Here is a 72,089-nt window from a genome sequence, read left to right on the forward strand (position 1 = left end):
TATTTCTAAGCATTCTATTTCTCAATTTTAAGATGCAGTGGACACACAGCCAAACCACATACCTATGTGCCAAGCCGTATGTCACACACGGTCAAGACACACGCTCGTGTGTCTACCCGTGTAGACAAAATAAAGTCATTTCCTAGCTTTATTTCTCATCCAATTTTGCCATTAACCCACAACAACACTTACACATACATAGTAACCAATTCAATACATATTATCCAAGCCAATTGTAAGAATTATGTGTGATATATTATCACATACATTCATGTATTTCCAAACTTGCCTTAATAACTCCATTCATTGATTACTAAAAACTACTACTAAATACATGCATACAAACATATACATATGTATCATTCACAACCATGTTTCAAGGTTAACTCTTTTCTAAACCAACCCAATGCATGCCATATAAACCATAAGATATTTAACAAAATCTATCGGAGTAATTTGGATATTGTAGTCCGATGTGTTGATCCGATCCTCCGAACTCACGGTAATCTACAAGAAACATTAAAAAACACGAATAAGCTTATTGAATCTTAGTAATTTCATAGGCTTTAAAGATAAATCTTATCGAACATACCATAATAAATCATTAAACAAGCATTTCACTAACATTTCCTGCCATTCACAATTTCAAATGATGAATTCATTTGATTGAGCTCAATATCAATAACTACTTAAATTCTATCACTTTAATTTCATATGGCACTTACCAATCTTGGTAAAATTAGAGAATGTCTTACGGATTTGAGTACATCATTTACTTGATACCATAGTCTAACTATGATTTTACACATATATTGACATGGCCCTGCCATGGTCTTACACTCGTAATGCCATAACCCAGTTATGGTCTTTCCACTAAAATGTCATAGCCCACCTATGGTCTTACATTTAAATATTTCCATGGTCCAACCATGGTCCTATTCGTCAATTCATCTTGTGTCATGGAACGATCGTACTCAATCTTGCGTTCCACTTAATTTGAACATTCAATTCAATTTTCATATTTTTACAATAATCATAAATCAATAACAAAGATATGAAATAATACATTATATCATTCCTAAATCAACAATTTATGATGAAATTTCAACCATATGAACTTACCTGGGCCAATTTGTAGAATTTGTTATAATTCAGGGACTATTCAGCTAATTTTCCTTTTTCACGATTTTCTTCAGGCTCTTGATTTAAAATATCATTCATTAGCATCTAATTAAATTCTAATTCACTTCATAATTTATACCCTTCAATTTTCAAAATTACACAATTACCCCAACTTTTACAATTTTTATAATTTAGTCCCTTATAAATTTTCTCACCAATTGAGCTAATTTTCTCAATTAACACATTATCTAAATATTATAAGCTATTTCACAGCCTTTAACAGATATAATTTAATTCCAAACCCTAATATTTAATCTTTTTCACAATTGGGTCCTAAAATCAATTTCTATCAAAATTACTTAATAAAATCATCATATATATATAACAAAATTTAAGATTCAAATATATGTTAATTCATCATAAAAGTCCAGAACTCATCAATGGTAACTTTCAAAATTACCCATAGAATCAAGAACTAATGGAATAGATAGTTGGATCTAATTGTAAAAGTCTTAAAAACACAAAAATTACAAGAAAAAGACAGGAATTAAACTTTGTAGCAAAAATATGAAAAACCAGCTCAAAAGGACTTTCAATGGAATTTTTGGCTGAAAGTTTATGAAGAATTGTCTAGATTTCTTTTAAATTGTTATTTTATTTACTTAATCTTGCAAAATTTCTAATTTTACCCTTATTTCACCAAATTTTCAGATTTTTTTCTTGCTAATACTGTCTCAGCCATCCCTTTTTGGGTTAATTTGCCTTATAAATCCTCCCTTATTTGTCACTTAAACTATTTAATCACTTTAGCAAGTTTTGCACCTTTTTCAATTTAGTCCTTTTTAATTAATAAACCATCAAAACGTTAAAATTTTCTATCAGAACTTGAATACTAACTTAATTACACTTTGTAAATATTTATAAAAATATTTACGGCTTGGTTTATAAAATCGAGGTCTTGATACCTCATTTTTAACCCAATTTACCTAATAAATTCTTTTAAATCACAAAATTCACTAGTTTAAGAATATTTCTAAAATCACACTTGACTCATAAATATTAATTTATTACATTTTCAAACTTACTTATCGGATTTAGTGATCTTGAATCACTATTTCTGACATCACTGAAAATTGGGTTCTTACACCCTAAGTCGTTCTTTATTTAAAAATTTATATAAATTAAACTTTACAATTTAGTCCCTAGACACTAATTAATCATAATTTTGACTAAATCACTTATCCGATTTTCAATTAATCTATAAACTAACTCCATAATTATCCATATTTAATATTTAGAAACTCAGTTTACAAAAACAAGGTCCTGAAACTGTATTTTTCGATGCCACTGAAAATCAAGTCATTACACCATTGTTGAGGTAAATCTAATTTCATGTGTTTTTTTGTTATAGTTTCCAATTTATCCCACTTAAGCTAAAGATTTTTCTTGTTTTATCTAAAGATGTTAGTGCCATTGATGATCTAAGCCTTCTCTTTTTGTAACGACCTGAAAGTGAATGGTGTTAGTGTCATTGATGATCTAAGCCTTCTCCTTTTGTAACGACCTGAAAGTGAATGGTGTCAAAAAAAGTGGTTTCGAAACCCCGCTTTTGTAAACCGGACCCGTAAATATTTTATGGAGGTTATATTATAGATGAATTGAATTTTGAATGAGAAATTTTTCTGAATTAGTAATTAATTAAGGCACAGGGATTAAATCATAAAAGTGGTAAATTTTAATTACTATGCAAATTTTAATTTGATCTTAGACTAAGGAATAAAGTGGTGATTGTACCACTTAATATTTAGGGTGGACGGTGGATAGATAATGGTATAAGGAAATGTCTTACAAATTATAATTAAATTATAAAATATTAAAATAAGATATGGCATAAAAAAAAAAACTTAGTGGATTGAAAGAGAAGGTTTATTCTTTTTAATTCAACCTTAACCATGAGAAGTGAAGAAAGAAAAGAGAACGATAGTCCTTAGGGCTTTGAAGGTTTGGCAACAAATTGATTAATGCAATTTAGTCTTTTTCTTGTAATTTTTATGTTTTTGAAATTCAAGAGCTTAAGCTAGCTGACCCATTTATTATTTTTCAGAACTTTTAAAAATTTAGAAAGTTTTCTTTGATGGATCTTTGAAGTTTTAGGTACTAATTTGGTAGATTTTAAGCTTAGAAGTAAAAAGGGACTAAATTGTAATGTTATTTAATAGTTTCGCACAATAGGGAATAAAGTGCAAAAAATTTGAAATTTGTGGTAGAATATGAGAAATAGTCCAATAAGGACTCTAATGAAATCAGCTTGAAAATTTGAGGTTAGAATTGAAAATTATGTTTGTCCCGATTTTAAGGACTAAATTGAATAAAATGAAAAAGTTTATTAAATTAACAATTGAATGTGAATTTGTATGTATATTGATGAATTGGTATGTTTGTATTAATCCGTAGCTAGCATCGGCTTAGATTCCTCGAAAAAGAAAGGAAAAGACAAAATTATCAAAGAATAGCTTGGAGTTTGCGGTTTGTGTTTCTATAAACCGAACTAATTTAAATTGTTGTATTATGAATTGATTGCATGTTAATATCATAAGGTAATTTAATATTGATAAAAATGAAATGAATTGGGTTGAACTGAATTGACTAATATAGATAAGGACTTAGATCGAATAACTGCAAAAAATTGTATATTGAAATAAATGTGAAACTGAATTTATAATGTGATGAGTTATGCTGCTTTGTGCATGGACTAATGAATTGATGATGAGATTGTGCTATAAATTGAGATATTGATGTATAAATGAAATTGAGAAACGGTTACCCTATTAATTGTTCAAGCAGGGTCTATGCATGGACTAATGAATTGATGACGATATTGTGCTATAAATTGAGATATTGACGTATAAATGAAATTGAGAAATGGTTACCCTATTAATTGTTCAGGCAGGGTCAAGTATAATTCAGGGTTACTTCTACTACGAATAGATGAGGCACTGGGTGCCAAATTGGTTTGTTGGTAGGATCTAAGTATCCATTCAAGTACGAGTCAGGTTAATAGGGAGTTAAAAGTTTTAACATTGAAAAACGAATTGTGAATATAGTTGGTATAACAATCAACTTAGTTAAATGATATGGAATATACGAAATTGAATAAGAAACGTGGCATCACATTGTTGAAATATCAAATATAAGATTAAATATAATGATGTCATGATATTTAAAGGTTATATATGTATACCTTATGATCTTCAAATTGTTATTTTGTAATCAAATTATAGAAATACCATTGAGTTCATACTCAGTGTACAATTTTGCTTTTCATGCGTAGGTTAGGTTTTGGTCGTGTAAGATTGTCGATATCAGCATCCGAAAGTGATTTCATACTCAAAAAGTTGGTGATGTTTTAGTTTGTTAATGGCATGTACCTAAAGGAGTCATATGGTTATACAATGTTATATTTTTGGATGGTGGTTTGATATTTTGGTATAGTATATGTGTAACACCCCTAACCCCTTATCCATCGCCGGAACAGGGTTACGAAGTATTACCGGACTTTACGAATTAAGTATGGACATTTCACAACTTTTATCATGCATATCAAGAATCAATCATATAACACTTATATTGCACCTTAGATGGGCCCTCGAGGCCCAACATACATCTTAGAAGTGAATCGGGACTAAACCGGATACTCAGGGATTTTTTCCCAAAATCTTAAAAATTTTCTTATGAGCAGGGGACACACGCCAGTGTGGCTGGCGTTGTGGCTCACATGGCTAGGAGACATGCTCGTGTCTTAAGCCGTGTGGGCATTCGATGTAAGGCACACGGCCGTATCCCAGCCCATGTCAATACTTATGTAACTCTCTAACTTGGGTCACACAGCCAACTACGCACCCGCGTGCTAGGCCATGTGTAAGGTGCAGGGGTCACACGGCCAAGCTACACGCCCGTGTGCTAGACCGTGTGCAAAAAACTGGGCATTTTGTTTTGAATTTTAAGATGCAGGGGACACACGGCCAGACTACACGCCCATGTGCCAGGCCGTGTGTTACACACCACTTTGACGCATGCCCATGTGGATGAAAATAGGTCATTTTAAGGCCTCTATTCTCACCCAATCTTACCTTCAACCTAAACAACTCAAATTTCATGCATATAGGCCATAACAAGATCTCTAAAATAACAAATTCCTAACTTTAATATGGTCATATTATCACATATATAAAACAATTCACACATGTAACTACTTTTATTAACATGATTTATCATTTCAATCACTACTATGCTTAAGAATTATTTATTTATTAACCACACTAACACTTATACCAAACATAACAAAACCATACATATATAAGTTAACTTAAAACATGATCTAAATGTAATTCTTGACATTTACAAAACCATTTAATCCCTATACATGCCATATAAGCCATAATACGTATAGCAAAATCTACCGAAGCAAGTTGGATAGTGTGACTCGGTGTGTTGATCCGATCTCCCAAATTTTCGAAAATCTACAAATAACATTAAACAACACAAGTAAGCTTAATGAAGCTTAGTAAGTTCGTTGTCTTTTAAACATAAATCTTACCGAACATATTATAACAATTTAATTAAGTAAATCATTCAATATACTATTCCTGCCAACCACAACTTCATTCGATGAATTCACTTGATTCAGATCAATATCAATAATAACTTTAAATTTACAGACATTGATTCCATATGTCACTTATCAAACTTGTCAAATCGAAAAACGTCTTATGGATATGAGTACATCGTATACAAAAGCCTGAAGGCTGCACAGAAGCACATAAGTTCCAAATGGAAGCTCGTAAGAGTTGAACTGAAGCTCATAGGAGCTGACTTATAAGGGTTAAGTAGAAGTTCAATAGAGCTAAACGGAAACTCATTAAGGTTAAACTGAAACTCATATGAGTTAACTGAAGCTCATGAGGGCTAAATAAAAAGCAAACACGAGAGTTCACAACAAATGTTGAACCTCAGTTTACTTGGGTAATTTTTCGTCAATTCCTCTTTTGCACTGAACAACTATACTCAATTCGGCGTTCCATTTGCTTCGAACATTCAATTAAATTTCATAACTTTAACAATAATTTTATTTTCTACAAATGATATGAATAAATACATATTACCATTCATAAATTTAACAAATAACATTAAAGTTTAACCATATGAACTTACCTGGGTTAATTTGTGGAATTTGTAGTAGTTCACGGATTATTCGGCTATTTTCCCTTTTTCACGTTTGTCTACATGCTCTTGATCTATAATGTAGAATTATTCATTTATTAGTATATATTTCAGGTTCAATTCACTTCACAATTAATACCCCTCAATTTTCAAAATTACACAATTATCACAACTTTTACAATTTTGTCAATTTAGTCCCTCACCAATTATTCCGTCAATTGAGGTAATTTTTATCAATTGAAAATTTATCTAATTATTTTAAGCTACCATACAGCCATTGATAAACAAAATTTATTAACAAACCCTAATATGTAATATTTTTCACAATTTGGTCCTAAAATCAATTTCTATTGAATCACTTGATAAAAACATCATATAATAAAATTAAAGCTCTAAATCCATGTTAATTAATCATGAAAATCCAGCACTTATCAATTTTAACTTTCAAATTTACCCATAAAATCAAAAACTAATGCCATAAATAGTTGGAATAAATTGTAAAAGTCTCAAAAATATAAAAATTACAAGAAATAAACAAGAATTGAACTCAAATGGATTAAAACTATGAAAAACCAGATTTAGAAGCTCTCCTGTGGCTATTTTTGGCTGAATATTGATGAAGAAATGTCTAGAAAATCTTTTAATCATTGTTTTATTTGTTTAATTTACAAAATTTCTAATTTTGCCCTTATTTCACCTAATTTCATGATTTTTCTACACTCCTACCGTCCAGCCTTCTTATTTTAAGCTTATTTACCCTTCAAGTACTCCCTCATTTATCACTTGAGCCTTTTATTCATTATTTCTTTTGATTAGTAAGTTTTACACCTTTTTCAATTTAGTCCTTTTTTATTTAATTATCTATCAAAACATTAAAATTTTCTAATGAGACTTTAATACTAACTCAATGACACTCTGTAAATATTTATAAAAAGATTTACGGCTTGGTTTATGAAATCGAGGTCTCGATACCTCGTTTTCGAAACTAATTAACCTAATAAATTCTTCTAAAACACAATTCACTAATTCATGTGTTTCCCTAAAATCACCTTTGGCTCATAAACACTAAATAATAAAATATACAAGCTCACTTACCGGATTTGGTTGCCTCGAACCACTGTTTCTGATACCACTGAAAATTGGGTTGTTACAATATGCACATGTAATAGTTGGCTAATGATGATATGAATTTAGTGAATGTTAAATTTGTTATGTTTGTTATGTTAATGCTTGATTACATAATAGACATGAAGTGACCATATATGAATGAATTGAATATGCATAATGGATGGTGTCTTTGGTAAATGAATAATGTATGTAGGTTCAGTAACTTAAATAATGGATAAATGATATGTGGTGAATAAGAATTAGGTTATATAAATTGTGGTGAGGGAATGGTAAAGCATTTTAATTGAATTTATATGTTTTGGTGAGTTTAGTTTATAACTTGTATTATTAAATTTTGAGCCATATTGTGATGTTTAAGTGGTTAAGGTGAATTATTGCATGTTGGTTGTTTTTAGTTGCTAATTGAGGCATATTGGTATATTGTATGGTTGAACTAAAATAAGTCAAATTGGTATGTTTCTATTGAGTTTTATGCAGGTTCTAATTAGGCATCATAATGCTTTAGAATATGGATTATGTTTGGAAAATGGTTAGGTATGAATTAGGTCCTTAATGGTACATTTTGTGCCACATGATCATGTGTCACACACAGACCAGTGACACGGTCGTGTGCCACTAAAATATAGTATGTATAAATTGCACACAGTCTCAGATTGTTACACGGGCTAGCCACACATCTTTGTGACTAGTTGTAACACCCCTAACCTGTCTCCATCACCAGCTTAGGGTTACAAAGTATCACAGCAAAACAAAACAATTAACAACTTAAAACTTTTCAAACATTAATTTAATTATAAATAATCAAACTATTTGTTAAAAATAGCAACCAAATACTTATAGACATTAAATTGAGTTTTATGGACTTAATGTGAATTTCAAATACTTAACAAAATAAAATTTCAAAGTTTAAGTAAGTAATGAAAAATCCGTAGCTGGTATCGGTACCACACCGATACCTTTATAAAAATCAGTACCAAATTACTATATTGTTTTCATGACAAAAATCAAGGGTATTGATAATTAATTTATGGTATCAATATTTTATAAACAAGTATCGATACTTAATTAAAAATTGATATCATTTTAGCATTTTGTTTTCCTCAATACTTTTTCATAAAGCCATGTATCGATACTTCAGTTCAAAATGGTAAGAATTTCAACTTAAGAGTTCATTTCAAGCCAAACCATTTCTAGATACTTTCACACCATTAAAACACATTCAAGGGCACCAAAAACATGACAAAATCATTCATCCTAAGTCTAACCAATATGCTATCAATAGACACCACAATTCATACACCGAAACAACTCAAATTCAATATCACAAGATCACACATTAATCATATACCAAACATGCCCAAATAACCAATTCATTAACATTCCATTCTACCATAGATTACCTATTTTCAAAAAGGCATGCATCGGTGTCCAACATCACATATTTACACCATCATGTACAAATTAACAAGTGAGAACATTTAAACACAAATAAGCTTGGCACAAACTCAAAATAAACTAAGTTGCCAAGATAACATTCAAGCCCTATTACATGTCATTTATAACCATTTGCCAAAATACCAAAAACTACCAAAATGATGGGTGCATAGTGTGATTGATCTCCAACGGGATTCCAACTGGTTGAGCTTTCCAATGATATACAAAATAAAGAAAACAATTACATAAGCAACTAGTGCTTAATATGTAGCACCCCAAACCCGGTCCAGAAGTTATGGCCGGATCCGACATGCCACATCAAAAACGTTAAAAAAAAATTCCATTCTAAGTCCAGAAAATCGTACTTGACGTTCAAAAGATTAATTCATTAAGGGTTAAAGTGAATGGAAGTCATGCACCGGTAGGAAACCGGAAAGAGGTGGTGAGTCCATCGGATTTGCTTAAGTACCAAGCTCCTTCGGATCCAATCCTGACATGCATACCGCCATTGCCACACCTTAACGTCATGGATATTTCTAGAAACCGATTTGATTAAGTCATTTTTAGGAAAAGTGATTAATTTTGGAAAATACTTTCATTGCGGAAGCTTTGCTTGTTGTCGTGTTATTTTGAAATCAATTGTTGTTTTTTGAAAACGCGCCCTAAAGCTATCCAATTTCAACAGTTAAAATAAGTAATACCTATCTTAGTAATACATATTAAAACCATCAAAAATAATTAAGCGGCCTTATTACATTTAAAACCCAAAACTTCAAACGTAAATAAAAGGATGTCCAGTTCACGGAAGAAAATCAAACTTTGAGCGGGTGGCCACTCCGAATTCCCTCACGACTCAAGCCCACTATGGTTGGGGATTTCTGCGTGGATGAAAATAAAAGGGGTGAGTTTGGGGAAACTCGATGTAAGGAAAACCCATTCAAAGCCCAAGTCAGCTCAAGCCTATTGGGCCTAAGCCCATTCAGTAGCAGTGGTCTTGGGCGAGCCCTTTCAGATTACAATAAACGGGCCTTAGCCCTTATTCAGATAACAATATGGCCCATAGGCCCATTTCAAAATACATGCAACATCGGTAAACATATGCAAGCTCATTTGGGAGACTACTCAACCCACCAACCACTACACTCCACCGTACCAGCCATACACTCCATGTGGGAATAGCTCAACCCACCCATTTAACACTCCACAGATTGCGACCTTGCTGCTCGATTAACGATAAATTGAGGCAAAGCCTCCAAGATCGTGGACAAGCCACTTTCAGTACTTCCTCCGTCAATATCCCAATCCCATGCATCGATAATAACAACATGGCATGCGATAAATAACAACGATCAAACATGCATTTAGGTCAATTTAACCCTAGGGGTATTTGGTAATTTTACACCTAGGGGTATAACATAATTTTCCATACATAGGGTATTATAGTAATTTAGCTGCTTTTAGGGTTTTTCATGCATATTCCTACTTTTCACGTACTAACGAATCACGTCGAGGGTTCTTACGAATTGGGCCCGTTGGCCCATCATTCCAATTTTGGCCCATTAAGCCCAAAAATATCGAGGCACGAAATCATGCACTTTGCAGTCCAAATTTTGCAGCTTACCAAAAACATTAATCGATTTACCTCACGAGCATTCGCTTTTCGCAAATCTACAAAATCTGGTTCTCGGCATTTCGACTTTTCGACTTTTGCCGATCTAGACTAAGAAAGAGGGTGTTAGTTACACACACTTTGCGGCGATATCTTGTGAGATCCACACACGAACCGCCTACAATTGGATTACTAACACGTTAATCTAACTATTCAAATACAAACTACATATTAACCCCTTACAATATTCGGCCAACCACACCTACAGATCATTGTAAGCTTATAAGAAAACAATAAGCAACTCATTAACAAATTTTTGTCAATGTTTACCACATAATCATAATTTCACTGCAAGCTGTCTTCCTGCGCAACAGTCACTAAATCATTTATAAATGGAGCTACGAAACTCCAAATCAAGTTCCGTTAATTTTCCTTGAAAATAGACTCATATATCTTCTATCCATAAAATTTTCAGAATTATTGGTTTAGCCAATCAATACCAGATTTTTCTCAAAGTTTCCCATGTTTCACTGTTTGACTAATCTGACCACTCTTCATTACGAATCAAATTTCTCATTGTACAGAATTCAAAATATGTTCTTGTTTATTTCATTAGAAACTAGACTCAATAAGCTTTAATTACATAATTTATTCAGCTTCTAATTCATCTCCCACAATTTATGGTGATTTTCCAAAGTCACGTTACTGCTGCTGTCCCAAGCAGATTTATTACCAAATCACTCTTTCACACCTAACTTGCATGCTTGTTATTTAAACATGTATATCACCAATCAATCATCACATATCTATGATTTTACTTAAGTATAATCTCCATTTCATCATTTTAAAGCACAACATGTTAGCTGATTTTTCCTTTAACATCTAAGGCACATGCATGCTCATTTGTTTGGCTCAACTTCACCTATCTTCCATTTTTCATCAAAAGAACATGAAACAACAACCATTTCCTTCATTTTAATTCATGACTAAATGCTCACAACACAACTAAAATCAAAATATACTTCAAGAGTTAAGGTAGAATCAAGAAGAACTCATGAACCTCAAAATAGAAGCAAGGTACCAAGAACTTACCTTCAATTTTCCTCCTCCTAATGACCGAATACTCAAGAGCTTTCTCCTCTCCTTTCTCTTCTCTAACTTTCAGCTATGATGAACAAAGATGGACAAAACTTTGTTCTTTTCACCCCTTTTTCTTTTAATAAAACTTCATATTTCATCCATTTAATTCTTTAATACAAAAGACATGAAATTCTTATCATGAAACATTTACCTAACCCATTATCATGAAACATTTACCTAACCCATTATCATGGAACATTTACCTAACCTATTATCATGGAACATTTACCTAACCTATTATCAATTTGTATCAATTTGTACCATAAATTATGGATATCAAGTGTACATTTTGTCTACAACAACATGATGGCTGGCCACTTCATGTAAAATGGGAGGTTTGTCATGCAAATCCTCCTATTTTGCACTCCTATTTATTTGGCCACTTCAATTTAGCCTATAGCATTTTCAAACATTTTCACATAGGTCCTATTTCTTAATTTCACCCCTTTTTCTTATGGAACAAAATTAACTAAAATTGTGGGTTCTATCTTAAGTTTGGGCTTTCTAGAGGCCCACTAACATAATTAAACCTATGCCAACATTCACAGAATTCCCGAAAATTGGGGCGTTACAACTCTACCCTCCTTAAAGAAATTTCGTCCTCGAAATTTACCTAATCAAACAGATGAGGTATTGTTTGTTGCATCGTCTCTTCGGCTCCCAAACTCGAAGTTTCCCTTCCTTAACTTGTTGAAAACGAGCGACCAAAGACTCATCGTTCAACTGTTTTTCCTTAATCTGATCCACCAGGTTGGCCTCACTTGCAACTCACCAGCAGACTTCCATTATCATCTGAGACTCAAGCGAGCAAACATTGCTCTCGGATCGAATCTGACTCTACGACTTAGAGCATCGGCTACCACATTAGCCTTGCTTGGGTGATACTCGATCGAGCAGTCATAATCCTTAAGCAACTCAATCCATCTCCTTTGCCTAAGGTTCAGCTCCTTACGAGTCAACAAATACTTAAGACTCTTATGGTCGGTGTATATAATACACCTTTCTCCGTACAAGTAATGTCTCCAAATCTTAAGTGCAAATATCACTGCTGCCAACTCTAAATCTTGAGTCAAATAGTTTCCCTCATGAGGCTTAAGCTATCGTGATGCATATGCAACCACCTTACCCTCTTGCATTAACACGCAGCCTAAACCCACGTGTGATGCTTCACTGTACACAATAAAATCCTTCCCGCACTCGGTTGAATTAACACAGTGCTTGATCGAACTTTCTTCAACTTCTCAAAAGCTTCCTGCTGTTTCTTAGTCCATACAAACGGTATTCCTTTCCTTATGTGTTTTGTCAGAGGTGCTGTCATCACAGAAAAACCTTCCATAAACCTTCTGTAGTATCATGCCAGTCCTAGAAAACTCCGTATTTCTGACACTGACCTAGGTGGCTTCCATTCCAAAATCGCTTCAATTTTTCGAGGGTCCACCTTAATCCCCTTAGCAGAGACTACATGTCCTAAGAAGGTTACCTCCCTCAACCAAAATTCACACTTGCTGAATTCCGCAAAGAGTTCCTTCTCCCTTAATACTTACAGAACTATACGGAGATGCTCATCATGTTTCGTTTCAGATTCAGAATATACCAGGATATCGTCAATAAAGACGACTACGAACTGATCCAAAAATGGTTGGAACACACGATTCATCAGATCCATAAACGCTGCAGGAGCGTTCTTTAGTCTAAATGGCATAACCAGAAACTCGTAATGACCATACCGAGTCCTGAATGTCGTCTTTTGGATATCTGCCTCCTTGACCCTTAACTGATGATATGCAGATCGAAGGTCGATCTTGGAAAATACAGAAGCTCCTCTAAGCTGGTCGAATAGATCGTCAATCCTTGGCAGTGGATACTTATTCTTAATCGTCAGTTTGTTCAACTGGCGATAATCAATGCACATCCGCATCGTACCATCCTTATTTTTCACGAATAGCACTGGTGCTCCCCATGGAGACACGCTTGGCCTAATGAAGCCCCTATCCAACAACTCTTGAATTTGAGCATTTAACTCTACTAACTCCTTCGGTGCCATTCTATACGGTGCGATAGACACGGGCGCCGTTCCAGGCAACAAATCTATTCCAAACTCAACTTCTCGGTTCGGAGGCAATCCTGGAAGCTCCTCCAGAAAAACATCTTGGAACTCCTTTACGGTCCTAACCTTATCCACTGTCAGTCCCTCCTCTTCCAACTGACTTACAAATGCCAAATAGGCCTCACAACCTTTCCAAATCCACTTCTCGGCTCTTAATGCCGACACCACATTGGACAAATAATCCCTTCGCTCACCTATCACCATAACCTCATCATCCTTTGTAGTTCTTAACACCATTCGTTTAGCAGTACAATCCAGAGTTGCCTTATTCTTAACAAGCCAATCCATTCCCAGAATGAGGTCAAACTCTCCAAACGGTAACTCCATCAGATCTCAAGGAAAAACCTTGCCTTGAGTTTCTAAGGGTACATTCCTATACAGTTTGTCTACCCTAACTGAGTGACCCAAGGGACTTAGTACAGATACCCCACTCATAATCTCCTCAGAACAGTCCAAGTTGTCCATAATTCGTTCTGTGGCCTCCAACCAATATGCCGCCACATTCGGGGCTATACCAGACACGCCCCTAAAGATCTCCACTCCGTTGGCCTGAAGTCGTTCAGAAATAGATTCTCGAACTCCATTGCCCGTACTTGCTCCGGCAACCCTTTTCAGAACACGAAGCATTGCCTGTGACAGAGCATCATCCTCGGCGGCCCTATCATACGGCCCATTCTCATTCGTCGGTGGTGGTCGTGCTACTCCAGTGGGTATGTGTTCAGAAGACGAAGATCCAGCTTGAGTACTACCTCGGCCTCGACCACGGCCTCTTCCCCGAGTAGCTCTCGTACTCATATTGATTTATCTTGATTACGAATTTTTATGCATCAATTAATATTCCAGTGTTTATTATAGATGTTTTATGAATCAGACAGTAGTTCAGAGTTTGTTTTCGCAGAATCGAAGTCTAGCTACAGTTTTAGTCTCTTATTAGATTTTCCTATGGTTTCAGTATCATCCTATCTAGAATATCCTAGCAAGATTTCAGTACAGACAGATAAGTCAGAAAAATATTTAGAAGAGTTCAGAGTAATACTTACAGGCTTGGGCCGGAGATTCGGAATGCCACTTTCTAAAGATCTAAATTTTGAAAATCGCGTTTTTCGCAATCTTTATAAAATTTTTGTTTTCGAAGATCTAAATTTTGTAAACCCATTCCACAGCCGAGTTGTTGTAACCTAGGCTCTGATACCACTAAATATAGCACCCCAAACCCGGTCCAGAAGTTATGGCCGGATCCGGCATGCCACATCAAAAACGTTAAAAAAAAATTTCCATTCTAAGTCTAGAAAATCGTACTTGACGTTCAAAAGATTAATTCATTAAGGGTTAAAGTGAATGGAAGCTGTGCACCAGGTAGGAAACCGGAAAAGAGGTGGTGAGTCCATCGGACTGCTTAAGTACCAAGCTCCCTTCGGATCCAATCCTAGACATGCATACCGCCATTGCCACACCTTAACGTCATGGATATTTCTAGGAAACCGATTTGATTAAGTCATTTTTAGGAAAAGTGATTAATTTTGGAAAATACTTTCATTGCGGAAGCTTTGCTTGTTGTCGTGTTATTTTGAAATCAATTGTTGTTTTTTTGAAAACGCGCCCTAAAGCTATCCAATTTCAACAGTTAAAATAAGTAATACCTATCTTAGTAATACATATTAAAACCATCAAAAATAATTAAGCGGCCTTATTACATTTAAAAACCCAAAACTTCAAACGTAAATAAAAGGATGTCCAGTTCACCAGAAGAAAATCAAACTTTCGAGCGGGTGGCCACTCAAATTCCCTCACACTCCAAGCCCACTATGGTTGGGGATTTCTGCGTGGATGAAAATAAAAGGGGTGAGTTTGGGAAACTCGATGTGTAAGGAAAACCCATTCAAAGCCCAAGTCAGCTCAAGCCTATTGGGCCTAAGCCCATTCAGTATGATGGTCTTGGGCGAGCCCTTTTCAAATTACAATAAAGCGGGCCTTAGCCCTTATTCAGATAATGATATGGCCCATAGGCCCATTTCAAAATACATGCAACATCGGTAAACATATGCAAGCCCATTTGGGAGACTACTCAACCCACCAACCACTACACTCCACCGTACCAGCCATACACTCCATGTGGGAATAGCTCAACCCACCCAAACACTAACACTCCACAGCTTGCGCCTTGCTTTCTCGATTAACGATAAATTGAGGCAAAGCCTCCAGTACGTGGACAAGCCACTTTCAGTACTTCCTCCGTCAATATCCCAATCCCATGCATCAGATAATAACAACATGGCATGCAGTAAATAACAACAGTCAAACATGCATTTAGGTCAATTTAACCCTAGGGGTATTTCGGTAATTTTACACCTAGGGGTATAATAGTAATTTTCCATACATAGGGGTATTATAGTAATTTAGCTGCTTTTAGGGTTTTTCATGCATATTCCTACTTTTCACGTACTAACAGAATCACGTACCGAGGGTTCTTACCGAATTGGGCCCGTTGGCCCATCATTCCAATTTTGGCCCATTAAGCCCAAAAATATCGAGGGCACAGAAATCATGCACTTTGCAGTCCAAATTTTGCAGCTTACCAAAAACATTAATCGATTTACCTCACGAGCATTCGCACACTCGCAAATCTACAAAATCTTGGTTCTCGGCATTTCGCTTTTCGACTTTTGCCGATCTAGACTAAGAAAGAGGTGTTAGTTACACACATTTGCGACGATATCTTGACGAGATCCACACACGAACCGCCTACAATTGGATTACTAACACGTTAATCTAACTATTCAAATACAAACTACATATTAACCCCTTACAATATTCGGCCAACCACACCTACAGATCATTGTAAGCTTATAAGAAAACAATAAGCAACTCATTAACAAATTTTTGTCAATGTTTACCACATAATCATAATTTCACTGCAAGCTGTCTTCCTGCCCAACAGTCACTAAATCATTTATAAATGGAGCTACGAAACTCCAAATCAAGTTCCGTTAATTTTCCTTGAAAATAGACTCATATATCTTCTATCCATAAAATTTTCAGAATTATTGGTTTAGCCAATCAATACCAGATTTTTCTCAAAGTTTCCCATGTTTCACTGTTTGACTAATCTGACCACTCTTCATTACGAATCAAATTTCTCATTGTACAGAATTCAAAATATGTTCTTGTTTATTTCATTAGAAACTAGACTCAATAAGCTTTAATTAAATAATTTATTCAGCTTCTAATTCATCTCCCACAATTTATGGTGATTTTCCAAAGTCACGTTACTGCTGCTGTCCCAAGCAGATTTATTACCAAATCACTCTTTCACACCTAACTTGCATGCTTGTTATTTAAACATGTATATCACCAATCAATCATCACATATCTATGATTTTACTTAAGTATAATCTCCATTTCATCATTTTAAAGCACAACATGTTAGCTGATTTTTCCTTTAACATCTAAGGCACATGCATGCTCATTTGTTTGGCTCAACTTCACCTATCTTCCATTTTCATCAAAAGAACATGAAACAACAACCATTTCCTTCATTTTAATTCATGACTAAATGCTCACAACACAACTAAAAATCAAAATATACTTCAAGAGTTAAGGTAGAATCAAGAAGAACTCATGAACCTCAAAATAGAAGCAAGGTACCAAGAACTTACCTTCAATTTTCCTCCTCCTAATGACCGAATACTCAAGAGCTTTCTCCTCTCCTTTCTCTTCTCTAACTTTCAGCTATGATGAACAAAGATGGACAAAACTTTGTTCTTTTCACCCTTTTCTTTTAATAAAACTTCATATTTCATCCATTTAATTCTTTAATACAAAAGACATGAAATTCTTATCATGAAACATTTACCTAACCCATTATCATGAAACATTTACCTAACCCATTATCATGGAACATTTACCTAACCTATTATCATGGAACATTTACCTAACCTATTATCAATTTGTATCAATTTGTTTCATAAATCATGGATATCAAGTGTACATTTTGTCTACAACAACATGATGGCTGGCCACTTCATGTAAAATGGGAGGTTTGTCATGCAAATCCTCCTATTTTGCACTCCTATTTATTTGGCCACTTCAATTTAGCCTATAGCATTTTCAAACATTTTCACATAGGTCCTATTTCATAATTTCACCCCCTTTTTCTTATGGAACAAAAATTAACTAAAATTGTCGGGTTCTATCTTAAGTTTGGGCTTTCTAGAGGCCCACTAACATAATTAAACCTATGCCAACATTCACAGAATTCCCAAAAATTGGGGCGTTACATAATAAGCTCGTATAAATGAAAACTAATCGTACCGGACATAAAATTATTAACCTAAGCATAATTTTATTATATCATGAATACATTTCCCTTTCCTAAATGCACCACTTCACAAGGTTAGTAGGTATATAGATAAGCATATAAATCCAGCCTATTTCATGGAACATAGCTCAATAAGCATTCAATATACATATCATCCAACGTGTATTCAATTAATACCCTTTTCATTTCAAATACATATTCCAACATTTTTTATTTCATCTTTTAATGTCATAAACCTTTTCATATAGATACATATTTAATTTAAACCTTAATTACCCGATGAACCAAATAGAATATCATCGGATACTCGGGAAATACTCATACGAGCTTTAACTGTATATGCTCACATGAGCTATGAAATGGGTTTGCTCACACGAGCTGTGGGCTGGGATGTTAACCTACACGATGCTATTCACACGAGCTATGGAGAATCTACAACAAATGTAGGACCTCAGCCATCTGTAGGACATCCATGACTAGCACTCGAAACCGTATAACCCATAATAACATGTCATTTGTATCCTAAGTATTCACAAGGTTCCAACGGGACCTTTTTACATAATCAAATCCTTTAATCTCATTGCATTATTCTATTTCAAACATATTTCCATGAAATGCATATTTTTCAAATATAACATTCAAATTAATTAACATCATAATTTAATCCATGTTACCAAAATACCAAACAACTATTAGTCTAAACTATACATAGCAAAATATTTATTAAATTTACATTCAATACATCAATTAATGAATTTAATCATTATACGAACTTACCTCGACTAAAACGGTTACTAAAATAGAGTCGAAAACTAGTCGAAACCTTAGCTTTTTCTCGATTTAAATCCGGTTGTTGCGTTTATTGATCTAAATATTAATTTCGTTCAATTAAACCATTCAAATAGCTTAAAATAGTTAATTCAACCTACAACCCTTATAAATATAAATTTACCAAATTACCCCAATGTTTTAACCTTTATGCAATTTAGTCCCGATACTCGAAACTTAAAAATTAACCACAATCAATGAAAAACCAAGCTAGCAGATTTTTCCTAGGGTCTAATACAACCCACTTTTTCCATCATTTATTCCTATTTTTATTAAATTTTACTAATTCCTCAAATGGATCCTTTCAAATCTTATGTTTTTACCTTTTATTTTTCATATTCGAGAGATAAAAAGAAAAGAAGAACCAGTTGGCTAAAGAATAATAACAAATAAAGTTTAAAAAAGGTCTTAACCAAAAACCAAGTAAACATCATAGAATGACAAAACTACAAATAAAATAAAGAGATATATTATAATGTTTATTAATGAAGCCAAATTGTCATAAGGCATTCCATTTCTGTTGTGTTTTTACATATCGCATGATACATATTTTGCCCTCCAACTTAATAAAAAAATTTATTTTAGCTCTTTATTTTATTTTTCGCCTTTTTTAATTCTTAGATTTGCATCTTTTGTCAAATCAACTTAAAATAAATGAAAAAGTTAATGTTTTTTTAACTTTGCTAATTTGACATACATTTGAATTGTCGTATGGATGACATGTCAATATTTAGTTAATTTTTAAAATTTTAAAATTCAAAAAATATTTTTAATATATTTTCAAAAAATAATTAAATGCTACCGTGCAGCAAATTTAACAAATGATAACTTTTCCATCTATTTTTGAGTTATTTGACCAAAAAAATGTAAGTTTAAGGGCTAAAAGAGGCAAAAAATTAAACAGGTGGATAAAATGGCTTCTTTTTTTTTTAAAGTTGGAGGGCCAAAAAATCCATTATGCCTTTAGGTATATAAGCCACAATTTCCTTTTTTCCCTATAAAATATTAGAGTTAGGGGAAAAGGGTAACATAGTTCGAACTTGTGCCAAATGAGTGTTTGACAATAAGTTTAACCACCGCTCTATTCAAGGCAAGACATAAGCCACAAATTCTTTTAAAAGTGCTGAAATTATCTTTAAACAACGACAGGCTTTTCCTCGTTATCATCCTTTTGAGGGAAAAGGGAAGGTGTCTTTCTAGCTTAGTCCTAGAGAATAAAAAGAAGAAAAAGTGAACATCTACAATATCAGATGTGATAAGAGTCTAGGATCAAGGAAAATTGGAGCAAGGGAGCCTCAAAATCATCTTTATAATTACAAAGATCAATAGTCTCTCATTTAGGCTTTGGCCGCGGATCTTCTTAGTGAACAAAAGACCATAAGTGATTTTCTTGGGCCGGGAACATCCTATGGGAGAACCCCACCTAATTATGCTCCTAATCCTAATTTAAGGAATCATCCAATAGAATTAGGAGAACCTGGCACTGCTCCCAGTCAAGCTTCCAATTCAAGCAGTTGCGACAATTTGGACATAGCATTGAGACTAGGGTGGTTTGGCCTATGGACAGATCTAGTGCTGACGTGGCCTATTTTTTACTTTTGACTAAAGTTAAAGATCTCTCTATAATTAGTCCAAAATAATTTTTTCTGATTTATTTGTAACATAAAGAACAGCCATTCATCATCACTGCCTAACACCCACCATAAGCATCACCAATCCTCATCACTGCCCATCCATTGCTCCCCCATCTCTATCGCTCCTCATCCCACTACCCTCACACAATAAGAACCACCCATGTAGCACCCCAAACCCGACCCAGAAGTTATGGCCAAATCCGGCATGCCACATCAAAAACGTAAAAAAAATTTCCATTCTAAGTCCAGAAAATCGTACTTGATGTTCAAAAGATTAATTCATTAAGGGTTAAAGTGAATGGAAGTTGTGCACCGTGTGAAAACGGAAAAGAGGTGGTGAGTCCATCGGACTACTTAAGTACCAAGCTCCCTTCGGATCCAATCCTAGACATGCATACCGCCATTGCCACATCTTAACGTCATGGATATTTCTAGGAAACCGATTTGATTAAGTCATTTTTAGGAAAAGTAATTAATTTTGGAAAATACTTTCATTGCGGAAGCTTTGCTTGTTGTCGTGTTATTTTGAAATCAATTGTTGTTTTTAAAAAGCAGCTAAAGCTATCCAATTTCAACATTTAAAATAAGTAATACCTATCTTAGTAATACATATTAAAACCATCAAAAATAATTAAGCGGCCTTATTACATTTAAAAGCCCAAAACCTCAAACGTAATTAAAAGGATGTCCAGTTCACGAGAAGAAAATCAAACTTTCAGAGCGGGTGGCCACTCCGAATTCCCTCACGACTCAAGCCCACTATGGTTGGGGATTTCTGCGTGGATGAAAATAAAAGGGGTGAGTTTGGGGAAACTCGGTGTATAAAATAACCCAACCATAGCCTATATCAGCTCAAACCACGAAATAGAATAAGTTGGCCTTAGCCGAGCGAATTGAAATAAAGCCCATAGGCCCATAATGAGCGAGCAGATATTACATGTTTATGCGAAACCCAACCATATCCAATCGTATACACCCCATACCAACCTTACACGTGTGGGAGACAACTCGACCCACCCAACCGCTACACACCACGAATTTGCAGCATGGCTGCGGAGCGAATAATGTGACAGAGTCACGGATCTGAATAATCGTGGCGAGCCACCGAAGCGATATATGTGGCGAGCCACCAGATCAGATATTTGTGGCATAGCCACCAGAACGCTTCCTCCATAATATAACCCATGTCCCAATGCAACAGATATATAATCATGGCATACATCATACAGAATCAGATCGTCATGCTTTTCAGTCAAAATTAACCCTAGAGATATAACGGTAATTTTGCACCTAGGGGTATAACAGTAATTTTCCATACATAGGGGTATTATAGTAATTTAGCTACTTTCAGGGTTTTCATGCATATCCTAACTATTTACGTACTATCAGAACACTTACCGCGTATACTTACCAAATTGGGCCCGTTGGCCCATGAACCCGATCTTTGGCCCATTAAGCCCAAATTATCAAAATGTACGAAATCGCGCGTACTGCAATTTATTACTTTAGATTACCAAATATACAAACCCAACTATCTTACGAGCATTCAGACATCATAAATTCCCAAAATACCGACTTTTCGGCATTTCGGCTTTTCGGCTTTTGCCAATCTAGTCTATGAGAGGGTGTCAGTTACACACCTATTTGCAACGATATGCTGACGAGATCCACACACGAACCGCCTACAATTGGATTACTAACACGTTAATCTAACTATTCAAATACAAACTACGTATTAACCCCTTACAATATTCGGCCAACCACACCTACAGATCATAGTAAGCTTATAAGAAATCAATAAGCAACTCATTAACAAATTTTTGTCAATGTTTACCACATAATCATAATTTCACTGCAAGTTGTCTTCCTGAGCAACAGTCACTAAATTATTTATAACTGGAGCTACGAAACTCCAAATCATGTGCCGTTAATTTTCCCTGAAAATAGACTGATATATCTTCTATCCATAAAATTTTCAGAATTTTTGGTTTAGCCAATCAATACCAGATTTTTCTCAAAGTTTCCCATGTTTCACTGTTTGACTAATCTGACCACCCTTCATTACGAATCAAATTTCTCATTGTACAGAATTCAAAATATGTTTTTGTTTATTTCATTAGAAACTAGACTCAATAATCTTTAATTACATAATTTATGCAGCTTCTAACTCATCTTCCACAATTTATGGTGATTTTCCAAAGTCATGTTACTGCTGCTGTCCCAAGCAGATTTATTACCAAATCACTCTTTCACACATACCTTGCATGCATGTTATTTAAACATGTATATCACCAATCAATCATCACATATCTATGATTTTACTTAAGAATAATCTCCATTTCATCATTTAAAAGGACAACATGTTAGCTGATTTTTCCCTTTAACATCTAAGGCACATGCATGCTCATTTGTTTGGCTCAACTTCACCTATCTTCCATTTTTCATCAAAAGAACATGAAACAACAACCATTTCCTTCATTTTAATTCAAGACTAAATGCTCACAACACAACTAAAAATCAAAATATACTTCAAGAGTTAAGGTAGAATCAAGAAGAACTCATGAACCTCAAAATAGAAGCAAGGTACCAAGAACTTACCTTCAATTTTCCTCCTCCTAATGACCAAATACTCAAGAGCTTTCTCCTCTCCTTTCTCTTCTCTAACTTTCAGCTATGATGAACAAAGATGGACAAAACTTTGTTCTTTTTACCCCTTTTTCTTTTAATAAAACTTCATATTTCATCCATTTAATTCTTTAATACAAAAGACATGAAATTCTTATCATGAAACATTTACCTAACCCATTATCATGGAACATTTACCTAACCCATTATCATGAAACATTTACCTAACCCATTATCATGGAACATTTACCTAACCTATTATCATTGAACATTTACCTAACCTATTATCAATTGGTACCATAAATTATGGATATCAAGTGTACATTTTGTCTACAACAACATGATGGCTGGCCACTTCATGTAAAATGGGAGGTTTGTCATGCAAATCCTCCAATTTTGCACTCCTATTTATTTGGCCACTTCAATTTAGCCTATACCATTTTCAAACATTTTCACATAGGTCCTATTTCATAATTTCACCCCCTTTTTCTTATGGAACAAAAATTAACTAAAATTACCGGGTTCTATCTTAAGCTTGGGCCTTTTAGAGGCCCACTAACATAATTAAACCTATGCCAACATTCACAGGATTCCCGAAAATTGGGGCGTTACAACCCAAGCTGGGTGTAAGGTTACCAACTTGTAATTTATTTCACACATTACAATTTGTAATTTAAATAGAAAGTAATTTTTATCCTTATCAACAACAAATTATGAACCCGAAGTAACATAAAATAATAAATTAATTTATTAGGAATGGATCTAATGGTAACATAAAGAGAAAATGTAAACTATGTCTAATGAATCAAACGTAACATGGCACAATCTTAATTAAACTATAAATATTGAATTTAACGAAAGATTTAATTGCTTTGATTCACCTTAACGATACGATCTTCTAAGTACTTCAATTAAGTATTTCATTATAAAAATAATTATACTATGGTTTGACACAATATGCTTACAGTTAATTCAATCTTTAAATTTGCATACTTTAATATACACCAACCAAAAGTTTTCAAAACAAATGTAATTAGGAAGAAGTTGCAATGAAGCATAATTTTAAAATATAAGTTAATTATTACATTTCATTTTCTTGTATTTTCTTTAACATTTAGATGGTTTCCATATCCAAATTGTTATTAAAGGAATCGAATGAAGAAGCATTTACTTGAAAAATTCAAAGCCTAATTATGGCATTAAATTAGTAGTCTCTCCTTCAGGCTCTGGTTGTGGATTTTCTTGGTGAACACTAGACAAAAAATGGCATTTTTAGGTTGGGAACATCCTCTAGGACAACCTCACTTAGTTCTACTCCAAATCCTAATTTAAGGATTATTATGAATAATTCAAATTATTATGAATTTGACAAATTCAAAAAAAAAATTCATTATTCAAATTACTAATAGTGACAAAGTTCAGCATAGAAATGCTTAAATATATTTTATTTTCAACTTAAAATTCCTCACAAACAACATATTATTGAGAAAAAAAAACAAGTGGCATTAACATTAATCTTTTAAAATATTGAACAGTTATAATTACCTAAATTTTAGTTTTATTGAATTGTCGCTCAATTAAGGTAATTAATGAGTTACTCAAAAGATATATAGAGTTAAAATAACTAAATTTGTCAAACGAGTGTTTGACAAGAGGTTTAACTACCGTTTCCCTTAAGTCAAGACATAAGCCAAATTTCTTTTAAAACTACTGAAATTATATTTATATTTAAGTGCTGAAATTATATTTATATATATATATATTTTTTTTCTGTTTATTTTATTATTTATATTTAAAGTTTGTGATTATATTTTTAATAATTTCTTACATTCTTAGCTTAAAAGTGTAGCATATATTACCAATAATTTTTTTTTGTTTTTGTTAATCCTGGTATGTAATACCACAATTCATTTGTTAATCAAGTATAGAAATCTCCATTATATATTGTTTTTTTAGTCTTCATCTAATCTCTCACTCTTTTGGTCTCCATACATACAAAACCTCATTTAGCTATTCAATTCAAGGGACCAATCCTATGCCAAGGCCTTGGGGGATTGCCTATGTCTCTAAAATGTTGAAATAATGCTTTGAAACACTTTAAATTAATTTTAATTTAGCTCAAAATTATTTTATAGATATCAAATCATTTTAATAAAAGTGTTTTTGAGATGTAAAAGTCATGAAAATGTTTAATGAGATTTCAATAATATTTTCACAAAATGGTTTAAGAAAAATTGTAAATCTCATTATTAAATATTGTTATATCAAAAGTTTAGTAAATGAAAGTTAATATATTGGATTGAGTTGGAGACAAATTTTATGCTACAAATTTTGAGTTAAGCTTAAGATTTAACTTCTTACTGTTCGAGATTAATTCGATTACAACCTCAATTGAAGCTAATGATGCTTGAAAACAAAGATTGTTGATCAAAGTTGTACTAATTCCTAGAATAAGATTGTTAACATATTTTTGGGAGGGGGTTGGACTGATATTTATGTTTTGGGCTGGACGTATAAAAGAACTTTTAAAACAACAGGAAACTTATGGAGGTACCAAAGCTTATGTTGTAGGAAGCCTTCTGATGTCTAAGTTGAAGGAAGTAACAAAGGTAATGTAATAGAATTATCTTAAAATAATTAAAGATATCCTATAAGGATAACACACTTCTGACAAGGTTATTAGACGAGCACTTGTTAAATAATTTTCGTAATAGTATATAATAAGGAAGAGCTCAGTCACGATACTTTAGTAGAACGACTTCGTCACTAAATATGTTTATAATTAATAGGTAAAAAGCCGAAACTTAATTATAAATTATTTTAGCCTTAATTATACATGTTCAATTGGTGCTTCCGCTAGCTCGTTGAATCCATAGTGAATGGAAACGATGAAATAAGAGAAATATATTTCACAATGAATGTGTTTTCTCGTTAAATATAAAAATGACTTGAGAATTTATTTAAGATTTTTAGAATTATTATTTAATTAACTATAATTAAATAATTAAAGTTCAAAAATGAAATTAGATTTATTAGTCATCACAAATCATTGAATAAAGAAATTAAATATATTTCCTCATAGATTCTATTACGGTAAAGTTGTTATAACTTTAACTGAATTAGAATTTGTTTGAGAAAATTATCTAATTGAGAAAGTGATTTAGTTAATTTAATTAATTAAAGTAATTGATTAACTATTATTTATTTGGGAATAAAAATAAATATTGGGTTGGTTTAAATTATAAAGCGCTAGATCAAAAGTCTAAGAACCACATATAATTAGACCTAATACATAATAGGCTCAATTTATCCCTCATGTAACATGCGGGGGTGGCAACCCTAATAAGATTACGAGGGTGTGTTTCCCCCCTCTCTCTCAGTTAGACTGAGAGTATGTTTTTTATTTAAATAATATTATTTATCAAAAGTTTGTTCAACTAGGAATATTCTTGTACTTCTCTTTATAAATAGAGAGTATCGATTGACCTAAAAATACTTCATACAATCTTGAGATATCGTTATTCTACCGGAAAATAGTGGTAATTTATTTACTTAGAATAAATCTTATTTTCTAGAAATTACAATCTTTATAGGAGAGAAATTATTTTACTACTAAAAAAATTAAAATTTTTATTTTGTGTTTTGGCTTATATATTACCCGAACCCTTGATAATAGTCTAGTACAATTAACCCTTTTATTATTATTTTATATACATTTGTTTACATGATTTCAAGTTTATTTTTGTCATCCGATAAAATTGAAACTCAAGCCTTGTCCAATTCCTGTATATTGAAATTACATAAAAATAATTATATACAACAAGGTTGAAAAAGTTTTCTTTGTTTAAAAAAATATTAGTTATCATATCGCGTGAACATATTGTATTGAAAAGTGACATACTTTAAAATCACGACTCTCAGTCCTAAAGAGAATCTAAAGATGTTTTCCCAACTTATTCAGATGAAGAGTCACTAACTTCCAACCTTAGGAAAAAGGGTTTTAATTCCTGATAATGAGCCACGGAATTGATTCATACTTAGAGACTACATTGTAGGCCAATTACAAAACCCACACAGCCTGGATTATGCATATATGTTGATTTTATATAACCAACCAATGATGAATTTTTGAAGTGTCTTTGCTTAGACCCACCCCTCACCTTCCAAATCACTTTATTTTTATGGCTACTTTCAGCTCAGTTTCTTTCTTTATTTTTCTCCTTAAAGATTGTTAGGATCGACCCGATTAAGCAACCAACAAGAAAAAATAGCAGAATAAATTGAGAAATTGAACACACAAATTTAACGTAGAAAAATCCTCCAAATAAAAAACCACAGGCAAAGATAATTTTACTATAATGGCAAAAGAACGAAGAGTACAAAAGATGGAGATAAAGACTAAACTCCGAAAACCCGAAAACAAAAAACCCTCAAAACATAAACACAAAATTCTCTAAATGTGTTATGAATTCTAATAGCTCATAGGTGTCATATTTCTAAGGTTGTAAAAGAGCCTATTTATAGCCTAAATTCATAGGTCAAATAATAATAAAATAATATAAACTAATCAGTGTTTGATTAAAACAAGTAAACAGAGTTTAACTGAAAGATTATTTTTCAAATTTGACTGAAAATAAGAATCATATTTAACAAAGATGACAATTACCCAAGGGTGTTACCACTATGCACTTTGATTGGAAAAGAGAGGGGACTTAAAAAAGCCTTAGCTGTTTAAGCACAAATTAAAATTTTTATTCATATCGGGGTTTGTTGAGTGGTGGAATAAGAAATTTATTAATATTTTTTAAAGTAAAATTTTGAATTCGTAATTTAAAGACGAAAAAAGACAATGTTAAGATAGTTTACCTTTCGTTTAAAAATATGATTAGGTTTAATTTCAAATTTAATTAGAACCAAATGGAATTACCGGACTGTTTGACATTAGCTTCAACAAAATAGGGTAAAATTAAGGTTTTCATGCAGTTTGGTGTCATTCAACATGTTTCATTTCTAGTATTAATTGGAAAAATATTAAGATAAGCTTATATTAAAGTATGATGTAATTTATAATTTAATTTAACAATAATTAAAAGAAATCTAAGACAATTATATTTTTATTATTTTTAATTAATAATTATTGAATACGATATTAAAATAAAGATAATTAATTAATTAACAAGTAATTAATACAGAACATATTTATCTTTTAATTTAAATTTTAGTTAATAAATAAACCTTAAACATATTGTGTATTTTCATTAAACCTTAAAAGAGGAATTAATATTTTAAAATATAAAATAAATGTTTTTATATTAAATCTTAGATATGTAAAAAAATTTAAAATATTCACCAAGTCCCTATATCTTTTTGTAAGTTTGAATTTAACCACTACTTTTATTTAAAAATCTTAATATTTTACTTTTTTAAATTAAAATCCAAATTTAATTATTAACACCATATAATTATTTTGTTAAATTCGTTGGTTAGATATTTTAAAATTAAAAATAATATTTAAAATTTTAAAAAAATACTCAATTAGACATGTAACAAGAAAAAAATGTTATAATGAACCTAAATTTAATAATAATAATAATAAATACTCAATTGGTAGACAAAATTTTACCACTCTAAATTTAATTAAAATTCAATGTAATTGAAAGATGTTACACCAAAAAATCACATTTTAAGCTTTGCAATGTAATATTCTATACAATCCCATCTCCAAGATTCAATTCTCTTCAATCATATTTCATTTGAATCATAACAGAAGCACCTTAATTTAAATTAAGCATGTGTGGTACAGTGTGGCTACCCAACAATTTTGGGCAGAAGCAATCACATGAATAGTCATCAAAATGCAGAGAGTTTATATATATATGTACACACACATCTCTCAGGAAAACACATTATGAAATACAGCATCATCAAAGTTACGGTCTTCAACAGTTGACAATTCTGCTATATTTTATGCACTGAACCCTTTCCCAAGAGAACCCCAATGTCCTGAAGGAATGTTGAAACAAGCTTGTGCTGATGCCTCACCCATCTTTTCTGTCTCAATTCCAGCATTGCAGATGTTCGCAAGGGAACGCATGTGTTTCATCCCGTACTGAGCCAGTGATCCGCAGTGCGTCTCAAAGGTTCTCACCTGTGTCGATGAACAGAGCATCTTCGTAAGTTGCATGATGAGAAAAAGGAAAATGAGGAAGAGGGACTGAGAATCAAGGATATTACCATTTCCTTAAGGCATTTCCAGTCATCAACAAGAGGTTGACCAGCTGGTCAAAACAGTGTTTAAAACTTCAGGGCCTCTTTCAACTCCGAAAAACAGCTTTCCAATGAGTAGTATACTGTTGTCTACATGCATTCTATGGGACATGGCTTCCATAACCTGCTTTTGAGCTTCAACCTTCCTAACCGAGCCATCAGGTGCCTTGCGATACTGCACAATAGGTTCAAAAATAACTTGAGTGGGATGAGCTCTAAACTAGCAGTTCAGCTTTCAACGTATGGAACAAAGTGTTCATATCTTACACTCATTCACAGTAATATCCGATGCAAGAGACATAGGATACAAACTTTATCTCAGAAATGGACAAGATCAGCATTGCGCTGATTAACAGCTTTGGTGGATGGCAACAAGGAGTTCCCATCGACAAATTTGAAGTTATCGTCAGCAGGATTGGTACCCAAACATGTGAAGAGATTGTCCATGCTAATTCCTATATCACCAAATTGCATAACGTGAGAGCCATATGCAGAATTGCCATTGATAGTCCTCTTTTTTAGCTGTAAAGACCAGCACAGTGAAATTTCACCATATAACTCAACAGGGTAACCATTTGGATTTTAGCATAATACTGAATAGACTCATTGGCACTTGAATTCAATGTCAAAGGAACTTAGACCGACCTCTCATTTTAAGTATATAGTTTCATATTTATTTATATCTATATAGCAGTAAGAAATAACTTCTATAGGAAGATGACATCAAAGTCACCATTTTTTTCTCTTTTTAAGAAAGAAAGGAAACAGCTCATGCAACGCATAGGTTTAAAAATGCCATACAAGTTCATATTGCTGGTGCAAAGTCTCCTTCTGCAGATTATGTATGTCACTGCTCAACAAGACACAGAACATTAAAAATACATACAGAGAGATGTAACTCAACTATTAAGAAAAAAGCTGATTCCTTAGTATTAAAATATATCCTAATTTAGGGTGGGTTTGGGGTGGCGGTGCATTTAGCTTACTTTTTGTTTCACGCTACAGTATCGCTACAGTATCTAATCTCACTGCCACCGCTGTTTTTACACTAACTGCAAGTAAACGCACCGCCCATCCAAACTCACCCTTAATCCAGATGATATCAAAAGAATCAGAATATATCCACCTACTTTGCCTCTGATTTTTTTATTTGTTTACCAAATTCTTAGAGACATGAAATAAACTGAAAATGGTAAACTGAAATCTATCGAAAACAGATATAGAATAGGCTTCAACTTCAAAAACCTCGCAGATTCAATGATCCAATAGGGTAAATGAAAAATTATATGTACCTGTCCTCCATCCAAGCAACACCGCACAAGTCTCCCAAGCAGGTTTCATACTCTGGGGGAGGACATGGATACTCTCCAGGACAATAGGTCCCCCAGCTACTCTCGATTGCATTTGCTACCGTCATTGCATAGATGTTCAAACCCTCGGGAAGAAGACCCTCAAAGATACTTCCAGACTCACAAGCTTCAAGATAGAATACCTATAAAGTTACATACAGGCAGACAAGAAATTAAAAACTACAACATAGTGATGAACAAGGCATCTAGAAACCAACAGATATCTAGAACAACAAAATTTACCAAGCTTTTATAGGTCCCGAAAGCATTTTTTTCGTTAAAACATCAATCAAATCATCAGCATAAAGATAAGGTAAGGTAGGCATCCCTGGATTAACACACAATTCATCATTATTCATTAGCAACTCTATAAGTTTCAAGCCGAAATGACATACAAGAATCCAAGGTAATAGATATGAGGTTAATGACCAAGCTAATGAGAACTAACCAATTACAGCAGGAGCCCCCTGGTCAGAGTAATATATGAAGATATGATCATTGGGGCCACTATTAACAACTTTGCCACTACCCCCTGTAAAAGCAGATTTGTTTCCAAGGATAGCAGCAAAAAAGTTGTTAACAGAAACATTTTCTCCAGTGTAATCCTGCATAGGAACGTCCTTTAGGCATCCAATTTGTAATTTTTTTAAAGAAAATTACAATCATGAAAAAAGAACAAACCTTTGGAACACCCTTATAAACATCATTACCATGGGGATTGTTAATGATGATTCCAGGTCTAGGGTTTTCTTCATTGTAGGCAATATCATCATACATAAAAACAATGATATTTTCCTCTTTTAGGCCACCATTTCTCAACAGTTGATAAGCATGACAAACATCAGCCTGAAACAAATATATAGATAAATATGTCCTTCAAAATTAATAAGACCCATCAATCAGTATGAATTAAATAACAATAAATTCATCATAAAATTCCCCAAAATAAGTAATTTTTTTGACAAATTAGACTATTTATGACCTGATGCCTGTAATTCCAATATCCATTAGATCTGGCAATCAAAACCGCCCATCTCGTGCCTTCAACTTTATCATCGTCACCCCCGTGGAAGAACTTATTAGCTTCTGAATGTAACCGGAGTATGTCTCCGGTTACATCTCTACCGGCTGAGACTATTCCAGTCAACGACAACAAGAGAAGAATTGCACCAACCAGGAAAGAGGTCATGATTTGGCCAAATTATAGAGAACCATAAAAAGGAAACAGATTCTTCAAGCCTTTTGCAGCTGGTAGATATAGATATATTTACATTATCATATATAGTAAAGGATACATAAGGGGCCCAGAGCTACATTATCTATAAATTTTTTATAGAAATGTGTGCTTGCATCTGGGGCATCAATGTTGATTGTTAAGACCACCTATGCACATGCCACCAATGGATGAGTAAAAGTCAACAAAAACAAAAAAAAATTTACATAAGATAGTCGTGACTTGTAGGATATGATGCAACTCTTCAACCTTCATGTACAACTCATTAAACTTGTACACAAGAGACAACAACAATGCAACTCGTAGGAGATGATGCAACTCTTCAAGCTTCATGTACAACTCATTGAACTTGTGCACAAGAGACAACAACTATGCAGGGAGTACTCGATATGATGCCATACATCCAAATGAAATGTAAAACAACATAACTCTGATTTATTCAAACGAACTATAAAACAAGAGTCATTATCATTCTTTATTAACCACTTTTGAATTTTAGAAAAGAGAACTAATTTCCAATATACACAATGTGCAATTTAGTAGCATAATCTAATCAATTTAGTGGCATCTTAAAAAAAACACGTTGCATTGGGATCCCAATTATTTCAAAATCCTACAAAATTTCTTACACTGTATCAGATGCAAGCAATTCAGAAAACTTTGTGAAAACATCCAATGACATAAGAAATGTAAGCAGAAATTAGAAAGAAAAAACCGATATCAATGGTCTAAATGAAGTTCCGGTTAAAATAACCAGCACCATTTCACCGAAAACAGGTCATCTCAAAGGCCACCACTGACTGTTCCATTGAACCTCTCAGCTCGCCGCTCCTCTTTAATTTTTTCAACAATTTTCCATATCTCTGGACTGGAGAAACGTTCTCGGACAAACTTTCTCTCCAGCACTTGTCTCTCCTTGATTGCACTAGGGTACGGGTTTGGTGGAGGTTTCTTTCCTTGAAGACGGGCTATTTGTTTTAAACGAGCATATGCTTTCTTCTTTTCCTTTTTCTCCTTCCGATATTCCATCTAAAATGGGATGCCAAGAGTTAACAAAACGTGCATAAGACTTAAGCAGTCTTTACAGGGTGGTGATCCCCACCAACTTTTATCACTATCCATGTTCATAGAACCCACTATGAATTACAAGTCCATGGCCTATAAATAGTGGCGATGAACTCATGGACACAACAGCCAAAAAGTAACAAGGACAGTTCCATTCAACAATCATCAAAGCATGCACCGGCAATTTTATAGAAGCAAAAACCAAAAACAAGAACAACAGGTAGTCTCAGAACACAAGAAACATACATCAGCTACGGCCATTGCTTCCTCCTCGGTGACTCCCTGCTCTTTCAATTCAAGTACTCGCAAACCAAATAGACGTGCCGGTGGAGGGTCATAAGCAGATATTCTGCATCGAAGCAAGGCATAAACTTAATTCACTCACCCACCATGTAATATGATACCAGAGAAAGAGATCATTCAATCAAAGATTAAAAGAACAAAAAAAGTAACAAACTATTAAAAGATGCAAAACATAGAGATCTCTTATTTCGGAACTGCATGAAGGATAAATTCATGTCGATCAATCATCCATAAGTTAATATCAGATGCATATAAAAGTTGCAGTGAGTTATCAACCAAACTTCCATTGTGCAGAATAATTCCTCAGTAAATCCATATTATGACTCACGGGAGTTTCTCCAGAAAGAATTCTTTTTACTCTATGTTACTCAAGACTCCATGAGAGAGTAGGTTATATATTTTAGCTTTTTCCATGTATTTGAAGGCTCCTTAGAAGGTCAAATCCCTAACTCAAATGTGTCGGACACAAGTGCTTTGAGAAAAATGAAGAGTTGGAGCAACATACCATACCTTTTACAATCGTTTTCAAAATTCAGCAACCAAACAAATAGATATATCCATACACATGTGCAAACACGAAACCCTTAAAATAAAAATCCAAATTCCAAAGATTTAAAAAAAAAAGCACATGAGTATCTCACTCAACTATATGCAAAAGATCAAATTCGTACCATTTGATATCTGCATCGTATCCAGCTAGCATCGAGAACTCAAACTCATAAGACTTGATTTGTTTTCTTCAGACAAAAATTAAGAAAACGAAATACCAATTTTCATTATTAACACAGTGATAATTCAAGCCAAATTGGCTCTAAGAGTACATGTCTAAATCTATTGTTCTTAATACCATGTTACACACAAAACTGAATAACAAAAACATAGTAAAAGGAGGAATATTATACTTGATGGCATCGTGACCTTTTGCAACCGGATATTTCTGGAAGAACTTTTTAATGTAAACGTCCTCTGGGAGGCTGATTGCCTTAAGTTTTCCATCGGGACGAGGAAAGGTTGCCGGTGGAGCCCTGTAAAACACAAAATCAAGTATCATTCATAGATTAAATCAGCTAAAATTCTGTAGCGACAAAATTTAAACCCTAAACTAAGGACATGAATGCCATAATTAATTAGTTATGGACCTTCAACAATACAAGGGATAACAAACAAGTTCATAAACAACATTCAGTCTATTAATCATATTTCACACATAGCAAAGTTGCAAATCAGAGCTTCATAACAATAATTCAGTTTCAAATAAATAAAAACAAGCCTTATCTTTTCTTTTCTATATTGCAGCAAAGCAAGTGGCACATCATATAAGAAAAACAAAACCTAGAAAATGAAGTGGAGTCGCCATTCTGAAGCTAAGCCAAGAGACTAAAAGTTATTTGTGTTCGTTTTCGAGTAAAAGACGAGAGAAATCAAACAATCAGGGTCATCAAAATAATTCGATTTTCATTACCTACACTAAAAATGAACTCATTGGAACAATTTAAAGAAAACCACAAAGCAATTTTAAGATCCATTTGGATTTTAATTGTAAGACGTTAACCAAACAAAAGAAAAACAAGCTTAGACCCAATTAAAAACATTAAAAAAAAGGGGGGGGAAGTAACGGGGAGAGAAAGAGACAAACTGTTCCATGGCTTTAAGCCAAACAGGCTGAGGTTTGGCTAAACCATTGACGAGTTTCCTTGTTTTCGTTAACAAATCTCCTTTCATGAACGACATGTCTGCGCTTTTTTAGTTTGCTGCCTGCTTTTCCCTTGTTCTTCTCGCGGTAGATTTTTCCTACGAAAATTTCTCGGCTAAGTGGCTGGATGAATTGGGTTATGTGTGTTGGGCTTATTTTTTTATTTGAACTTGCTGATGGAAGCCCCCTTTTTCTTGTTCTTTTTCTTTCCTGTTCTTTCTATTCAAATGAATTTTTTGGATTTTTTTCATTCATTACAACAATGTCTTTTGGAATAAAATTGATTAATTTAGTTTAAATGGATACTTGCTATTATAATAAAAATAGTGATGCTAGTGAGATTAAATATTATAGTAATATTATAGCGTGAGATAAAAGAAAACTAAACACACTATACTAAAAATAAATACCCAACCAAAAGAACCTAAATCAATAGTTAAAAGCTTAATCGAGGATATTATGTTTCAAACTATTAGAATTTGGGTTAAGTTTGAAGCAATTCCATTCTTTTACTTTTAATTATTTAAAGTTTATTTAATTTTATTAATATTGTATCAGTTTAATTTGTGTACTAAAATTTTCAAATATTTTGGATTTAGGTTAATTTTAGTTTGAATTCTTTTGAATTTAGATCAAATACAATTAAAGTTATTTTAAGTTTAGGTCATTTGAATTTTTTTGGGCTGAGTCATTTCGAGTTCAATCATTTCGTTTTGGCATTTGGTTCATGTTATTTCAATTTAGCATTTAGATTTGACACTTAAACAATTTTAGGACAAAAATTTGTTCGAGAAAATATTTTTGTTAAATTTTTTTTACTCAAGAATTATTATTAATATAGTGGTAAATAATTTTTATAAATCTATTGAACACGGTTTAATTCCTAGATATGTTAATTTTAGTTCTTTTATCTAAAAACTATATAAAAATATGAAAAGGCAAAAATACCATAAAATAATAATACTAGTCATTAAATAAAATGGTATATTAGTCTTTTTCTACCCGAGTTAGGACCCGATTAACCCATGACACTAACTCAGTTAGGGGTTTTATTAATAGTATAAATATATACAATTAATGGAGGTAATAAAGTGTGCACAATAAGCTTAATTGACAAATTGCATCCTAAACTATACCTCTTTCTCAATTTAATACTTAAACTTTTTTTGGTCGTAAGTGGTACTTAAAATTATTACATTGTTACCAAAATCTTAACACATTTAAGATAATAAAGGTAATAAAGTGTGCATGATGTGGCACAATATAATTGGTCATCAAATAAAATAATATTAATATAAAATTATAAAATAAAATAAAAACACATGAGTGTTGACGTGGCAAAATATAATTGGTCAATGATTTTTTTTAACAACGTTAATATTTGGGGTGATTTGAGTAATAAAGTGATAATTTAAGTACCACTTTTGACAAAAAAAAAGTTTAGGTATCAAGTTGAGAAAAGAGGTACAGTTTAAGGGGGTAAATTGTCAATTAACCGTGCATAATAAAATTAAAATATATAAAAATATTAAAATTATATTTTGGTTGATTGGTAAATTTAAAATTTTGCTAACCCAATTTGCATAAGTTTAAATCCCATCATTTGCATATATTTATTGGCTTTTTAAAATAAAAAGACTAAAACACCTTCAAATAATATAATTTATTTTAAACATGAAGGGACATTAAAGTAATTTTCTTTACTGAGTTGGGACTAGACTTGCTCATGGGCTTAGGTAAAATTTAAGACTTGCTTGAAAAATGGGAGAGTTTGGACAAAATACGAGGCCCAAAAAAATGGGCTTGGATAAAATTTAAAGCTTGTTTTCTATACGGGTCAGGCCTTGGGCAAAATTTTTTTGCCCGAACCCGGCCCAAATATATTATGTTATAAAAATATTATATTAATTATATATTTAAATAATAATTATATATTTATATTTATATTAAATCACTAACCCGATAACAATTAAACTCATTACTCAAAACCTTTAAAAAAAACACTTACCCAACTAAATAACTCAACCCAAAATATGAAATTTTAAAATTTAGATTTAATACAATAAAATATTTATGATATTTATTTGTATTATTTAATATAAATAAATTTTAATATATTTTTAATGTGTTAGAAAACTTTTATTTTGACTTTTTTTAGTACATTTAGTGCATTATATTTTTAAATAAATTGTTTTTAAATAAAAACTAATTTAAAAAATCAAATATGGATGGGTTGGGTCAGGCTTGAGTTTACTTTTTCTAAATTGGGCCAGGCTTGAGAAAAAAAGTAAGCCAATTTTTCGAGCCGAGTTGGGCCCGAACTTAGAAAACTGTCTAAATACCTTGCATGAGCTTAGCTTGACCTGGCCTGACCCAGCACACAAGCATCTTTAATTGGGACCCAATTGATAGGTGACACCAATTCAATAAAAAAATTTTATAAATAGAACAAATTAAATTTATAAATTATTTATAATATAAAACTAACTCCGCGTAGTGTTTAGAATTAATAGGAGTAATTTAGATATTTAAAAGTTTTTTTGAAAATAGTTAATTAGATTTGTATACATTTATAATTTTACTAAATATTTGGATTAAATAAATTATTTAAATTTGTTTGAATTGTTACAAATAACTTATCAATTTCGAAAACCTAATTAATAAACACTATGATAGAAGATTTTACCTTTTTTTTCTTTTGTTTTATTATCATCTAATAGAAAATTTCACCAAGAATCTAATTTGATAATATGCACATTCACCAACTTATTTCCGTTAATATTAATACAGTTTCATATATTTATAAAATTATCTTTTAAATTTAGAGGTTACAAGATTACAATACTTAAGTTTTATACTCATTAGTTGATTGAGTTTTAAGTTAAAGCTGTATAAGTATTGTTGTCAATGTAAGAAAACATGGGTTCGAGATTCTCCTATTTATAGTTTATGGAGAGGTTATGAGTAATTCTAACCATTATGATATGATCAAAACTTGTAACAAGATTACTAAAAAAAGTTTTATACTCATTAATTATGTATTAAATATCAATTTGTTCTATTTGCTTATTTGATTGCATATAAGAAAAGACTTCTTTCCTAATATATATATATATATATATATATATATATATATTTTGTAAATTAGTTTAGATAAAACAAATGTTTTATATATGCAATTCTAAGTTCAATATACATATATAAAAGTTTAATGTATATAAAGAAAAGGTTGACATTTTGATCGAGTATTAGCTTGATTGGCATTGATATTGTTGCCAATGCAGGAAGACGTGAGTTCGAGTGCGTTGAAGCGTATTATCCTCCTATTTGAGAGTTGGAAGGGGCTATGGATAGTTCTAGATATTATATCAAAAAGAATAAATATGATAAGAACTTATAATAATAACTATACCCAAGGTCGTTAAAATATTAGTAAGTTTACATTTTAATCACTCAATTTCAGAAAGTTACAAAACAGTCACTAAACTATTTGAAAGTTTTCATTTAAGCCATTGAGCTATTAATTTTTTAAAGTCCGACTAGCAAACTCCAATTAACAAATCGATGATTGGTATGGTGTATTAGTATCCATTGACAAATCAGTATTGAATATTGATGAAGAAATCTGTTTGGATTCTGATTTGTAGATTTGTGACATTCAATGTTATTTATGAAAAAAAATTTGAACTATAGAAGAAAAAAGAAATGAGAGCTTTTGATTTGTACAGAGAACAAAGAAAGCCATACATCAATAATTTTAACAGCTTAACGACTCAAATGAACACATTCAAATAATTCATGATCATTTTGTAACTTTCTTAAAAGTGAATCACCTAAACATAAACTTACTAATAATTTAATGACCTTAGACATAATTTACCCATTTATTTAATCTAAAAGGTAAGCATCTCATTTAAATATGAACAAAAACTTTTAACAACCATAAAAAAGAATGGTAGGTTGAATAAGTAAAACGCTTAACAACTTCCGGCCGCTTTTTTCTTTTCCACTCCATTCCTATATTCTCCTTAGCAGTTTTCAAAATTAGAGTGGATATGAAATTTTTATAATATTTTGTATTTTTACAATTTGAACACCTACTTTATTTCCCACAACTTTCCCTAAACTTTTTTAAATTTCACAATTATCCTCCTCCTTTCATTGATTTAATAGGTTTACATATGTCTCCCACCAACCCATTAATGAGGCCACCTATGTCTATCACACATTTAAAAAGTCAAAACAAACACACACACACATATATATATATATATATATATTCTCTTATCTAATAGTCATCTTCTTCTTCGCCAAAGATACTAACTAAACATCTTGATTTATAAAATATTAATTATAGTTTTAACATTTCTAAAATGCTTCTAATTTACGTAATGGAAATTTATGTATTTATTTGAATAAATACATAACGCGTGAAAAAATATATTATCGATAATGGTAATGTATGGCAAAGAAAATAAAAAAAATACACATGAAAATTCTTTCAGAAAAAAGTCACAGGCCGAAAAGAAAAAATTTTACTATATCGAATTCGAATGATTAAAAGAAGGGACAACTATATCTATTTATAGGTTTGTAAAACCATATTCTAATCAAATTCAAATAAAAGTAATATAATAAGGTTAAAACACATTATTCTAATGAACATAAAATAGAGGTAGTATACGTCTATACGGATCGTAGATCTCCTTATCTTACCATTTGTATTTTATTTCCACAAGAATTTGGCTCACATATCTTTAACCTAATGTATACATTAATCTAACAAATTCAAATTTTATAATTAGTTTTATTCGAAACAATATTCACATGAATACAAATAATAATATGAATCAGTATTCACGTGAAAATATGAAATCTTACTTTTATACATTAATCTAACAAAATTCACAATAATGTATAAAGCAAGTCAAAGTGTGCAATTATTATTTGTATTTGTCGAAATCATTTTTATTTTGAAAAACGGAGGTCGACTTTAAAATGAAAATGGAGTCGCCACTAATCCTTTTTGTTTAGGTGTGATCGGGTCACCTTATGATCGATCATTTTAATAAAGTATTTCGGTTTATTAAAATAACATTTTTGGTCTACGAAAAACTAGAAAACAGATTCGGGAGTCAGTTATGCGCGAGGAAGGATTAGCACCCTCGCAACGCCCAAAATTGGTACCATATTGATCAATTAACGTCCTAATGTTGAAAATTTGAAAAAGATTTTAAAATACAATTCCTTTAAAACGTTTGGATAACTTGAATTGGATATTGAGATTCTCTCGCTTAGAAGGAATAAAATATCATATCCAGCACGATAGGACACAACATTTCAAACCCTCGATACAAGATCATCTTATAATTTCCAAAACTCATGCATTTGAAATTTCAAAGGAATATTTGGCTATCTGGTTAAACGGTAAGTCGAAACCCAGCACGATTGGGCACGATTTCTCGAAATTCCAAACACAAAATATTGCCTCATTTTAATTTAAGAAAACATGGACGAAATTTCAAAAGGATATTCAGTTATTCAGTTGAACAAAAAATCGAAACCCAGCACAGTAGGGCACGATTTCTCGAATTTCCAAACACGAAATATTTCCTTATTTTTTAGAAATCCTTATCTCGGGATACAAAATGTCATATCCAGTGAGTTAGGACACAACACCTTGAATTCCTGATAATAAGCTTTTATTTGAAACTTATACATTTTGATTTAAGGAAGGGTACTCGATTACTTAGATTCGACGAGTAAAATCAGAACCCAGTAAGTTAGAGCACAATTTTCTCGAAGCTCCCAAATAGGAGGATTACTTTATTATGAAAAAACTTTCGAAAAAAAAGAAACAATTAAACGAAAAGTATTTTTATTTTAAACAATAATTTGTGAATAAAATGTCACGCTAATAAATTACAAAACACAAATACTAAAAAATAATTCACGAAAACCACAAGATAGACCAATTTTAAAACTAACATAGACAATCAAGAGAAATGATAATAAAATAACATAGTTAATAACGCAAATAATAATACATTAATAAAAAACAATACGTTAATAATAATATTAATGGTAAAATAGAAAATAATATATATATATATATATATATGAGGATGATGAAAGTATGTAAGTAATAATAATAAAACAATAATAGTAATAATAATCATAACAAATATAAAAAGAAAATATATAAGGTAATGAAAATATAAAATTAATTAACGATAATAATAGTAATAATAGAATAATGTTAACAGTAACTAGAGGTGATCATGGGCGGGCCCAAATAAAATTTTAGGCCCGTCTACTAGGCCCGGCCCGCCCGCCCGAAATATGGGCCTAAAATTTTATCCAAGCCCGCCCGAAATAAAATTACTAAGCCCACTGGCCGGCCCATATTAATTTTTTTCTTATTTCATTAAATAAAAAATTTTAAAATATAATAAATCAAATATATTTAAAAACATAAAATAAATATTAAAACAAATAAAAATAATACTAAAACAATTCTTAAAACAATACACAAATTAACAATATAATAAAAAATAGTTATATTAAAATTTAAAATAATTAAAAATAAAATAAAAAATATATATTAATATATAATTGGTAAAGTAGGCCAGGCAAAAAAAAACTCTTACCAAGGCTGCCCGCTTTTTAAACAGGCCTCGTTTTTTGCCCAAACCCATTTTTCGGCCTATATTTTACCCAAACCCTCCCATTTTTAAGGGGCCTTCCAGTAGGGCAGCCATGACCATGATCACTCTAACAAGAACCATAAACATAGTAATAATGATTAAAATAATAATAAGAACAACAAAATAGAAGACAATTATAATAATATATTAATAAAAATAATAACAATATAGGGAAAAATATTATATAAGAAGATATAAATAAATGATAAAATAAAATAAAGGTATATAAGGTTTTAGGTAAATAAATAAATAGAATGAAAATATAATAATAGTAGTAATAATAGTACAAAACTATTTAATATAGTACCATGATAATAATAACAATAATAATAAAATAATAAAAATAGCAATATGTTACCAATAATAATAATAAATAAATAATGATAATAAATATATAAAATAATAGTAACAGTAATAAAATAAATATAATATAATAAATATAATAATAATAACAATATTTAAAAATAACACTCTCCCCCTCCCTTCTAAATTCGGCCATCGGTCTGGCCTTACTCCGGTCACCGGACCCCCACGAGCCGCTGTCGGCGCCACCGTACACAGCAGCCGGATCTAAAAAAAAACTCTTTTTCGGTAATTCTAAAATGGGTAAGCTTCTTCCCTTTATTTTTACTTTCGTATAAAAAAACAAAATAAAATTGAAAGGAAAACAATATACAAACAAAGAACTTAAAACGAGAATAGACAAATAATCTCCAAAGAAGAACCCCCCTCTTTTACAATAGTTTTGAATAACTTTTATAGCCAAATTTTACAACTAATTGCCTCCTTCCATGGTGGCAAATGGGGTAATGGGGTTAGTGGGGTGATGGAGTTAGTGGCAAGTAGGGTGATGAGTTAGTGGTCGGTTTAGTGGGGGTAAATGGGCTTTGTATCTTGGATTGTTGTTTATTGGGCCCCGGGCTAAAATTGGGCCCTACAGTATTCGCGTGAAAATTTGTTTGGTATAATTACTTATTTATCTCTCCAACTTTATATAAAAATCATTTTGGCCCTTTATTTAATTTTTCACTTCTTTTAGCTTTTGAACTTGCATTATTTGTCATAATATCCCAAAATGAATGGAAAAGTTAATGTTTGTTAATCGTGGATTGCCACTTTTAGATCATGTTAGCAATTATTTTTTTTAATTTAAAAAATATATATTTACAATTTTTATAACTTTTAAATAATTTATAATCTTCTAAAATACTATTTTTAAAATTCAAAATATTTTGAATTTTAAAAATTAATTAATTATTGATGTGGCATCCACGTGTATGCAATGTCAGTCAAGTTAACAAAAGGTTAAATTTTTCATTCATTTTGAAATGATTTGACAAATAATATAATTTAAAGGTTAAAAAGGCGAAAAATTAAATGGACGAATAAAATAAATTTTTTATAAAATTGATTATTTCAACTTATTTTTATAAATTAATTCAACGAAATTTTTCGATAATGCAAATTTTATTGATTTCCTGTTTGGCTTATTATATGATATTGAGTAATTAACACAATATTAATGTTATTTATTCTAAAAATATTGATTTAAATGTCATTTCTAAATATATAAAATAGTAATTTTTCTAATGGAACATGAATAACTAAAAATAAAGATTATAAACTTATTAAATTCAATACAAAATTTGTTAAAGGAAAAATCTCAAAATTATATATGAATTTTTAATATGCAATTTGATACATGAACTTTGATTTGGTGCAATTACACGTATAAAATTTTTATTGTTGTTCAAATGTATACATAAAGTTTTAATTATGATCCAATCATACACATTTAAAGAAATAAAGGCATCAATTTATTTTTATATTAGATAATATAAATATACCAACATAAAATGATGTTATATCAAATATTATGATAATAATTTATAATAACTTAACTAAATAAAAATTTTATATATAAAATTACATATTAAACTAAAATTCATATATTATTTTAATATTTACCCCTTTTTAGTAACTAAAAGTCAACCCCTTCTCACTTAATATATTTTTCCTCCTCTCTACTAAGCTCCCTAAACCCTCTCTCTCTCTTAAGCAATTCCTCGCTTGCCCTTTTATAGCTCTTCTCTCACTTATTTTCTTTATTGTGTCTTGTCATTTTTCCTTTATTTTCAAAAAATAAATTCAAGTTGATGGAAGAATAGCGTCCCTGGTGGAGGCTGCGATTGCAGTGGATGTGGGTCCTACCGGCGGTTGTGAAGTTCGGAGGGCTGGCTTTGCGAATAAAATATTGGTGCTAATATTGAACTCCAAGGTGACGAAATAATATGGATTTTTGGACAACAGAATGTGATTAAAATTTGGTAGGGGATATCTGAAATGATATGAAAATGGTAGCATTTGATCCAACTTGATTTGATTTTGGGTTTGGATTCATAATTTGAACATTATTTTAATTGCATAATAACAAGGTTATATGATACACCAAGTATGCTTACAAGCTCTATTCTATGTATATTCTCTAGCTTAAAAAGAGTTATATATAACCCATTACTGACCACTATTTAGTAGTCAGCTCGAACAAAGACGTAATGAATTTATATACCTAAGTTTTGATTAAGAATGAATAAATATGAGCACTATGATTTCCAATTTTAGATCATATTGAAACACTGTTAGGGACGCCCCTACATGTTACCCCAGGACCTGAGCTAGGTGCAAGCAACTCATATGGTAACACCCCGGCTCCGCACCGGTTCTTTAGGTTAGGATCGGCATTCCTTTTCTCGATCTCTTTTTCTATCCGTCTGATCTCCGCTGAGAACCCAAAAAAGGCTTCGACTATCTCGGCGTCACCGGACCAAATCGACGGATGCTGTCGTTCTCCTAAGTACTCCTCATCGGGTGAGTGTGTCGATAAGGTGTCGACCACAGCCATGAACTTAGTTGCTTGTAATAAACTTGGCAACGCTGATAGGAAATATTTTTGTGGATCAGCAAGGAAATTAGCATACTCGAGGTCGTTTTCATCGGGTATTAATCTCCTCATTAGAGGAGGACGGTTGGGGACATAGCCACCATAAGGGTACTGTCCGAAATTAAGTGCAGCGTGTTGGGCCGAAGCGAGCCAAATGAGGGTGGTTAGGATGGAAACTAGATCATCCGTTGTCTTCAATGAGGGCCACCACGACTCTTTGCTGAGATCAGCATGGCCTACATGGACAGACTCATGGTACCATTGCTGTAGCTCTCTGTCATTGCACACCAGGCTTGAATTCGGGTAGTAACGGTTCACATAGGTTCGAACCCAATTCTCGAGAGCATTCCATATCAGTAGCCCGTCCGAGGCATATGGGTAGTCTTCAATCAGGAGCTTTAGACCATGTGGCTGTGTTGGGTCAGGAACCGCAATTCCCCTGCATAATGAAAGGACAATTCTTTATGTTCGGTTCACTTCAAAGGTTTTCGTTTGTCAATTGTAACAAAACATAACTTCCATGTGAAGAAAGCAAAAATTGTCCATATGCTTCAATAGATATCCTGTTGAAGTTGAATTATTTGTTTTGTTTTCGTCTCAATATTGATAAAAAAAAAAACAAAAAACAAAAAACAAAAAACAAAAGATTACTCAGTAATTTACCTTCGGATTAGATCCGCAGGCAGGCCTTCCTTGTCAAAGCGCCAATGGCTCCGATAAGCAGCAGCACTCATCTCCATGCAGTAGCGACCGGGAGTGAAGCAGTTCTCGATAACACCATCAGCGCTGATCAAGCTTTGGCGAGCTAGGGCATTGATCTCTAGTGTATATCTCATGTGTGGATCCAAAAGCTTAAAGATCGGGTGCATTGCGCTCAATTGCCTATGTGCAGCCAATATAAAAGGTTCCATGCATGCATGTGTTCGTAACCTGTTTTATCATAAAATAAAAATAAAATAAAAAATCAGGTATTTCAGTTTATAGAAACAAAATCCAATGAATACGGTTTGATGTTGAAACTTAAGCTCTTACCAGTGGTTAACCAATTGGTGAACACCAGCATCATTGGAGCAAACGTGAGCCTTAGCAAGCTGCCAAATCCAATTTGTGGTTGCATCAACAGGAGGTGTGACGACACGTTTGGATCGGGAATTTGGTGAGGTGTGAGGGAGGCTTAGCTCAATGGCGACTGGCTTGAGAGTCCCGCTCGGAGTCAAGAAAAATATGGTACGAGTAGCATATGATTTTCGGCCATCAAGAGCATTAATCCGATCAAGAAACGGTAGGTAAATGTCATGATAATCCACCATAAACAACTTGTTTTCATCCAAAGCCTAAATTCAAATATAAACACAAAAAAATTAATATCTTTGTATGGTAAATAAGAAAACAGAACTCTGATAAATTTAGTATAAGATTTTACCTGTTGAATAGTCATGCCATTAAGCTGGCCCGCAATGTGCTCTTCTTTGAGTGCAGATTCCTGGGGACCATAGATCTCGGGGTCGAGCTTGCTCACTGGTGGAAAAGAGGCAAGTCTCTCGATGTTGACAGGGTTGACACCAGCCAATGCTTGGCGGCCAAATTCGTCATCGCGCAACCAGGCAAACTTGTCCTCTGCATATGTAGATCACATGTTTTGCCTTTAGAAAAGTAATCTTTAAGGTTATTTGATATGGAAACTGGCAAAAAAAAGTGAATTGTACTTACTGGAAACAACTTTAGGGGTTTCATATTTGAGGAGTCCTTCACTAGATTCTTGTAATTTGCTGACCATTTTCGGCAACTTCTTCACTGTTTCGTGAAAGCCTAATTTGAGGAGGAGCCCTTCTTTGTAAAGACCATCAATATCGGAAAAGGAGTTAAGGTCGCGGTTATGGGCGGAAATGCTGGCTTTCAACTGCGGCAACAAGTTGTGTAGCACTGCTCTAAGCCTCCCTGCAGAGAAAGCGTTCTGCTTCGACTCCTCAAATTGTTCATCTCTAGGCACGTAAATTGGCAATGGCTTCTCAACTCTGCTCTCTGCTTCCATGTCTGCCATTAACAAACGAGAATTAGAGTTCACAAAAGCATAGAAACTAAGATAATGAGTTACCATTACAACATGGAAAATCCATGTATTTACCTGTTTCACTAGGACCACGGCCAGTGCGACACCGTCTCGGGTAAGGCACTTTTTCACCACCGAGCATCGGCCTGGCATAATCAATGCCCTTGTCTGGATTTCCCAAGTCATTGTATACATCGAAGTCGTAAACCCTGTCAGAGAGTTTCCTCACACCTTTGCCATTGCCCCTCAGATCGTCTAGCTCTTTCTCTCTTAATGCTCTTAGACCTTTCGGTGTCTGGTCGGGTAAATAAGGCTGCTCAAACAAAAAGGGCAATTGAATATCAGAACTCATATCAAAACAACATAAACTAATTAGACAAGCCAATCCGATACATATTCAAACATAATTTAATCTACTTGGTCAGATTAACTTGTACTAATAGAAAAAGTAAACTGTTTTGAATTGTAAAAGATAATTGAAAATTCCAAGAAATGAAATTTGAGAGTCAGCTAGCTAAGCTCTGACTGGTTCAACTTTTCTTCCTTCGATGAAAATTCAAAAAGCTTTAGATACAAAGTTTTGACCATACTTTTTTGTCAGTTGAACAGGTTGTCAAAGACACCCAAAAAAAAGGACCAAAGACTTGAAAACTGTCATGAATCACGGAAAATTAAACATTGGATGAATAAACAAAAATAAAGAGAGGCGTTATATGATGAACCTGATTGGTGAAGAAAATCCGTTTCCCAGGATGGTGTTTGTTGGATTGTACCCAAGAATTGCAGGGAAAATGCAGAGGACCATAAGCAAAATCTTCAATGGTGATGCTTTCCAGGAAAAATTCCTTTTGGTGCTTGTTGATCACCGTGATAGCACCCGGTACTCCGAAATTCGAGTCCACCGTGAATTCCGCCGTGTAATAAACTTTCTCGGCTTTAACGTTTGCTTTCTTGGACCAATCCTTCAACACTGCTTCTTTGCTTCTCTTTGGAGCCATGGTTTCTTCAATAAACCAAAAAAACCCAGAATTAGATAATGAAACCCAGAATTTATAAATTAAAAGAAAAGAAAAAAACAGAATTGTAGCAGGATCTTCTTACTAGGATCTTCTTCAGTACTAATGAGTTCCAAAACGACATTCCTTCCGATCATGTCGGTAAAAGCATCGAAATGCTTAACTAAAGTCTCTTTAAAATCTTCCTTGTTCTTGTTCCTGATAGTTATAGTAGCAGTCACCTTAAACTCAACAGCTTTTTCCTTTTGAGCAGGCACGGCTTTGGCCTTGGCTTTTATCAAATCTTCACTAATAGCAGCCACCACAGGGACCTTAGCAGCTTTCCTCAAATGCACCCTTCTCTTTTGTTCCATTGGAACCCAGACAGGTTTAACAAAGAGGAACCGGTTCTGTTTCTGTTGGAAACCATAAGTTGAATTTAGAAACACTTTCGATGAAGACACAAATGAAGAACAACCCATCATTTCTTTAGCCACTGCCATTGTTTTCTGCTAACTCAAATTCCTCTCTTTGCCTCTCTTTCTTTATTTTGTTAAGAGTTCTTGTGAAATGGAGATGATGGGCTTTCTTTTTTTTTTTTCTTTTTTTCCCTTTTCCCCTTTATTTGAGAATCCAGTAATGGGAGATCTCTTATATATATATATATATACAGAAACTGATGAAATGTTTGGAAGTTTGAAGAGGTTAGAATTGTAAATTTTTCACCGTCCACACGTTTTTCAAATTCTTTTCGTGAATTTAACAGTAACTGACTTTTTTTTTTGGGTTTTACAGTATTCTTTGCTACTGATTTTTTTAAAAATCAAATAAATTAGGCTGCTGAGTCAAAACGAGTTCCAGCTTTCCGAGTATGCAACGCGGTTGGGGGAAAGCAACTAGAAAGGGGGGCAGATGGGGGTTAGTTTGCTGGAAATGACATTTATCTCCTTCTCTTCTTTCAAAATACTACTAGCTTAAAATATGTCATAAGTGCTTATACTCTTCACAAAACTTTAAATTTAATCATTATACTTTTAGATTTTAAATTTCAAGTTTAATTGTTGATATTGTTAAATTTTTAGTGTAATATTTTAAAATTAAAAAAAACTCACTTAATAGTAGTTTAACTAAAAGAATATCATTATAATAAACTTAATTTTAACAAAATAATTTGAAATTTAAAATCTAAAAATAAAAAGACTAAATTCTTAAAAATAAAAGTATAAAACTAAATTCAAAATTTATAAAAATATATACTTATACCATATTTTGACCAAAATACCAATATTGTCCGAATCTACTTTGAAAAATATATATTGTCCAAATCTATAATTTAGTGTTTTTTTTCTTACGATCTTATCGGGTTTTTTTGAAATAGGATAAAAAATACTAAAATAATACAAAGAAAAACTATATACAAAATGGTACATTTGGGGTGGTGCCGCCTATAAGCGAGGCATGACCACCCATGTCGAATCGAAAATTCTTTGTGGTGTCGGTCAAATTGCAGTGCGAGATTAAAATGTAATAATATAAAATATTTAGGGACTGTTATGGAATTATAGCATTTAGAATGGCTGCTGGAAAAAAAGTGAAAGGTGCTTTGACAGTGGCGGCACCAAACTAAATATAGGTTAATTTCCTTGTAAGCCCTCCTTTTTGTTATTTTCTTTTATTCCTCCTTCAACTCACTATATTATTTTTAAACAAGCCCTTAACCTATTTTTTAGTTAAATAAGCCCTTAATTTATAGTTTTTACTCATAAGCACTCTCAAAAATTTTAAAATTTTAATTTTTATTTAATAAACTATTCACATCAACCTAAAATGTGAATTAGTTTATATTTTTTTTAAATAGCTTTATTTTGGGTAAAATATATTTACTTTAATATTAAAATAAAGGGCTTTTTTGAGTAAAAACTATAAGTTAAGGGCTTATTTTACTAAAAAATAGGTTAAGGGCTTGTTTAAAAATAATATAGTGAGTTGAAGGGGGAATAAAAAGAAAATAACAAAAAAGGAGGGCTTACAAGGAAATTAGCCCTATTTTAGTTTGGTGCCGCCACTCTGTCAGGCGGCACCCTTTCACTTTTTTCCCAGCAGCCATTCTAAATGGTATAATTCCATAACAGGTCCCTAAATATTTTATATTATTACATTTTAGTCCTGCGCCGCAATTTGACCGGCAGCTACAGTAATTTCTGATCTGACATGGGGTGGTCATGCCTCTGCCATAGGCGGCACCACCCCAAATGTACCATTTTGGTACATAGTTTTTTCTTTGTATTATTTTGGTATTTTTTTATTTTTTTTGTCCTATTTCAGTAAAAAACCCGATCTTATCAAAATTATCTCAATGATGAGCAAATGATTAAGTATTGATAATATTCGTTCATCAAAAAGTATTGATACTATTCCATCATAAAAATTTGGATAAGAAAATATATATATATATATATATATATATATATATAAAAAAGAGAAATTTATCAATATGATGGTATCAAAATTTTTAGTGTAAATTGAATAATAAATTATTTTAAAATGTAATATTTATTGGTAAAAATATTATGGAAGTCTTTGTATTAGGAGTTTAATTGTATTTTGTCTCTTTAATTGAAATAATAGGTAAATTAGTGCATGTACATTAAAGTAAAGAGTAAACAAGTCTTTTCAGTTAAAAGTTCATCCATTTGTGCTGTTAAAAACTAATATAACTGACAAAATAACCAAATAGTGACATGTGGTGTATTATTTGTACTTTATGTTAACGTACATGAATCAATTTTTAATAGGGTAATCTACCAAAATAGTCACTTATGTTTGCCTCAGGTTACATTTTAGTCACTTATGTTTGAAATGTTACGTTTTAGTCACTTATGTTACTATTTTGTTACGAAGTGATCACTCTACCGTTAAGTTCCATTATCTCTCTAACGGTAATCCTACGTGGCAGTCCAACTAGATTTTATATGCCAACTTGGATTTCTAAATGGGATGAAAATAGATTTTTAATTAAAAAATTAATTAATTAAAAATTTTAAACCTAAACATTAACTAAAAAAACTGTTTATCTTCTCTTTTTAATTTTTCTTCAGTCTCTTCTTTTTTTCAATTGTTTTTTTTTTTCATTTGAGTGGAAAAATTATTATTAAGATCAAAATAATTGACATCAAATTGATTGCTTCATAAAGATGGATTCAATGGATTCAGGTATGTCTTCTTTCCATTCCTATATCTCTTTTATTCAATACTGAAAAATAAAATATTAGATTTTTATTGTTTAATGAAAACCTTAAATTAAAATTCTTGATATGAATATTAACAACTAAAATAATTTCAGATTAGAAAAAAGAGATACCCAAAAAGGGATTGTGAACAAACAAGCCGATTCAAGTCAAAAAAAATTGGACTGAAAAATCAATTATTCAAGAACGTGATGAATTGGAAAAAACAATGATTAAGAACAAAAACGATTACCATCTTCTTATTTGTCGACAACCACTTCATTTTAAGTCTTAGAACATAAATTTGTCAGTGAAGAAGACATACCTGGACCCTCCATTGAATCCTCTTTTGTTTTTGTATGTGAATAAAATTTTTTGATGATAATAGCTTTTTTAGTCAATTAAAAAAGAAAAACTAAAACAAGAGGGGAGATGAATGGTTTTTTAACTAAAATTTAGGGTTTAAAATTTTTAAGTAATTAAATTTATTTAATTAAAAATCTATTCTCATCCCATTAAGAAATCCAAGTTGGCACTTAAAATCTAGTTGAACTACCACGTAGAATTACCGTTAGGGAGATAACGGAACTTAACGGAATAGTGATCACTTCGTAACAAAATAATAACATAAGTGACTAAAACGTAACATTTCAAACATAAGTGACTAAAATGTAACCTGATGCAAACAAAAGTGACAATTTTTGTAGTTTACCCTTTTTAATAATAGAAATTGATGAAAATTTTAATAGAATGACCAATTCACTATTCGATCTAACATACAAAGATTAATTTGCCCATGTTTTTAGTGAATGGGGCAAGATGCAATCTGACTCCTAGTATAAAAACCTCCACGATACTTTTACCAACATTTATGATAATTTTTAAATTCATAAACTATCCATTGACTATTTAATAATGAATATGAATTTTTTAAAATATTTTTGATTGTATTCAATTTCAACTAATTTGTTTAAAATATATGCATTTCATTTTACCAATTACATAATAAATAAAACTTAAATTCAAAATTTTAAATATATGTTTTTTATACAAGACCTAGAACTATCTATAATTCTTCCCAATCCTTAAATTGGAAAATAAATACATTTCAGCATATTCAAACTCACATTTTCTAAATTAACAATAATGTCGATATCAACCGAGCTAAAACTTAATTGGCTTATATTCATGTTCTTAAACGAAGTATTAAGGTATAATAACATGACATTATAAATTTGTACCACATCATCACCCAATATTAATTTAATTAAAAATTTCTTTCAAAATTATTTTATAAGTAAATAAATAATATTTTATAGAGATTTTTTCTTAACCACTTATTTAGGAATTTTTTGAAAAAGCTATTTTTCTAGAACTCCCTTTTTCAAAAAAAATATATATATATATATATATATATATATAAATATCATATTCTTTAAAATAATCGCTTCAAAATTTTATATAATTATCAAATTTAAATATTTTAAATATTAAATATTATATTTTTATATTTTAATAAATTTTAAAAATATATATAGAGATAACGAGAATCATAAATTTTGAATTTTGATCATCATATTCTTTACTATTTTAAGTTTACTTTTTAAACTAAAATTACATTTGAATTTTTTTATAAACTTATTATATAATTTTTTTCACTCGCGTATATATATATATATATATATATTTATATATATTAAACAATGTGGTAATGCAACAACGACCAAACAATATAATATAGTTTGAATATAAAACCTAATACATAGAATAGAATAAGAAATTGAGGAGTGATTTTAATATTTCCATTGAGAGGTTAATATAGCAGACACTATATTTATAATAAGAAATATAAAAACACACACAGAATCAAGTAAGTACATCTCAGCAATGGCAGACTTTATTTGTTTATTTATCCTTTGAGGAAAAGCAATGACAGACCTTATTACATATCACTCTATTAAACTAGCTTTAATTAAAAATATTAATTAAATAATTAGCCAAATAAAACATTATGTTGTAAGAACAAGCAGATTTAGTATAAAATTGTGAGGGCATATATTACCTTTGGGAATTGCAAATTTGGGGACGAATCAGCTTTTTGCATTAGTAATGGAGTCTTCTTCATCTTCAAAATTAGGTTTAGAAATCCAGAAAAGTTTGCAACAAGTGTTTATGGCTGTTTGCTTCCTTTTATATTTATAAATATAGCCCCTACCATTTATGGTTATTTATGGTAACCCATTGCGAAACATTATGTAATTAGCTGGAAAAAATATTTCCTTAATAATTGGTTAAAATTTTATTACTGAATTTTGTATTTGGTAATTAATTTTAAATACCAAATCAGTAATATATGTTAAAATTCATTTTTATTTTTTAAAGAATTAAATAATATTGTATTTTAAAATGGATCCTACTTTTATAATAATAATAAAATATTAAGGTGACATATAATTAATTTCTCACTCGATTTAATTTAAATTTATCGCTAATTATTATTATTTTAAAGTTTGATTAGATAGGATAGAAATTGCAAGTATAAATATAAATTTATGTAATCGATCAATTACAATAGTATGTAAAATTAATTAATGCACAATCGACTAATAATAAAATAAAACTAGACAAAATTCAAAAATAAATCAAATAAAATATATACACATGATGGAAAAAACTCATATATCACAAATAAAAATGATAAAATTGAACTCAAAACATATTTTTAGAGGGTAAATTATAAAATAATCACTTTTGTTGATCTTATATTACATTTTAGTCATTCATGTTACGTTTTAGTCACTTATGTTATTGTTTTGTTACGAAGTAGTTACTCTACCATTAAGCTTCGCTACTTCCCTAACGGCCGTCCTATAACAGAGTTTAACGGTAGAGTGACCACTTCGTAACAAAATGATAGCATAAACGACTAAAACGTAACATTTCAAACATAAATAATTAAAATATAATCTGATATAAATAAAAATGATTATTTTTACAGTTTACCTATTGCTGAAATATATAAAACGCACGACTCCTAGATTTTTTTATGGTAAATTAGTGAGTCTAAAAATTAAAGAAAATAAAATAAACAGCTTCTACATCATTCCATCTATTTGGGCCCCGTTTATAAATGGATAGAATAATAATATAATGTCGGTTGGAATATTTTAATAACTAATTATAAGTTAAAATATCACAAAACCCTATAATATACCCTAAATTACATTTTAGCCATTTATTGAAAAATAGATAAATTAACTCTTATAAGTTAGATGAGTAAGCAAAATAATTCATTGGTTAAAATTGCACTGTTAAATGTTTGCTTTGGTATTTATATGAGGTATAATAACAAATTTAACATTCAACCTTTACACATTTATTCAATTTGATTCTTACTTTTTTATTGCAAGTAAATTAAAAATTTTGAAATTAATAAGGTTAAAGGGCCAAAAGGCCTTAGCAAAAATTTAAAATAAATAAATTAAGTCCTTTTAAAATTTACAAATCATAAAAAATATTTATTAGAAAAAAGGTATACAAAATTTATAATTTATAATTTTTTATTAAAAATAACAATATCGATCTAATAAAAGAGTATGGGCCAACTTTTAAAAACTTTTAAAAACTCTTATAATCATTATTTTAATGGGTCGATATTGTTATTTTTAATAAATTTTGTGTAATTTTAAAATTTTAAAACTTTTTAAAAAATTGTTTATGATTTTTATAATTTTAATAATTTTAAATCTTAAAAGGATTAATTGATTTTTAATTTGTTAATAAGACTTTTTAACCCTTTAGCCTTATTTAGGGGTGCATTATGTTCGGTTCAATTTTTGAATAAATATTGAATCAAACCGCTTCATTTGATTTTTAACTTTTGACACCAAAATCGTATGGAATAAAAATCAAAATATCCGAAGCCAAAAGTTATGGTTCGGTTTAGTGATTTTTAAAAAATTTGGGTTTTGTTAAAAAAAAAAAAACTGCCAGGTTGTTGTGGGCCCAAAAATTATAATATTGCAATTGTTGATTTTTTTCAAAACAGTCGTAATATATTCATTTATACATTTATAAAGTGAATTAAATAATTAAATTAACATCATAATTATCGATAAAATTATTTAAAATCATTTTAAATTAAGCTATTAAGTTTATAAATAATTTAAAGTTGTTAGAAAAAGGCTAATACATAAATCATTCATATACCTAATGCTTTCTTTGTGTCATTTTTTTAATTAGTTGCTAATTTTAATTAGTTATATCGAGTCATTGCATATCTTTAAAAAAGAAGAGTTATTACAATATGCCTATATAGTTGATTAAATTCATAACTATCAAATATATATAATTGACATTTTTGTATAATTGTTTCTTTTCTAAATAAAATATTATAAAGTTTAATAAATTATTTTCTTAAAATTAGAATTATGCTTATAATTACAATTATTATATTTAATAAATGATCCTTACTCTAATACAAAACTACACTTTCATAATTTTTATGAAATATTTCTATAACTTTTGTATGATCACATCTAGTTTTTAATAATAATAATAATAATAATAATAATAATAATAATAATAATAATAATAATGCAATTAAATGAATTAGCCGATATTGACATTGAAATGATCAATTTATTATTCTATTAGGACTATTCATTTAAGGCTCCGTTTGTTTGCCAAGAAAATATTTTTGAAAAATGATTTATAGAAAATGATTTACTTTTCGGTGTTTGGATGAATTTGTATAAAATATTTTTGTTATTTGACAAATTTCCTAAAATATTTCATAAAAGCTGTTTTATTAAATTAAACAAATATATATTTAAGAATTTATTATCGTTTCATTATTTAATTGAGTTTAATATATATATTAATAAATTTATATTTTAAATTGTTTTTATATCAAATTAAGTATACAATAATACTCAATTATTAAGCTAGAATATTAACCGTCATAAATTGAAAACAACCAAAGTCAAATAAATTATTTCTAATTGTGTTACAAAAAATAAAAATAAGGATTGAATAATTATAAATTAGCTTCTAAACCACAACTAATACTAGAAATTAATAATATTATCCAAATGCATAATTAGTAGTACACCACATGATAACAACACCATTGTCCAAGTGCATAACTAATATTACACCACATTAAAGTATCAATATCTTCAACCTTGAGAAAATTTTTGAAGCCAAATTTTTCTATGCTTCTTAATTTTAACTAAAAAAGCTTTGGCCTCAGATTCATGACTCACAAGATAATCAAACACACTACACAGGAAGTCATCATCAAATCCTTCTACCTCCACCGACATCACTTCTTCATAAAGATGTGGTGTCTTATCTACAATAAATTGTTCCAAAGTATTAGCAATTTTGCCAAGTTGTTCACCCAAAAATTTAATTTGTTCATCAACCACACTTTCTTGAGCTTTCTTTTATGTTTAGATGTGACAGATGAAGATACTTTTGTATTTACCTCCTCAGTCTCTTCATTGTCACAAATTATAGGTACTAAATCTTGGTTACCATCATCCAAATCAATGTCAGCAAATGTTTTGGCAAAACTCTTTGTTGCCATATCTTTGCCAACAACCAAAGTCATTTCATCATAATGATCAATGCTTTTATTAAAAAATGGTTCATACTTCTTGTGTGCCTATTAGATATTATACACAATTAGAATAACAAGTAAAAAAAATTGAAATATACTTAACATATATATACATATATTACCACCACTGCTGCATCATATGTTGCTCTATCACATGTGATCATTTCCATGTTATCATCCCATCCAAAACCACTTTCAGCCCGAATTGTGCATATAATCTGCCACTGGTTTTTTACAGTCCTCAAATGATTTTCCACATGCTTCGCATCGCATTGGACTTGAAATCTTTTAGAAATAGCTAAGGCAACTCGATTAATAGAAACTGCTTTGAAAGTGTTAGAAGGCTTATTTCCTTTCTAGGCCTCCTCTGCTAGAATTTCAAGAAAAAAATGTTCCATCGATTTTGTCCACCTGAATTGCTTGGAGGTCCTTTCTTTGTTGCCTTTACCCATTCTACATTAATAATTGTCATTGTCAATCACTTCAATATCCAACAAGCTTAAAACATAATAAATTCAATATCTAACAAATTCAAGACATAATAATTCCAAAATCCAACAAACTAAAATTTCAATATCATTATCCAACCAACATTAACAAAAAAAAAAAAGAACAATTTTAATACTCATACATAACATAGAAACAATAACCCTAAGCCCTAGACCTACCTAATATTTCTAGCCATATAATTAGTCCACATAGTTTGTGCAATTTCGTCTCTCTTAGTAGACCATGCTCAGGCTCCTCGTATAATCATTGATTAAGTAAATCATTAGGATTAACTTCCATTATATGATTATGAATGATACAACAAGCCAAAACTATATCTACTTGAGTTTGAAAATTCCAAAATGGTTCAGCATCTAATACACGAAATCGTTTCTTCAGAATCCCCAAAACACGTTCAATAATGATTCCCAATGATGAATGACGAAGATTAAAGAGTTCCTTTACATTTTCAGGCCCCTGAGCACTAAGCTCTTTTAAATGATAGCAGACACCACAATATGGGGTAATATATCCATTTCGGATGCTATATCCTGTAACGTCCCCCTACTCGAGACCATCGCCGGAGTCGAGCAGGAGACATTACAAAACTTATCTTAGCATTTAAACAGTTTTCGTAGTAAACTATCCATCTGTGTCACGGTCGCTAAAAAAATCATATCTCGAGTTACGAAACTCGAATCTAATTCCGTAAATTTTCCCTGAAACTAGACTTATATATCTACTTACTAATTTTTTTCTAGAATTTTTGGTCAGGCCAATTAGTACAGTTTATTAGAAAAAGTCTCCCTGCTTTGAGGTTCGCTACTCGACCCTTATGCAGTATGAATCAAATTTCTTCCTGTACAGAAATCCAATGACTATGCCATTTTGTTTCAATTAAAAAAAGACTCAATAAGGAATTCATACAAATAAAGTTTGAGTCCTAATTCTTAATACACAATTTATGGTGAATTTCTAAAGTCAGAACAGAGAATCCAGAAATTGTTCTAATCCTGATTCACCAAAACGTAAATATCTCATAAAATACAACTCTTTTACCTATTTTATTTCTTCCATATAAAAATAGATTCATGAAGCTTCAATTACAAATTTTATTCATTATCTAATTCACTTTATACTACTTTTGGTATATTTTCAAAGTTGGACTACCGCTACTGTCCAAATCTGTTTTAGTAAAAAATGTTGATAACTAAGTTTATAACATCTTCATTTCTTCTCTCTACAATATTTACCAACACTTCCTCTTATTACTCTTCACTAACATATCAAAACATACCATACTTAAGGTTTTGGTAACATTTACAAAACATACCAAAATATCACTTAACAACTTAGATACTTTCAAAATGACCAAAAGACATCCTAGGTACAATGTCATTTTCCAAAAGATAGAAACTTCACCAATTTGAGTTTGGGGATCGGCTTGTATCTTGAGTCCTTATACTTTCAGACCTAGCCTGCGTCTGAAACAAACCGTCTGTTGAGAATACTCTCAGTTGTATTTCTATAAACAATAGCTTAATCAACTTTAAAACATGGTAATTCAAACACATTATTGCTATTATTCAATATCAATCAATACTTTAATAACCTTTACTTTATTTACCCTTATTAACATAACTCGGACACTGACGGATACACGGATCCAACCCACACTCCGGGATAAGCACATAGTGCTTCATTGGAATAAATCCGGAACTTTAACATTATAGTACACAAAGTACTTCATCGGAACAAATCCGAAACTTTAACAGTAGTCGACACATAGTGTCTCATCGACTCAATGTCGGAATATCCCAATACTTCCAATTCCTATGACATGTCAACTATATCCGACTAGCTCGACACTGTTAATAGGGTATTCAAAATCACATTCATTTCAATATGGTAAAAATACTTACCTCATTCACATTTTCATACAATATAAATATCAAATATAGCAATAACGATTAAGCTCGGTTTATAGAAATACAAACCACTATTTATCGAATTTAATCGATATCTTCGCTCACTTTCTCTTTTCCTTCTTTGATGACGTATCCGTGCTACGTTTGCTACTAACAATCATACAATTAAAATCATCAATATATTAATTCATAAAACACATTTTCACTTTCTACCAAACTTTTACAAAATTCCAATTTCATCCTTTTTCCATTACTAATCTTTTTTTCTTTAACTTAAGCTTCATATTCTCTTTTAATCAACTCATTAACAATTTCTAACTCATAAAATTCATTATAAACATAAATTTTGAGCTCTATTCAACTTAGTCCCTATTTAAACCTAACTTAGAAATTCCTTTAACTAATCACTTCTAACTTCAATTTCTATCAATTTAACCCATAAAACCTCAATTTATTCAACTAAATCAATATCTAAAAATTCTTTATTTTTCTTCATTTTAACCTCATACATGTAGAACTTTGAATTACGCATCCATAAACATAAAAATCATAAGAAAATGAGCTAAAACAACTTACCAATCAAACTTTAGGGCCTTAATCCTCAAATTTCCTTTTTTTCTTTCTTTCTTTCTTTCTTCTTTCTTTCACGTTTGCTCTCTGTTAGTCTTTCTATCTTCTTTTCTATTTTATCAATTTTACTTATTATACTATTATTAACCTATAATAAATATAAAACTAACATGTGTAATAGCTATAACATAAAATATCTTATAGCTATTACACATATATACCAACTATTACACACGTTATTCAATATTAACACACACATGGCACTTAGGGTCTAATTACTAGATTAGTCCCTTTTACTTCTTTAATCTATAATTAAACTTTTATTCCTTATGCAATTTAGCCCTTTAAACTAAATTCAAGCTACTTCACTTAATTAAACACTAAATAACCATTCAACTATAATTCATAAATATTTCTAATAAATATTCATGAATAAATTTCACGGAAACAGTACTCAAGACTCAATTTTCGATACCGTAACTTTCGGTTCATTACATATCCAGCATCAGCAAGATAATATTTACCTACGATTTTACAAAACATAATTATTACTAATAAATTATGAGCCTACTAGAACTATTTGGTATTTAATGTTAATTCTTACCTTCCGAAATTCTTAATCCTCTTAGGTGTGAAAGTACATCACTTAAAACATGAGAATCATGTGCACTCCCTTCCCAACCAGCTAGAACATAAGAAATTTTCAAATAAATGTAATGGCAGCCAATACATTTTGTGTCGTCCCCCCTTTACGGCTACGAAATCTTCTTTGAGTGCTAAGTGGAACTGATGCACGAACATGAGTTCCATCTAATGCTCCAATACAATCTTTAAAATGAGGATAAAACCTTGGATTGCTTCTGATTTCGCTAGGAGTTGACTTATCAGGTAATCTAATAACTAGTTTATACAATTTCAAAATAGCTCTCAATACAACCCTAAAGCAACTGTGAATTGTCTCAATTGATCTATAATATCTAGATCCAATCACTCGAAACCTTACATTATGACCAATTATATGTAAAAATATAACTACTTGCTTCCCAATATTCTCCGATTTAGTTGATTGTAACAAATTAATCCTACTAAGAATATCACACAAATTAACAAAAAAAACAATCGGTCTCATCCTTATCACATCAATACAATGCTGGTCACCACTATATAAAATACTATTAATATAATTTTCTCTTTCATAATCTTGATTCACACAAGGGTGAGAAGTAATTTTTTTCATAGTTTTTAATTTTTTAATCCAAAGAGCCCCAAAAGTTAAAACTGAAGCCACGACTCCGAAAATTGCATTTTGATCTTGATTAAGATCCATCTACACAAAATAATGCCACACAAATATTTGATCACTGCAAAAAAGATGCAAGCTTTTCATAAGATCACATATATAACTAAAGTTACCATGACTAAAGTGCATACATACATATATGAAAGTTTCTCAAACAATGATAAGATAATAATTGCTAAAAACCTTTATTGATTTTGTAAAGAGACAATCAGACAAGTCATGTCAGATTAATAATGGGACAAAAATCTTTTAAAGTTTCTCAAGCAATGATAAGATAATTAATTGGTAAAGATAAGTCATGCTAAATTTTCTTTTCACTAAAAATCTAATAGAATCTTACAAATCAGAAGATGGCGTGGGAAACATATCGAACTGGAGAGCATCACTGGTGGAAAGGGCCTCTAAAAAACAAAATATAAACAAGTCATTTCTAAGACTATTTCTCTTGCCTCTGACTACTTTGCTCTCTACATGAATATAAAGAATAAAGGTATCCTAACTATCATTCATGTCAAATGGTCACCTTCACTGTTAGGGTGATTTAAACTCCACTGTGATGATTCATTAGTGAGCAATTCGGGTGCTCTACGAGTGAGTGCTATTATACATTATACAATGGACAATGGATTACTAGATGCCATAGATACTTAGACCGCATGACTAACATGGTTGCTAAACTTTAGACACCAAGGGATGGTCTTTTACTTGCTAAAAATCTACATACTTCTCTTATTATTGTTGAATTAGATACTATTGTTGTTATTTATCTTATCAATAGTCTTCTTCAAAGAATTTATTGCTTGGTCCTATTATTGATGATTGCATGACTATGTTAATTAACTTCTTATTTACCAAGAGGGCAATCAATGTATTGATACTTTAATTTGTCTGATGTTAGGAACTCAAATGCCTATTGTATTGTTTATTTTTATATTCACAATTAAAATCGACTTAGTTAACTTGTTTTTATATTCCACTCAACAAAAGGAGCTACTGGTGAACTGAGATATGCATATCAAGAAGGTCACCAATATAATAGGTAGATTCAACAAAAAGCCAGATGGATGCAAATATAAAAATATAAGGGAACATAATTTGGGCACCTAAGCAGATGATAGAGTTGCTAAATACTTCATAGGTTCTCTATTTGTTTAAGATGTTGAAAAGTTTTAAATTTAATCAATACAAGTTTGGGAGCAAAATCACAAAATAAATGCTATGGATGTCAGGACCTTAGACCTTTCCACCTGTACAAATATACCAAGCGGGATAAAATCAAAATATAGATATTTTTGTGAAGGGTATTTGGAAGTCTAAGCATGACCAAGAATTTTTAGTACAGATTTGATATCGTGATGAAGGCCCAAAGTTCAAGCCATAGATGTTGCTTGTTTAATCTATTCCTTTAATATTTTGTCAACAATAATGTACTGGTTGGCCATATTTGCCAATGAAATGCTAAACAAATTCCCATTTTTGATCTATGATTTCTTGCAGCTATTTCGCTTGCAGCCATCAAGACTAAAGGCGAGTCAAGCAGGAAGAGAGAGTTTACAGTTCAAAACCTAGAGTGAAATAGTCTGGTTCTAACGAACAACAAGCATAAACTTTATGCAAAACCCAGAAACAAACATAAACTTTACAAAATCCAGAAACAAACAGATTAAATAAAGCATAAAAAAAGCATAAAAAAGGAATAAGAAGAAGATTCTTCAACAGACAGATGCAAAATCCAAACAGACTCTTCAACAAAAAAAGAAGAAGAAGAAGAAGAAGATTTGAGTGAGAGAGACGACAAACATGAAATACATATTAAATAATACCTTGATTGAGATTCAGGAAGGGAACTGGATGAAGAAGGAGAAAGAAGATGAAGAACGGAAGGAGGAAAGAATTTGGTGAGAGTTTTGGAAGGTGGAAAGTGTCTTACAGAAATAAAATCGGTAAGACATTTTTCCTAAAACCTATCTCATTTTACCCGTGTTTTAGAAAACGTTTTCCAAATGTAATTTATTTTCAATCAAACAAACACCGTAAAACCAGGAAAATATTTTCCAGAAAATATTTTCCTGGCAAACAAACGGACCCTAAATATAGATTTTTTTCATCCTGTTTGATATGGATAAAATGGGTTCCATGTGGAAAAACTAAACCCAAACCAAATTGTGCGATTTGGGTGATAACATTAATGACATGATTTCCAATGGTGCTGAAAAAGGCGGTTCGAGACTTTGTTTCCATAAATCGAGTTCGTAAATATTTAAAAGAGAGATTTACATAATTATTTTGTTAATGAATTGAAATTTGATTAAGTTATTTAACCAAAATTGTGAGAAATCATGGCTTAGGGACTAAATTATAAAAGTTTAATGGTTATGATTTTTAATTAAATTAAGGATTTGGAACTTAAATTGCAATTACCCAAATGATTAAAATGGCAAATAAACCTATTTTAAATAGATGATAGTGAGATGTGATGTTAAATGTTATTAGTTTAAGTTAATTAAAGATTAAAGCTTAATTAAACATGATTAAGTTAAATAACTAAGTTTAATTAAAATTAAAGCTAACATATATACAATGTGATAGTGGAAAAAGATGAAACTTTTTCTTCTTTTTCTTCTTCGTCCTTCACCATCGTCCACTATTGAACGGTTTGAGAAGCTTGGTTTTTAACTTTTGACCCTTAATTTCAACTAAGTCTCTAGCCATTTTTCCTTAATTTGTATATATTTGAGGTCGTGGGAGCTTGAATTAGCAACCCATGTACTAAATTATAAATTTTTTAAAGTATTGAAAGTTGCCATTGTTGAGAATTGAATGAAATTGGTGTAAAATTGGAAGAGATTAAGCTTAATTTATGAAAAAGGACTAAATTACAAAGCTTAATACACGTCAAAGATACTATATGCAAATGATGTTGGTAGCTTAATGTATGTTATGGTATGCACAAGACTTGACATTTCACAAGCAGTTGGGGCTGTGAGCAAGTATATGCATAATCCAAGAAAGGAGCATTGACAAGCCGTGAAATGGATTTTGCGATATATCCAGAATATAATGGATATCAGATTGATTTTTTAGCAAGAATATAATCAGGGTTTGGAAAAATGACGATCAACTACTAGTTATGTGTTTACTCTCGTAAAGGCACCAATTAGTTGGAAGTTCATTTTACACTTTACAGTTATTTTATCTTCCATAAAGGCAGAGTATATGGCAATCACAAAGCTAGCAAAAGAGCCAATTGGTGAACTGAAAATTAAGTAGAAGTATGTCAAAGTACATTGCGATAGTTAAAGTGCTATTTAGTTATTTTAAAAATATATATAAATTTAATGATTAAAATTAAAAGTGAAATATATATATATATATATATATATATATAGTAAACTATGTTTGAGAGAAGCAACATTTAAATTATTAAATTTAAAAAAGTTTATCCACGTTCTAAATAGGTGGAGATAGAGACTAGAGCAAAATTAGCCATGAAAGAAAATAAAAAGGCATTCCTAGTGGAACATAAATATGTATTTAGAAATAAAACAGAAACAACGAGTTAAGCGTGCTGAAATATCGGTGGCTATTTATCGCTCAAAAGGAAGGAATTTGGTTAGTGGGATTCGCATATGTAAGCAAAAAAGTAGCATTTGTAGGCAGTTTAAGCTAGTTACCTACAAATAGTTGCTGTTTGAAGGGGACTCTTTCTTTACGCCACTACACTTTTAATGCCATTAATCTTTTCTTCTTTTTAATAATAAAAGGGTGTTTAGTCTCGGGTGATTATCTAAAACCATTACTTTTACTTCTGAAATTACGAATTTTTTTACATGTATATATTAATTTTGATTTTGTTTAATTTTACATATAAAATTTTGATTTGATTTAATTCTTGTAAATTATTAAATCAATTATTGATATAACATTATTTTATGTTTATATATTTGCACACGTCAATAATTATATTTATCTAATATAAAGATAAATTGATGTATTTTTCTTTAAATGTGCATGATTATATTAAAATTAAAGTTTCAAATATACATTTGAACCACAATTAGAGTTTCACGTGTATAATTGTACCAAATTAAAATTTATGTATACAATTACACATTAAATCAAAGCTCATGTATAATTTTAATATTTATCCTTTTTAACCAAAATAAATGTATACATAGCCCACAAATAGTGGGACATAAACCTACAGTAAATATGGATTGATTCAGGGGGTAAAGTTAGAAAAATTTTTTAGGGAGCCGAAATTAAATTGTAATTTTTACGATAATAAAAAAATAATTTTACCATTTTAATAGCCTATATCTTTATAATTTTAAAGGATTAAATTAAAATTTTATCATTTTAAGGGTCAAAATGTAATTTTACTTTTACTAATTTAAAATTTTAAAAATTTTAAGGGAGCCGGGCCCAACCAACCCCTAACTATGCCCCTAGATTGATAATTCACACATAATTTACACGAAATTATACTTGAATTTGGAATCATAAAATTCCTAATACCTTAACCTTGCCATTAAACCAAAACCATTAACTTTCAAATAAATTTATTTTCTATTCTTTTTTTATTTCATATTTTAATCAGTTTTTCATTAAATTATTCTAAATAACGGTAACTAATTGATTCTACGTAAATGTAATGTAATGGATTCATCTCAAGTTAATATATAACTTAATTAATTTTAAAATCCTTAATTTTAATTGAAGAAAATATGTATTTTTAATGAAAAAGTTAAATATATTTAATTTTATAGTATCTTAATATAATTTAAATTTTCATTTTTATTATAAATGGATAAATAAATAAATAATAGTATAGTTGTCTATTTATTTAAAATTTACTTATTAAATGGATGTAAAACAAACTACAATAAAATTTCACCAATTTCATTATTTAATTAAATATATGTAAAAAACTCAAAAAGAAAAAATAAGATAAAACTGCAATTGCAAAATTTAATGTTAAGTTGAAGAAATTTTTTTGAATAAATTTTTGATTATATCTATTTTATTTTATATAATGCTTAGAATTTTCATAATCTCTCAACTCATAAACTTGAGAATAATGTGTTTTAATGCACTTAAACTCACATCTCCTGTATCAATAATAATACTTGTGTCAATCAAATTAAAACTCAATCGATAAAGTCAATGTAAGAATAATTTGATGGAACGAGAGAAAAAGAGTTTCTAACTCAAGAATAATTATAATTAGTGCAGTTTTCAAGATTGATGTGCTTGATTAATGAGTTTGTACTTTTCTTTTCCTTTTACATTACTAAAAATTAGATCACATTTTCTGTCATGCTAATTTATTCGGTCAAAATTGGAGTTAAAGAAAATTCATTAATATAAACAGAAACTAGCAAAATCATTGAATAAAATGGAAAAATGGCTTAGGTATAGGGTTTTAGTAACATTGAATAATAAAAATAATAAAATCAATAGCTGAAAAATACAAGTTACCTTTAGAAATTGACAAATTCAATATAAATGAAAACCAAATATTCTTCTATATTTATAGAATTATTTTCAAATAATATTTTAGGTCGACCTTGATGATGGAAGCAGAATAAACATTGAAATCAAGATCACAATCAATTTAAATGATTATTATAATACAAGAAATTCAAAAATTATATTTAAAACAAAAACACTGCTTAGCTGACTCTCCAATTAAAGACCTTTTCTTTTGCAAACCTTTGATTTTAAATTCACAAACAAGTATAAATCTGTTGGAGTAAACCACTTAGCCACTGGTTTCGTCTCCACTAACATGCTATTTCTATTCCTTTGATTCATTTTAACCAAAGAGGTTTGACAAAGTAGACGGCTAGAACGTGAGCATGCACCAACTTGCACCCTATAACTATAAAACTTTTTTTTAAAGAGTTTAATATATATATATATATATATAGATAGATAGATAGATAGATAGATAAGTTAACGAAATCTTGGTAATATTGATAAAAGTCGAGGTTTTAAGATCTTGCATGCTTAAATTTGAATTTCATCATATGTAAATGTTATATGTGAATTTTCTTTTAGATTATTCTAAGCTTAAGTTGTAGTATAAATGGGTTCTGTCTAAATTTATTTTAATTTAGATTCAAATATATTTTAATTTTCGATATATTATGTTTTATATTAAGTTTATTCTAATTCTAATATATATATCTTACATATTATTTGTGATTTGTACCTATAATTAATAGATAAATCGTATAGTAAATGAGTAAAATTCAAAATTAAACCGTTTATTTTAATATTTATTAATTGATTATTATTTTTATATCAAATCAGTAGTTAAATATTTTAATTAAATCAAAATGTAATGTCAATATATGAACTAAAACAGTTGAATCAAATGTATATTATATATATATATATATATAAGAAAGGATACACTTATAATGTAAACATTAAAGTAGTTAGAAATTTTAATGATCTACCTTTAAATTTATTAATATAATTATATTTGTTATGTATGTAAATTTTTGAACCAATTTGACATATCTCTCAAATCGATCTAAAATATTCTATATATTAATATATATTCAATGATTAAAATATTTTTTACATAAAATAAATAGTTAAAAACTTTAAATTTACATCAAAATTTAAAATAAATAGTTAAAAATTTAAATTTACATCAAGATTGACATGTATGACCTACGAATAGACCATAAATATAATGGTTAGATGGTTAAAATATTAATCATTAAAACAGTTATGCAAGTGGATAAAATTATTTTTGTTTTTACATTGTGTAAGTATATCTCTCCTTGAAAATTGCGAGGATTTAAAATTAAGTTGATTGTTAATAAAATTCTAGAGTTAGGGTTTGTTAGTTTGGTAATTAAATTAATTATAGAGGGATAATGGTTGATAATTATGGTCGTGTATATTGTTTTAATATTAAAAGACACACACACAACAATTCCATTGACAAAAACTCTACTTTGACCATTGTGTTTATTCCCTTAATTCAAACCAGACATTGAAATTAAGTAATCAAAATCTAAAAAGAGAAGAAGGAAATTAAGGTAGAAACATCCTGCATCCATTGATGCCTTTAATATTCAAAACCTTTGACTTAATATAAATATAATTGGTGTCAATTAGATGGTCGCAGCGTGGAGCACAAACATCATTTTTTGTACATCACAAATGAAGCACCAACCTACCCCCTACCCCATGCATGCAAACATACCATCTTAATTATTTCATTTCATCTTAATCTTTGGACCCTCCCCCCCATTTAATATTACCATCTTTATGTAAAATATATTTCATTCCTATTGTTGGATTCAAATTTCCAAAAAAAAAAAAAAAGAAAAACATTTAGATTTTATCGCTTAGGTTGTTATGCATATTATTTTGGGTATGTTTTGTGGTGTTAAATTGATATAGGTATTAAATATATTTAATTTTGGTTTTATTTATTAACTAAAAAATTGAATAATAAAAAAAGTTGATGTTTAATTCCAACACGAAATAACACTACGTCTTATAATATATTTGTGGCATGCCAATGTTTGCATTTCACTATCAACTTAATTCCATGTTCAACATTAAAATTTTCTCTTCTTAATTCATGTTCATACGGAATTGAAATTTTCAAAATTTTGAACCCTATAATTTAATTTTACGTCTAAATGACAAATATATTACCTTAAATTAAAAGTTTAATAAATAAAACAAATAAATTTATTTCAATTTTAAGTCTCATTAAATGTGAGTTAGAATATATTTTAATTATTAGATCGAGAATATATTATTATATTTGTAGGATTTTAAAATGAATTTCTTTTTTCTTTCTCTTTTATTTGTCAAAATTTTAAAAGAAAACGAAATCTAAAAGAATTTGAACAAAACGACTAGACCGATTTAGGTCTTAATTTAGAAACGAAAACATTGACCAGGAGAAAAGTCAACGAATACCGAACAGCACCGTCCTGCCAGAGAAGAAAAAACGGCTGCCCAGTTGTAGTGCATAATGACCGAACTGCCCCTATAAGATGGGCCTCAATTCAATAAGGTGTAAGTTGATTGGGCCACCGGCCAATGGCCTTTTTGTCCAGAAGCGGACGATTGTTAAGGAAACAACAGAGATTTGCTTGGACCCTAAAATAATTGGTGAAATCATTGAATCCATCGTCTACTCAATCACCGGCCGTTCATGTTAAATATGTTCTTTTTTTTTATAACCACATGGGTTGAATTTAATTTTATTTAGGTTCAGAAATGTCGAACCTCGTCTCAATCATCATTTTTTAGGACTATTCGGAGTAAATTCTTTGGCTTGGACAGGGTACTTAATCTATGTCGCTATTTTTAGATTTTGAAGAATATGTTCGATGAAATAATTTTTTGGATATATTATTACGTTCTAAAGATTAGACTCAATTTTTTCAGATCAGTGAAATCTTTATGCTCAAAATCCCAATTCAACTCATCATTTGTCTGGTACCTCCTAAAGATTAAGAACTGCCATTCTAACCGTTCTCAAGAAATTTCATTTACAAATGTAAAATTTATGGCTAATTGATATTGCATGCCATTGCAAAAAGCTTCTCTCAATAATGTTAATTTCAAGAATTGAATTTAATTAATATGAAATTCACTTCTACTTCTTTCAATAACTTAAGCTTTTTTTTTTTTTTTCTTTCTAAAATGTGAATAAAAGCTGTAGTTAGAATGGCGGATGGTTTATAATAAAAAACAATGAAATTATAGAATTAAAAAGGGAAATGGATTTTGAAGGTTGATGGTAGAGCAAATGTCAAAAGGAAAAGGACAGATATATCATATCAATATGTAGGAATAGAAAGAAACATATATAAAGTGAAAATAATATGGCCTCCATAACCAAACATTGCATGCATGTTTCACGAGGACAATTCCTTATTGTTCTACATCTTATGCTCATCATCATTTTTTCTTTTTTCTTCTTTTTCTAATATTAGTGGATTTGCATATCATTTGTTTTTTCTTCATATCTTAAACCACAAATAAATAATTTCTCGTGTAAAATGTGATTTTTACGTGACTCGAGAAATTCTTGGATTTTATACTTCATTTTCTTTGGAAAATTTTAAATTAGTGCCCAATTTTTTTCTTTTTAAAATTTAGCCTCTCGAATATTTAAAAAAATTTCATGTCAAAAAATATAAACAAAAACTAATTATATCATATCTTGTTGGGGATCGATCCGTAGTAGCGATGAACAAGTAAAATAGAGAAATCAAACACACAAATATTTAAGTGGAAAACTCCTCCGGAGAGGATAAAAACCACAAGTAAAAGAGGCTTCGGCCTTTCATAAAATAAGTAAACAAACAAGAATACAATATGGAAAAAATAAACCTAAATCTACTAAATGTACAAATTCGAACCACAAATAAAAAGCCTTAACTCGAGAACAAAATTCTCTCCATAGTTACTATGAAGCTCTCGCCAAAACTCATATGCGACTACATCTTGTCGCCATCAAGAAAAGTCATTGTTGATTGACATATCAAAACATGGATACAATGACCCTTTTAAATAGGCTTAGATTGGAGTTCTAAACATGCTAAAATATCCTTGGAATAGTTAGACTCTAACTGGGAGAAGCGGTCCTTCTTGAAGTCTAAAATGTGGCTACCAGATAGGAGAACACGTTGTGAAATCGTGACGCCTAGGCTCTCCTCATCACGAAATTGATGCTGTATTTGTTTAGGGTTTACATCGCATCGTCTCAACGATCCCTACTTGCTTGTCACGACACCAGCCTGTTTTGGCCCTTTTTCTGTTGTTTGTTGATTGTTGTCTTAAGTACCTGCAAATTTTCCGATAAAGGAGAGGCGCACCCCAAACAAACTGATGTAGAGATCCAAAATTGTGATAAGTGGATACCCTCTTTAATTAACACATCATTGGTATTAATACTAGATTTTGTGACATCCACAATGTAAGTGAAAGAAAAAAAAGTAATATTTAAATTATATTTATACAAAAAAAAACAAAAATTGAGTTATAGGTAAAATGATAAAGTGTTTATAAGTAAAATTATCGTTAGGTTTGGGTTCAAACCTTAAACATAAAATTTTTATTTATTTTATTTAAATATTTATATAAAAATAGTAAAAGACAAAAATATCATTATATTAATATTTAATGTTTTATTAAAAGGATTTTAAGTAATTTCGACTAAGTTAGTGTCAAGTTGATTTGTGTCACTAACTTCACAACCACATTTATAAGTATTATATGAATTTTACATCGATATAAGTGAATCTTTCCTCAACCAAAATTAATTATCCAACTATCTTAAATTTTCATATGATTAAAATGTTAATTTAAATTTCTTGAAATTAACTTTGAACTCAATCAACAATTTATAGCTTTTATATTTAAGTATTATTCATAAATCTAATATTTTATATTTTACTCTTTCCAATTCATCTCAATGTATAATATATATATATATTAAAATATAATCACACAACATTATTTATTTATGAACTTTTCTTCCTTTATCAATTTAATAAAACAAAATAATCTATCTTTTCATGGTATATCCAAGTTTCTATATTAAAATTCATGCATTATTATCACTAATTAATTTTAACAACTTCATTAAAAATATTATTTTTTAATGTTATTGATAAAATAAAAAATAAAAAAATACATACAATCCTTAATTCAACTTGTAGTTAGACAAAAGAGTGATATGGATTGACAAGGTTCACAAGCCTAGCTACCTAACCCGTGACCAAAAAGTAAAAAAGTTCCATACAAAATTGATTGTCCATCAATTAGATACCAAAATTTATAAAGATCATTAACTAGAAGTAACTACAAGTCTATGAACCTACCAACTTACACTTAATTTTATGTATAGCCACTCAAATTGATATTCATTTTTTATAACTTTTATCACTTAAAAATATCTTATTTAAAATTAATTTATTCTACAACGTGTAAACTTGTATGTATAAAAAAAAAATTTGAGTCATAAGGTGTGATGTGATGGATGTTCACCTCATTTCTTAATTATATGATTTAGGGTTTAATCCTCACTTATTGAAGTTATACAGCCCAAATTCTGCCAGGCCCAATAAAATAAAATAAGCTCAACTACCTACCCAAAATCAAAACCCATTACAGCCCTAACCTAA

At 30.7% G+C, this 72,089-nt stretch overlaps 2 protein-coding genes, 1 long non-coding RNA gene and 1 pseudogene across 3 annotated transcripts; all 4 read right to left on the reverse strand.

The window, feature by feature from the left end:
* Positions 1 to 21,707: 21,707 nt before the first annotated feature.
* On the reverse strand, positions 21,708 to 23,292 carry LOC128281721 (uncharacterized). Its single transcript, XR_008271982.1, has 3 exons — positions 23,139 to 23,292; positions 22,181 to 22,222; positions 21,708 to 22,030 (listed from the first exon to the last, which is right to left on the reverse strand). It is a non-coding gene; the product is annotated as an uncharacterized LOC128281721 (long non-coding RNA).
* Positions 23,293 to 28,897: 5,605 nt separating this feature from the next.
* LOC108489539 (vacuolar-processing enzyme-like) lies at positions 28,898 to 32,060 on the reverse strand (annotated as a pseudogene).
* Positions 32,061 to 32,584: 524 nt separating this feature from the next.
* Positions 32,585 to 35,239, reverse strand: LOC108489538 (uncharacterized). The gene is made up of 4 exons (XM_017794163.2): positions 35,020 to 35,239; positions 34,286 to 34,408; positions 33,327 to 33,429; positions 32,585 to 33,044 (listed from the first exon to the last, which is right to left on the reverse strand). The coding sequence occupies exons 1-4, from the start codon at positions 35,112 to 35,114 to the stop codon at positions 32,799 to 32,801; spliced, it is 567 nt and encodes a 188-aa protein (XP_017649652.1). The 5' UTR covers positions 35,115 to 35,239; the 3' UTR covers positions 32,585 to 32,798.
* Positions 35,240 to 44,146: 8,907 nt separating this feature from the next.
* On the reverse strand, positions 44,147 to 48,567 carry LOC108486930 (linoleate 13S-lipoxygenase 3-1, chloroplastic). Its single transcript, XM_017791099.2, has 8 exons — positions 47,876 to 48,567; positions 47,497 to 47,777; positions 46,850 to 47,087; positions 46,435 to 46,758; positions 46,148 to 46,341; positions 45,757 to 46,058; positions 45,388 to 45,654; positions 44,147 to 45,163 (listed from the first exon to the last, which is right to left on the reverse strand). Exons 1-8 carry the CDS (start codon positions 48,270 to 48,272, stop codon positions 44,407 to 44,409), a joined length of 2,760 nt encoding a protein of 919 aa, XP_017646588.1. The 5' UTR covers positions 48,273 to 48,567; the 3' UTR covers positions 44,147 to 44,406.
* Between the last annotated feature and the right edge of the window lie 23,522 nt (positions 48,568 to 72,089).

This window comes from Gossypium arboreum, chromosome 10 (assembly GCF_025698485.1).
Source record: "Gossypium arboreum isolate Shixiya-1 chromosome 10, ASM2569848v2, whole genome shotgun sequence".
Taxonomy (NCBI): domain Eukaryota; kingdom Viridiplantae; phylum Streptophyta; class Magnoliopsida; order Malvales; family Malvaceae; genus Gossypium; species Gossypium arboreum.

Coding starts and splice junctions, on each gene's coding strand:
- LOC108489538 (XM_017794163.2), bottom strand. CDS start 35,114: ATGTCGTTCATGAAAGGAGATTTGTTAACGAAAACAAGGAAACTCGTC. Junction 34,409..35,019: donor TGGCTTAAAGCCATGGAACA/GTTTGTCTCTTT, acceptor TGTGTTTTACAG/GGCTCCACCGGCAACCTTTC. Junction 33,045..33,326: donor AAGCAATGGCCGTAGCTGAT/GTATGTTTCTTG, acceptor ATCCCATTTTAG/ATGGAATATCGGAAGGAGAA.
- LOC108486930 (XM_017791099.2), bottom strand. CDS start 48,272: ATGGCAGTGGCTAAAGAAATGATGGGTTGTTCTTCATTTGTGTCTTCA. Junction 46,059..46,147: donor ATGGCATGACTATTCAACAG/GTAAAATCTTAT, acceptor ATTTGAATTTAG/GCTTTGGATGAAAACAAGTT. Junction 45,164..45,387: donor CCTGCGGATCTAATCCGAAG/GTAAATTACTGA, acceptor TTCATTATGCAG/GGGAATTGCGGTTCCTGACC.